The 72,089-nt window shown below is 40.1% G+C and overlaps 2 protein-coding genes across 2 annotated transcripts; both read right to left on the bottom strand.

Moving 5' to 3' along the window:
• Positions 1 to 37,238: 37,238 nt before the first annotated feature.
• Positions 37,239 to 38,896, bottom strand: LOC147900835 (shikimate O-hydroxycinnamoyltransferase-like). Its single transcript, XM_087376079.1, has 2 exons — positions 38,452 to 38,896; positions 37,239 to 38,342 (listed from the first exon to the last, which is right to left on the bottom strand). The coding sequence occupies exons 1-2, from the start codon at positions 38,893 to 38,895 to the stop codon at positions 37,449 to 37,451; spliced, it is 1,338 nt and encodes a 445-aa protein (XP_087232205.1). The 5' UTR covers position 38,896; the 3' UTR covers positions 37,239 to 37,448.
• A 22,952-nt stretch (positions 38,897 to 61,848) lies between these two features.
• LOC147900834 (hydroxycinnamoyltransferase-like) lies at positions 61,849 to 63,625 on the bottom strand. The gene is made up of 2 exons (XM_087376021.1): positions 63,139 to 63,625; positions 61,849 to 63,036 (listed from the first exon to the last, which is right to left on the bottom strand). The coding sequence occupies exons 1-2, from the start codon at positions 63,574 to 63,576 to the stop codon at positions 62,146 to 62,148; spliced, it is 1,329 nt and encodes a 442-aa protein (XP_087232147.1). The 5' UTR covers positions 63,577 to 63,625; the 3' UTR covers positions 61,849 to 62,145.
• Between the last annotated feature and the right edge of the window lie 8,464 nt (positions 63,626 to 72,089).

Here is a 72,089-nt window from a genome sequence, read left to right as displayed (position 1 = left end):
ATCATTGCTACCCATAAATGTTTAAAGTATTACAAATAGACCTTTAAATACACTTTTCCCCCTTCTTTGAAAGTCATTTGATGATGACTATTGTTAAGCATAATGCCTAGCACGGTCCTAAGTCTATCATTAGTCTATCTAACATTTATTTTCATAATTTGCTACATCTTTAAGAGATATTGAGGAAAGTATTTAATTTCCAAATCAAGTTTTCCTTCACTCCAATGACCATGAAGACTCAAAGCCAAATGATATGCCCTCTTGTCAAACTTTGTATAAATCCCAACATAAGCAAGGACTTATTGGGTTTAATTTAACCACACCTATGGTCATAGCAAGTATTTTGGAATTGGATTACCTTTCCAATTGAATCAACTCTGCATGAGGGATCAACGGTATCAACAGTGCCTGATCTCATAAGATAGGAAAACAACACATAAAGAAACTGATAACCTAGTGAGTAGTTGAGCTACTCTAGCATACTCATTCGTCATTACATTGGAATAAACAACACCTTGAGTTAATCCATTATAGACTTCACAAACCAAACCATGGTCTCTATTCAATCAGGTAATCCTCCAAAACTCAATAGTTTTCTTCTTATTCGGTGACCCTATCCATAGTTTTCTTCATTTTGGCCAAATCTTTATAAGTTAGGTGCACACTAATCTGAAGTTTCCCTTGGATGAGAATTTTCTCAACCAATCATTGTTCAACCACTTTTGATAACCTCACTCCTTATCGTCTATTGAGTGTCCCATATCACCTAACAAATATACGAATACTTTTGTAATATGTTATTAGAGCTAAACCCTCTTATAAGCAACACAACCAATAACTTCCCTTTTTTTCACACTAATTCAAGTGAGACAATGTCACTTCAGACATTATTTATGTGGTAGTCTAAACTTAACCATTTGGAGTGAATCCCACCTACATAATTACCACCTAGGGAATCATGTCAAATATCTAACACTACCCTTTTTATGAGACTTGCTACTAGTAGTCGTGCCTGTCTCGATGAATGTGCTACTTTACTGTAAGATGAGTGTCTTATCATCTTTATGGCACACTACAAATAGGAATCATGCGGATCAATAATGCGCTACCTCTTTAAGTGATTGTTATTAATCTATCTCTCTTCTAGCAACCTTAACTTGTTAACCAATATGACTGAACACATTGTGATGAGTTGAAAGTGTTGAAATAATTTGCAATTTTGTTTATTTAGATAGCTATTTGCTCTACACATATGAGATTCACATGGGGCAATCTTCGCACTATGCTTTTAATTGTGTCCAAGCAATCTCTTCGTTCCTTGATCACTCATAAGGCAAAAAGTTATCAAAAAATGGGCAACATAACTCTAGCATAGTTATCTTAACATATGCAAATAGCTTACCTTTCTCTTCTTAGAAAAATGCTAAAAACTTACTGAATGAGTAGGTTTACCATGTGCCAAGAATGGTTCCTACAGCTGCATAATACTATGTAGCCATAATTAGAATGGCAAGTTTCCCCTTCCTATAGAGTTGTTTGGGTGATAAAACAACAAAACAATAAGACAAGAAAAACAAAAAAGGTTGCAAGATGAATCTTAATGTCTATGAGAAATAAAAATCCCATAGAATTTTAGTTAAGCAGCACTTGGTCATACATCAAACATGTAAAAAGATAAAAATTTATGATGAATATGAAAATACATGATAGAAACAATACATGTAAGCCGAAACTTAGTCTCTAATACATCCATTTAAGAAAAAGGAAATAATCATTGCTCGCATATTAAAATAATGATTAAAAAAATGGAATCAAAGTGGAAAAATGCTTTGTGACCAAGGAATCATAATTATTTCTCTTTTAATTTATTAGGGTCATCCCAGGCCATATTCCTCTTTTGATGTTTTCGGCATTGACTATGATTGTGCCCTTCCTCCTTGTGCTCCAAAAAAGGTAAGAAGTGAGGTGGTCCCTGAGGTTTCCCAACTTGATCAGACTTAAATTTAAGGTCCTTTCATTTTTGGGATCTGAAATGAAGAACCACTAGCTGCACGAAGCGGCTTTTGTGCATTTGATGCACATTTGGCTTTGCTGATAGTGTCATCAAAGATCTATGAAAATTTGATTTCCTTCTGCAACATTTTAAGCTTGTTTTGCTTGACTTGATAATCTGAGTCAGCCCAAAGAGAAATCTGTCCAACTTCTGAAATTCATCGATGTTGGTAAGCCTCAAAGTGAATTCCCTATACTCATTGATGTACTAAGTCAGTGGTTGATTATTCATCTTACATTGATTCTAGACATCCCTATTCCTCTCCAATTTGTTCTTATAAAGGAATTCCTTTTTAAAGAGTGCTTTGAATAACAACCATGAGGTGGGTATTACCTCTTCATGAGACTCAACCACAAGCTGTAAGCCTTGCCCCTGAGGGACAAGCTAGTCTCTAGGATACGCAAGTGCCTAAATTATGCAAGAAACATGGTGGTGGGTGCATCTTTATTTCTTTCCCTTTCCTTTCCCTCTCGATTAAAGTGTGGAGGTTTAAATCCTTTGGGAAAAATCACGAGATTTGACTACTGAAGAAATTGGGAATGCAAAATGGATGCAACAGGTGTGACCTAAGTGCCTTTGCCACTAAGAATTGTGATCGGTACACTACTTGATGGCTATGGGACTGATGATTACAGGGCCAAATTATTTTGAATACTAGTAAAAATTTGTAGTATGTTATTGACTTTGACATCTAAACTTGCATGCCACTTTTCCAAATTCTTAAATGGAGGCATAGTGACTAAATTGTCACTTAGGACATTCTCATTATCATTCTCATGCATGACAGCATTAGGTATGTCTAATTGCATACCCATAGCCTGAACCATGGTCTCACAAGCACATCCTTTAGATGGACAATCAAAGCATCCAAAGAAGTAGACCCAGATAGTTTTAACCCCTCCATGTAAAATAAGTGCAATACAATGAAAATAAGTGACCTGCAACAACAAAAATAACGGAAGGCAAAAAAGACTAGAAGTCCAACACTTGGAACTTTCTCCTCCAAATCTAGAAATTGTCTCAGGTCCGGTATAAACTCAATACCACTAAGGCTCACCCCTCAAGACGAATTGCTAGAGGTCAAAGTAGATCATGACCCATGGTCCAATGAGTCGAACAAACAATGAACAATGGCAAGAAACTCTCAAGGTAGTAAACTTCAAAAAGAAAGCAAGTCATTTTTGCTTTTGGAGGTTAGGAGGAGAGATTTTGGGGGTTGGATACATCCTAAAGCAGGTCGTTTTTCTTTTGGATGGATAATAGACACCCTCCGTACTCAATTCAATCAACAAATGATATGGGAAGTTGGGGCAACTTGATATATAGGATTGAAATGCTAAAAACAAACTGCAAACAACTGGTTCTAGGGCAAAAAAACACCCCTCAGATTGCAAGTAATGCATCAGAGATATCCATGTTACAAGCTGAAATTTGATCTACTAAAAAAAAAAGATGTAGAGGACTTCAAGCTTTATTCTTTTTATTTTCTCTCTCTCTCTTAGCTCAAGGACCATGTCCAAAGGTGGCGCCTCTCCAAAAAGTGACAAAAATTGACCTATAGAAGGTGGGAAACATTACGAAGATAGTTGACTAGCCCTCTTTTTAACTTCCTCTCTCTCCCTTGATTGTATCATGTGATGCAACAAAGCTCCCTCATGATAGCTAGCAACAAGATGGAAGCCTAGTAGTAGGATTTATTACTGTGATACCACAGTAAGGGCATCAGTAGGAGAGGAGAACCGAGAGCATACCCCTAACCACCCAACCATGCTACTATATAGGAACTTCAAGCTAATCTTGGCCACAACACACTAATCTGGGTGATCTAGCCAAACATAGTTAATCCCTTGTTGTGGACCATGTGTGTGGTACCATGTGACCCCAAGCTTGTATGAGCAAGCCTAAACACCATAGTGACTAGCACAAACTTATGACTAGTGGACACAACCATTCATTATTGGTTTTGCTTTCATCGTATTCTTGAAAAACAGAGCTCATGTAGATCCTTCAAAGTAAGGTATTATGATGACTTCATGTGTGATAGCTAACCAACCCATAACCTTTGGCATGAATTTCTTGCCATACGTGCACTTTGTATTCTTGTATTTTGTTCAAAGTCTTGATCTAGCATCATAAAAATGTGAATGCTCCATGCTAGAGAGTAGCTAGTCCCTTATTCTATAAGCTTACCCTTGTGCCATAGAGAGTCTCTACCCATGAGAACACTATTGTTCACTCTGTGACAACAAGGGTCAAAAGTGTAGTCTAGAGAGAGATCATTATGTGTGTAGAGTAGCGGCAAAGCTATGCTTGTAATATCTTGAGCCTGAAAGATGGTATGATGAAAATAAAAGGATGAGGATAGCCGAAATTCTCTCTAGAAAAGATCCAATCATACTTGCAAAATCAGGATATAGAGAGAGAAATACTAAAGCTGGAGAGAGAAATACTAAAGCCTACACTTTTGGAGGTCCCCCCACTTTGTGGAGGGACTCATGAGGTTCCCCCACGTTATGGGGGGACTCATGAGGTTACCCCACTTTTTAGGGGGACCCATGAGGTTCCTCCACTTTATGTAGAGACCCAAAATGTCCCTCCTAAAAGTGGGGGGAGTCTTGTCCAAGAGGTCCGCTAATTGGACATACCTACGAATTGTGTAGAGAGCAACATGTCTAAATATTCTCAATGGAATGAAGCTTTGACCCTTTGGGGTTCAGTGCCCATTGCACTTTTGTGTTCATGTGCTTTTTCTCATTTGGTCCAAGCTTCCTCAACACTATCATGTGATAGCATGCTCTAACCTTCCAATCTCCCATCCTTGCTCCTCCTTCTCCTCTTCCTCCCTCCTCCTCCTCCTCCTCCTCCTCCTCCTCCCTTCTCCTTCTGCCTCCTCCTCCTCCTCCTCCTCCACCCTCCTTCCTCCTCCTCTTCCTCCTCCCTCCACCTCCTCCTTCCTCCCTTGGTCCTCCTTCTCAACTCGTTACCCCTTGAAGTCGTAAAAGAGACTAGCTCTCCCACTCCTCAACCTTGGACTCCTCCTAAACCCTGGAACCCTCTCTAAACCCTAGACCTCCTAGTTAGCTCTCTCAACCTTATCCCCCTTTTGAACCATGCAACCCCCTTCTAAACCCTTAAACTCACATGGAGGCAAGAGCCTCCACCCATTCTTGTGATCTAGCCCTCTTTCTCACCTACATGAGTATGAGAGTTGCTTTCCACACTTCATCCTACACCTCTGCCTTTGGATACAACCCAAGACCTATGTTACACTTGTGAACACCTATGCTTTAATGAGCAATTTGACACGACTGTAAGTAACCAACACCCTCAGAATTTGGACTGGGGAGAGACAATGACAACATTTTGGTGCCATTGCCGAGGAGATTAGTGCTTGAAGCAAAATCGAAGCACGTGCTTGCATGTGTGAAAATGAACTTCCTTTGAAAAACTATGCAAAACACATCCCTCAAGGCAAAGGAGTGGAAAAATGCTTCCAATTGGTGCAAAAGGCCGATGAGATTTACAGCCTAAACAATGTTGAATTACAAAAGCACATTAAGACACCGATCACAAAAAATAACTCTTGAACCCCCACATCTTGTAAAAGCAACCCCCCCCCTTGCCCCCCTTATTTCTTTCCCCTCTCCTCTATGTTCAACCTAGACTACATGTTGATATGTAAATGTTTCAAAATATTTCATAATTTTTCATTTTTGTGCTAGTTTAAAGAGTCTACAATGGACCAAAAGGTGGTTTTGATGATAAGGCTTAATGATTATAAACTATCTATATGTTATAATTGAAATCTAATGTGATCAATGCATAGTGGATGAGTCACTAAGTGTTTGTTGTCACTTTCAAAGAAGGACAAAAACAAATAAAGAAGTGGCATTTGGTAAAACTTCATTTGGGTACCAAATCACAAATAACATGTCTACACAATTTTGGCACCAATGCATAAAAGATTCTCTCCAACCCTACAACCCCAAAAGTCTGCAACCTAGACAATAGGTTAGGTCCACAATGGCACATACATAGGTTTTTCCAATTTAAACATGATAGATGCATGAATAAAACCCCATTGAATACATAAGGACACAAATATGTAAAACACTCAAGGCTTAGTCCCCAAGAGTTCTTAATTGTATAGATTATCATATTAAATATATTTTTTAGGTAGTGCAACACATCCAACAAGCTCCAAGCATACACTTTCACAATATTAAGTGAAAGCTCTTAGGAGAAGAACACCATATGAGTAATGACATCAATACAAATTAGTACAAGAGGAAGGTACACTCAAATCAATTTATTAACATTGTCAACAATAAATATGACAAGTTGTTGCAACCATGGGCCCCCAAGCTATACATGCAAGTCTAAGACTCGCCATTGACATGTTTTCCTTGCTTACAAACATTTCTCTAGACCAAAGATGAATCAAATGCCAGAATCCTAGGAGCCCTATATTCTAAAAAAATAGAATTACATCAAGTAATGGTAAATGCTCTTGTGAACCGAAATTGATGCCAAAAAAGATATTCAAAAGGCCTATAGGCATGAGAATCTACATGCCAGGTAAAAGACAAATAGAGAATCCCAACCATTATCAACATGCAAAATTTGTTACGCATAATATTCAATACTCTCAACATCAAGTACAAACATCATGCCGCATCACTAGCCTATAGTGGCAATAAATGGGAATTACTTTAACTTAATGTAAGCTTACTAATATAACATAGCTGTAGGTGGGAAAGGGTCATAAGCAACTTCATTTTATTGAGTTTTACAATAGAGCATGGCTATTATTAGTCACATCGAACCATAATTTTTCCCATTTGTCACGAAAATGTTGTGATTATTAGAGAAAAATATACTTATAAAACCTTGTCACATATTGAACTCAGGAACTATACAAGACTCAAAATGTTAGTAGGTCGCTAACGATAAACTATGTAGAAAAGGGCATCCTCCCTTCAAAAATATTCTTCCAATAATATTGGAGGAACCTTTCACAAGGATGGTTGCTAGCCTGAACCAATACAAGTGTGCTTTGGCCCCCAAGTGAATTGATGCAACAGAATCTAAGGCCATAATCAAGCAAGTAGGGACGTCTTCCATGTGATTAAATCATAATTAAGGAATGAGAAAAAGACATCCTAAAAAAAAAATCAAATGGAGACACTAAAGACACCTAGCTTCAAATTCTTGTAGGACCCAAAGGGTCTAGAATGTGCAAGGGTATATGCCAGTGGATGGAACATCATCATGCTCAGAGAGGGTGATGCACACATCGGTACTTCCTCCCCATTCTGCCTCTATAAACAACATGATCTCTCCATTTCCTCAAATGCAAACAAGAGGATCTCTCCATTTCCTCAAACCTCACACAACCTAGCTCCTCACATGAACTAGTCTCTACCATCCATGTGTCTACATATGAATGTAAGGAATGATCATGGAGGAGAAAGGGCGATGCACACATCTATACACCCTCCCCCTCCAAACAACACTTCTCCATTTCCTCAAATGCAAGAAAATCTTACACAAACAGGGTCTTCCCCATCCAAAGTCCACCTGTACACTAGAAACCTCAGCGAGCTCCCCACATACAGGTTGTCCTATATCAAAATCTGCACTGGCTATGATGGATTGGACTCCTTTTTTGGGTTTGGGCAGAAGAATGAGTTTAACTCTATTTGCATGTGGTGCGGGTGTATAGAAATAGGGAGTCCTCCTCTGCCACATTCTCCCAGTGCCACAAAGAATGGCCATGGTGGAGAACCCATGATTCTACCTCCACACCCACAACAATACCGACGTCTTCTCAGAATTTCATAACCATCATCGCAACATGCAAGTGCAAAGGTCCTTCAAATGTTTTACTGCAATACAAATTTTGTAGTCTAGATATGTAGCTCAAAAAAATGAATTACTAAAATACCTGCACTAAGAGAAGGGGAAGATACTATTCCATTCTAGAAGATCAACTCTTATCATGCACATGTATGATATAAAATTTTCACATTATGTTTCATGTTGATAAAATATGTACTTCAAAGATCATGTCATGCAAGCTAGTTTACGCACTTAATATACAAAATGTTAAAATGAACACATTATTTTATTAGGAACCCTTAGAATGTTCACACCATTCCATTGCAGAATAGAATCTACACACTAAGGTATCTTAATATCGCATAACAAAACGTGCATACTATTCCATTCTAGAAGATCAACTCTTGGCATGCACATGTATAAAATAAAAATTTCACATTATGTATCATATTGATAAAATATGTAGTTCAAAGATCATGCCATGCAAGTTAGTTTAGACACTTAATATACGTAATGTTAAAATGAACACATTATTTTATTAGGAACCCTTAGAATGTTCACACTACCCCATTGTGGAATAGAGTGCACACACTAAGGTAAATCTAAGCCTTAGAGTGTTCACACCATTTTATTGTGGAATAGGATGTACACACTAAGGTATCTTAATATCGCATAACAAAATGTGCATACTATTCCATTCTAGAAGATCAACTCTTGTCATTTTTGATGTGTCGGGATTGGGTTTATATGTGGATAGTCAGTAGGTAATGAGGTCTAAGCGCTTGTGGTGTGCATTAGTGTACACAAAGTCTAAGTGTGGTGCATTAAGTGCCTTGGCCTACGTTTTGTGGGAAAGCTTTGGGAGTGCTAAAAGGCAAAAGTGGCATGGCTAGTTCAAAGGGATAAAGAAAGGTAAATGTGTTCTAAAGCTCAAGCAAAAAGTTTAATAATGGAGTCCTTTCCTCTTTTTAAAGAAATAGAAAAATATGACATTTAAAATCGAACTTAATGTAACAACATATACACATGTTTCTTTAAAAAGTAGTAAATGCAAAATAAATGTAGAAGAAATGTTCACAGACCTGGTAAAAGAAGTAAAATCAAAGAGAAGATACACTCCCGAAGCAAATATATTTTATTAGGAACCTTTAGAATGCTCACACTACTCCATTGTGGAATATAATGTACACACTAATGTATATCTAAGCCTTAGAATGTACACACCATTCCATTGCGAAATAGGATGTACACACTAAGGTATCTTAATATCGCATAACGAAACATGCATAAAAGTGAGGAGGCTAGTTCAAAGCAATAAAGAAAGTTGAATGCATTCTAAAGGTCAAGAAAAAAGTTTAATAATGGAGTCCTTTCTTCTTTTCAATAATAGAAATTTAAAATCAAACTCAACGTAATAACATATAGACATCTTTCTTTAAAAAGTAGTAAATGCAAAATAAATGGAGTAGAAGAAATGTTTATAGACCTGGTAAAAGAAGTAAGCTCAAAGAGAAGATACACTCTCGAAGCAAATACTAGAGCTCAAACTCGCCTAGGTGCATAAACATGTCCATGTAATTGCACCATTAGAATATCGATTGCACAACAAAGAGTGAATTTAGAATCTCTCTCTCTCTCTCTCTCTCTCTCTCTCTCTCTCTCTCTCTCTCTGATCAAAGTTCATGCATACCACATAAAACGAAATAATAATGATGATACTAGAATATATGATATTGAATTTCCACATTATATCTCATTTTGATAAAATATTTAGTAGAAAAATCGTGTCTTGCAAAATAAATCAATAAAAAAATGTAAAATTTATACAAAATATTTTAAAAGGACGAGAAAAGGACAGAGTTTGCACATAGAGGTAATTTTCCCCTTCCCTCCCTCTTTCTCTTTCTTTCTCCATCTAGCATAAAGTTAAAGTATTGTGAATAATGCTCGAAAATAACAATCTAGAAAATTTAAAGAGTAAAAAGCAATTGAAAGCCTCTCCAAGTGTGTGTACAAGCGCATGAAAAAGGTCCCTCGTACTGCATGGGGTGTAAATCAATAAAAAAATGTAAAATTTATACAAAATATTTTAAAAAGACATAGTTTGCACATACAGGTAATTTTCCCCTTCCATCCCTCTTTCTCTTTCTCTCTCCATCTGACAAAATATGAAGAGGGGAGAGGAGAAGAGTGGAGATGAGGAGAGAGGACACAGCTAGAGAGCACACCACAAATGACTAACTGTACACTAGATTTAGTTGAAAAAATAGAATATATACAAACCCATTTAGGGTTAGGGTTAGGGGATCTAACCCTTTCCTTTATAGCACTCTATAAGGTTAGTGCTATGCACATATGATCACGTGATGGTGCTATGCACACATGATCACATGATGTTAAAGTGTGAACTCTCAACACCTTCCCTCAAGATCAACATCATGAAGTAGGCCTTCCCTCAAGATGATGATTCTGGGGAATCGAAGAAGGACTGAGCATTACATTCCATCACACCCCTTTAATGGGAATGTCCTTCCTTTGCGTCAAACCAAGAGCTAGTCGGTGTTTCTCGAATAGCTCTTTACCGAGTGGTTTGGTAAAGATGTCTGCAACATTTTCTTTGCTATCACAATGCTGTAGTGTGATGTCACCAAGTAACACTCTTTCTCTGATGAAGTGCTCTCTGACATCAATGTGTTTTGTCTTGGAGTGATATACTGGATTCTTGGCCAATGCTTGAGCCGATTGATTATCACAGTATATTGTTGTTGGCTTTGACTCATTAAAGTAATCTGTTTCTGACAATAGTCTTCTGAGCCATATAGCCTCACATGCACCTGTAGTGAGTGCTCTATATTTTGCTTCAGTCGAAGACAAAGAAACAGTTGGCTATTTGTTTGACAACCATGATATAGCACCTTGACCAAGGAAAAATGCATATCCCTATGTGGATCTCCTGGTCTCATGATGTCACTGTCACAGTATCCATGCAATTGTGGATGACTTCCTCTATATTCTATCCCAAACTATCTTGTACCTCTAATGTATCTCAAGACTCTTTTGGCTGCATTCCAGTGAGACTGTTTTGGATTTGCCATAAAGTGTTGCAATTTCAAGTTTTTGAAGTTCAAATTTAGTGGGAATTTTTTTTGAAAGTTGAAGTTCATGAATAACTTTGAAATTTGACATGTGGAAGGTTTTTCGTGAACACTGGTTACGACAGTGGGCAATCTTCAAGCTTACTTGACAGATGATTTGAGCAAGATCAATTCGGAAGAAGTACATGCTTTCTTGCTTCATTGCAATTCATCTATAGTCTTCTTTCGACTTCAACACTCACAAAGTTCACTCGAGGGTAGAATTTCTACTTACATCAAAAGACGAGAAAGCGAACAGCAAAAAAACGGAGTCTATACTCTTCATGGAGAAAGAGCTTGATAGATTGCATAGCATTGACTTGTAAAGCCTGTACTATGGTGAAAAGACCAGAAAGCGAGCAGCAAAAGCACGGAGACTACACTCTTCATGGAGAAAAAAAGAGCAAAAAGTAAAGGATATGCATCAGCATGCAATGACGAGACGCATGCTCATGAATGCATTCAAATGCAGCCAAGATGGGTGACTGGATGAGTCATAAAGCGCTAGCAGCTGAGGAAGCTGCAACTGGCTAATAAAGAGAGCAGAGGAAGAATCGAGATACTATCGAGAGTGCCAGACGGTCGAGAAGATGGTAGACTGGATAGAGCCTGGGCAGAAGGCTACTAATCTTGGTGGATATTCTTCCAGAGAAATGCATTTCGGTATTCGATGAGCGTTCTAAAAGGTCCATTGCTGCTCGCTACTGGAGAACTCAGGAAACGGGAGTGAAATACGAGTCAGGCCATCACGATCTTGGTAGATATTTTTCCAGAGAAATGCATTTCGGTATTGGATGAGCGACCCCATTATGAAGAGAATGCGAGCGACAAGTAACAGAATCATGCATGCTGCAAGAATCCAGAAGATGAGGAGAGGTATCCATAAACCCATGCTCAAGAACATTTAGTAGAGACCATAGAACGAAATCTAGCAATACCAAAATCTGGAAAGAAATGAAGCATTATTTGTTCTGACCGATAGAGACTACATAACAAAATCTGTTACTTGGAAAGCAATGAAGAATATTGCATCACTCGTTATTTGTCACTAGGATGTTAGCGACATGAGGCATCTCAATACAAACTCGAGCAAGACTGCATATGCAACTCTATATTTCGACAAATCCTAGGCCTCATCACACTCGTGGCTTCCGGTGTAGCAGTATCAGTGATATGATGGCTCTACAGTTATGATAAAAGCAAAGAACCTCATGCTACAGTTATTTTAAAAGCGAAGAACCTTGTTCCTCTCTTCTAATTCTATGCTCCAGAGTGTTCCCCTTTCCTCTCTTCCAATTCAATGCTCCAGAGTGTTCTCTTGCTCTCGTATCACAGATTCACAGACGGGGGAGACTATATAAAGTATTTCGGCTTTCTTGCTTCATTGCAATTCATCTCAATACTCACAGTTGATGCCATGTAAAAGGATTGCATGCTACCACGTGGCCAACAAGTTGATGCCATGTAAAAGGATTGCATGGCTGCCACATGGCCTGTTGACCTAGAAGCCACGTGGCCGTATTCCAAAGAACATTTGAATCGATGCTCTAGCCTGCCCCTTTTAGGGGCAGTGCTTATAAAGTTTAGCTCAATTTAATACTCCATGCACTACTTTAAACTTTAAGCTATGCACCAATTCCATCACTTAGGGCCTATTCTCAATGCCAGTTGGGGAGTAAGGAGTGCTCACATAAGTATGCATTCCCATGTGCATTTAGAGAGTCTAGTTAGCTTAAATATCTTTTTAAATTAAAAAAAACTAGTTTGTATATATATACATATAAGATTAATACAATGATAGTTCCCCATACATCTTTTGAGTTTAGCACAGAGACAAAAAGAAAGGATCTTCTGGCAAAAGATTTGTAATAACTGTACCAAGAAATTGCCCAATGCAGCCAACAAGAATATCCTTGAAAGTTCAAGGAACTTCTTCTTCGACAAGAAAGAGAGGGGGGATGTCCTAATTTTGCAAAAATTTAGCGAGTCCTTTTTAAATTTTGAAGGCTTTGCACTGTTCTTCTACCTCTTTCTATAGGCAGAAGAGTGACTCATTGTAATTGTACATTTGTTGATCAAGAAGGTGCTTGGCTTGGTCACAAGATAAGAAGAGAGTCTTAGTAATTTGAAAATTATTTTTGAAAGAGGGATATATTTTTTATAAACCAACGTGATAAGGAATCAAGAGCATTGACTAACTCATTTTGCAACTGATAGGCATTCCTTTCAATCCATATAAACCAAACTTGTGCATGTGCTCTCAAGATAATGCAAGAAGAGTGAGGCATTTTGCATGAGTCCCCTAGTAAGATTGATTTCGAATTTATAGTCTCTCCGACCTAAATTTGCACATATTCCCACACTTTCTTAGCCTCTAGGAAGGTGATAAAGAGGTGGAAGACATCTTATTTGTTTGTGGGGCATCTTTTGCAGAAAATGTTTGTCCCGATCCTTTCACTTCTATAGTTGGTCCAAACTAGTTTGTGTAGAATGAGTTAGAGGAGAGTAGCATACTTTTCAAGTATGGCTTTATACCGGATTAAATGAAACCTTTTTTCCATTTGTTGTTGTTGCTAGATAGTTTCCATTTTGCATTGAGGGTTCCTCTTCAATGTCATTGAGAGGGGTTGGGATAGGGTATAAGTGAGAGCTCCCCACCTAGCTAAATTCTTTAGCCACATTCAAAACATGTCCTTTTCTCCAAGTAACTTCTTGTTTTGTCATAAAAGAATCCTACTCATTACCAAACTTGATCCTCCTTTGATAATTAAAATTCCCTTCTCATTTCAAGCCAGGTTTTCCACTTGAATTCCTATTTTTTCCTAAGCTATCCCCAAGTCTATAACCATTTCTTAAAGAGGACCCAAGATTTAGCAAAATTTGCATCATTAAGGGGGGGTTTCTTGAAAAAACTGAGACCCGAATATTATCAATGCCCATGAATGCCCATGAATTCAAGCGACCTATCCTTAAAATATTAAGGGGGGGTTGCATGAAAAAATTGAGACCCACATGGAATCAATGCTCATGAATGCCCATTTACCTTAAAATATTATCTAGTATGTGACAAAGGCATGCTAAGTGATCTCCAAAGCTGATTGCCTTTGGTCTCACAAGGCTCAAGGTTGCATAAGGTATAAGATTCTTGGATGATTATGCCATTTAGAAACCCTTTTAGGTCTAACATATTTGGAGTTGTTATAGACTTGTGATCAGAAAGAGCTAAAGAAGGAAGGAATGTTGATTTGAAGGCTATAGTATGTCCAAATAGACTCTGGGAAACATAAATTATAAATTATTTGAATGGTGATTTGAAGAGCTATAGTCTGTCCAAATAGACTCTAGGAAACATAAATTATATCTAATCTTTCTTCCCTCCTGGATCCTTCGACTTGTCTTCTAAATAGAAGTTCCACACTTGCTGAGTCAACCAACTACTCCTCCAGCCCTCTTTTACCCCTACTCTACTTTGCTCTATGCTCCCTCCTCCAACTCTCATCCACTCATCTGCTGCCCTGCTCATCCGCTCCACTTCTTACCCACTCTTTTCACCATGCCTATTACTACAATCACCCCTTGATGCAATGTGATCCCAGTGATCTTGTCTTCCTTCTCATATAAGGTAATTGTGTTGCACTTGTTAGGACTTGAAATGCTCACTCTTGTGGAATCTATTCATTCCCTCGATCGATTCCCCCCACATCTCCATGTCACCACTTTGGATGGTATGCACACCTCCGGCTTCTATATGGTTGTGCTGTATGGATTCCCTAGAGACATTGACAAAGGGCTAAAGAGTACTCTCGTCTTATTGAGGGGGGCGTATTTTGAGTCCTGCATTTGTGCAATGTGCACGGTCTTCGGCCTCTCCATCATCTCCTCCATCGGCTCCCCAAAAATTTCGAATGCTGCAAGCTAGGCTAGCGGCAATACTCATTTGTACAAATATCCTCTTACTATCGACAATCAACAATACTAAGTTGTATAAACACCCTCTTGCTCAATGAGGCTCATAATCACTCAGCAATGGGTGGATGTAATCTTTTGGCCTCTAAGGCTCTCAATGATCTTTTGGCTTGCTAGATGTAATCTTTTGCTCTCTAAGGCTCTCAACAACTGCTGAGCTTTTACAAATGTAATCTCTTTTGTTCAATTTTTACTTCATGAGTCTCTCAGTATAAACTATATTAATATTTATATAAACCACTTAGTAATGGCTGAGTGGTTATGCTTGCTAGATGTAATCTTTTGGCGTCTAAGGCTCTTAGCAATTGCTAAGTTTTTATAAATGTAGGGAAGGGAGTTTCTGCAGAGGGGAGAAGACTCTGCGATGATGATGGGAGGCACGAGGAGGAGGCGGTGGCTATGTGACGATGGACGAGGAAGAGGATGAGAGGGAAAAAGAAGGGGTGGGGGGGAAGGAGGAATCCCCCAAAAAAGCATGCACCCCCAAAAAAGCGTGTAGAGCCCAAAATAAAAAAAAAGACCTCTTTCTAATCCAACTATTGAGTGTGGAACCTATGGAATGTTTAATTGGTAATGGAAGTTTAAAATCTACATAGCTAAGTGCACATTGTTAGGACAAATCTGGGATGGGGAACCTCCCGGGACCTCTCATTTTGACATAGTTTTGAACTTTTTTGCTTGCAATTAGCTAACCAAGGGTGGGAGTGTTTTCCAAGAACTACCTCATCTAAGACATTGTTCGAAGGCTCTCAAAGCACCGTAGTTACACATTTGAGATCTAGGTGTGGGGGTTAAAGGTCACTGTGCCTTTACCCCGGTTATGTACAATACTCAAACACATATATAAATGAATGAAAAAGAAGATTAGGGTGGTTCTGCACCCACCAAAACTTGTGTGGCTCTCTGTCTCTCTCTCTCCCTCTTCCATTCTTGCTTCCGTTGAGAGCACTCTCAACTGGTATCAGAGCTCATGTGATCTAGCTGAGCGTGCATGAATGCTTGAAGCTCAGCAGCTCTGTGGGAGGAAGGAGAAGCTCTGTGGGAAGCTTTGTGGGGGACTTTACTTGCATTCAAGTGTGCAGAGACCTTGGAGGAACCTTTGGAAAAGTCACTTTGGTTTTGCGAAGTGGTTTTGAGAGCCTGTTAAGTGTTTTCAAAGAAAAAGTCATTTTTTGAGCTTTTCCTGTTCCGTTCGATGACAGAGACTCCATATTGACTTGTAGAGGCAACTATTGCTTGCTTTTGGTATATACTTCACTTTAGGAGCTTGGAAACACCTTCATTCTTGAATCTGGGATCATTTCATTGGATTTCTGACTCACTGTGTCAGTTTCTGCGTTTTTTGCCCGGGTGTTGGAACTCAAGTTTGGAGCAACCATTTGCAAATCTGTCAGTTCCAATGGACTCAAGAGGTCCTAAAACTTCTATGTTGCTCATCATTCGCACTCCGGTGGAGTTTACAAACAGCTCTGTTTCCAAAAACGTTTTTCAATCTGTGTGTTGGACCCAGTGATTGAGACCACGGTTTCCAAAACCGTCTGTCCCATTGCGTTTCGGACGCCCAAAAACCCCTACCTGTCAGTTCTTGCGCAATTCGGTGCAGGATTTTCAGAGTTATAGATCTCTGTGTATTCGATTTCGTGTCTCTGTTATGCATTTTTCATTCTAAGGTTTTGAAACCTTAGATTTATGCCACATGGCAGTGGATAAGTGTTGACTCCCATTTCTCACTCATCGGTTGGGATTTTGGAGTTCTGGCAGAAGAGAGATATTTGCAAATTTTCTTGTTGAGTCCGATTATGCAATGGCGCCCATGTTTTGAGGCATCTCAGGTTCTATTTTCAGTAGCGGTCATTACCGTGGGACTATGATTTCTTGAGCATACCTTATGCAGATCACTCTGGTTGCAGTTTGAGCAGTGTGCACTCATTCGTGGTATGCATTGGGTTGTAGTGGATGATTTATAGGCTATTTGGATGCATTACGGTCCTTATTGGATGCGTTGATAGGCCCAAATTGCCTTGTGGGATGCTACTTTTATGGACGCTTTGCACATGGATGCTATTTTATGCTGAGGGACAGCTTTGATACATTGCAGGTGATGCACTGATAGTGCTATGCTCTCTTGGATGAGATATTATTGATGCATATGCCAGTGGACGGTGTTTATGCTTGAGTCATTTGGCACTTATTAGCATTTTGGATTGCCATTGCACTTGGCATTTTCTTTTGGGCCAGATTTGCTCATATGGATGCATAGTATATGCACATGAGTCAGATGCTTTGAGCTTTGAGTTTTGGTGATATTTCATTCTATTGTGGCATACACATTTTGGTGCACCTGGTATTTGGTGTGATTCTCTCTTGCAGGCACTAGCATTTGGGATTTTGTTTCATTTGCATCATGGCATCCTCTTCCATGTCTGAAAAGGAGTTTTTTAGCATTAAAAAGTTTGATGGGACAAACTTTTCTTTGTGGAAAGAACAAATAAGGGATGTGCTTATTCAAAAGAAGTAGATTAAACCCTTGGCAGGGATTGAAGCTAAGCCTGCAAATATGTATGAGGATGATTGGAATGAGTTGGATGCATTAGCAAAGTCTACTATTAGACTTCATCTTGCAGAGTCAGTTTATTTCACAGTAGTAAATGAGCAGACTACGGAAGATTTGCGGAAGATACTGTGTGCCACTTATGAGAAGGAAACTGCCTCTAATAAAGTTTACCTCACGAAGAGGTTGTTTGAGTTGCAGATGAAGGAAGGGGTCTCCATTGCTTCTCACTTGAATGAATTCAATATTATTTTCAGCCAGCTTCAGGCTCAGAAGATGAATTTTGATGTGGAGACTAAGGCAATATTTCTCTTATGTTCATTGCCATCCTCATGGGATACCTTCCGTACAGCTGTCAGTAACTCTGCACCTGGTGGAGTACTAAAATTTGATGTTGTGGGTACCTTGTTGGCCGAGGAGATTAGATGGAAGTCTATGGATGGCAACAAGTAGGATGCACCCTTAAATGTGCAAAGGGGCAGATCACAGTTCAGGGGGAAGTCCCAAGAAAGAGGGAAGTCTCGTAGCAAATCCAAGGCACGGAACATTGAGTGTTACCACTATGGCAAGAAGGGCCATATGAAAAAGGATTGCTACAAGCTGAAAAGAGAGCAAAAGGATAAGAAAAAGAATGCAAATTGGGGTGCAAATCAAAAGTAAGAGAGTCCAAGGGAGGACAAAGGAAAAGTGAAGATCGAGGAGATCAATGTAGTCACACATGATAGTGATAATGACATTCTCTTCATGTCTAGTTTATCTACAGAGTTGCTTACCACTTCAGATGATGCATATTCCCAGGATTGGATTTTGGATTTTGGTGCTTCATTCCATGTTACTCCCCATAAGGAATGGTTCTCCACTTATGATAGTGGAAAGACAGGTTGTGTGCATCTTGGAAATGACTATGCATGTGACATAGTGGGAGCAGGTGACATAAAGTTTTCTTTTGCAAATGGGTCAGCATTTATTTTGAAACATGTGAGACATGTGCCTAAGTTGACCAAGAGTCTTATTTTAGTGGGTCAGCTAGATGATGCTGGTTTTCACACCACTTTTGGCTTTCAGAGTTGGAAAATTCAAAAGGGCTCTATGCTTTTGGCCAGGGGTGCCAAGTGTGGGACTTTGTATCCCTTACATGTATCAAGGGTATTTGATCATGTTGTTGTAATAACCGAGCAGCCAAGCACTTCTTTGTGGCATTGCAGGTTGGGGCACATGAGCCAGAATGAAATAAAACTCTTATGCCGTTTGGGTTATGTACTGCATTTGAGTTTCTCTGATTTTGAATTTTGTGAGCATTGTCTCTATGGGAAGCAGACTAAATCAGCCCATAAAAGAAGGGGAAAGAAAGAGTTTGAAATGCTTGATTTGGTGCATTCAGACGTATGTGGTCCCATGCCTACACGGTCATTAGGTGGGGCTGAATACTATGTGACATTCATTGATGATGCAACTAGGAAAGTGTGGGCTTATGCTATAGCTCGGAAGAGTGATGTGTTCTAGGTATTTCAGAAATGGCTGGCCTTGGTTGAGAATCAGTCAGGTAGAACGCTTAAATGCCTACAAACTGACAATGGTGGAGAGTATCTCTCTCATGACTTTCAGCATTTCTATGATACACGTGGGATTAAGAGGGAGCTCACATCCCCTCATACTTCAGAGCAAAATCCAGTTGCAGAAAAGATGAACCGTACCATTCAAGAAAGGTTGCAATGCATGCTTTCCAATGCAAGTCTTTCTGGTGGTTTTTGGGCTGAGGCAATGAAGACTGCAGTACATGTGATCAATAGATCACCTAGTAAGAGTTTGGATGGTGGTATTCCTGAAGAGGCATGGAGTGGCAAGAAGCCCTCTTACTCTCATTTGCGTATATTTGGGTGCGAGGCATATGCACATGTGCCAAAAGAGCTTCGAAAGAAGCTAGATCCTAAGTCTAGGAAATGCATCTTTCTAGGTTATGGTGAAAGTGGAGAGATGGGCTATCGTCTCTGGGATCCAGAAGCAAAGAAGATCATACGCAGCCATGATGTAGACCATGATGTAGACTTCAATGAGAAGGAGATGCATAAGACACCCATGAGGGATGTGGAAATGAGGAGAATCACTTTCCAGGATGTGAATCCACCTACATATGTTGATAGATAGCAAGCTGTCCATGCACCAAATGTGTAAGAAATGGTACCACCAAGTACTCCCATAGGTATACAATCAAGGGTAGATGATAGATCATCTATTGGTGGAAATGATGAGCCAAATGTGGCTGATATGCAAATGGGACAGCAAGCTGAAATGCCCTTGAGAAGATCATCTAGAGTGTCTAGACCACCTGATAGGTTTGTTCTAGGCGTAGACTATGTGATGCTTACTGATTGCGGGGAGCCTTCTTGCTACAAAGAGGCTATGATGTGCGAGGATCAACGCAAGTGGGAGTATGCTATGCAATCAGAGATGAGTTCACTTATGAAGAATAAGATTTGGGACTTGGTTTCTTTGCCACATGGAAAGAAAGCATTGCCATGTAAATGGGTCTACAAAATGAAGGTCACAGGTGATGATGTGCCTAGGTACAAGGCCCGTTTGGTTGCTAAAGGGTTCAAGCAAGAGAAGGGTGTGGACTTTGATGAGATATTCTCTTCGGTTGTGAAGATGACCACACTTAGATGCATGCTTGGACTAGTGGCAGTAGAGGATATGGAGCTTATGCAGATGGATGTCAAGACGGCTTTCTTGCATGGGGATTTGCATGAGGAAATTTACATGGTGCAGCCGGAAAGCTTTGAAGAAAAGGGCAAAGAGCATTTAGTTTGCAAGCTGAAGAAGAGTCTCTATGGTCTTAAGCAAGCGCCTAGAGAATGGTATCAGAAGTTTGATGCTTTCATTCGGTCCCAGGGTTTTAGAAGGAGTGAAATTGATCACTGCCTCTACACTAAAAGGGCTAAGGATAATAGCCTGATAATCTTGGCACTATATGTGGATGATATGCTATTGGCTAGCAAGAATACTTATGAGCTAGATGCATTAAAGGCCAAGTTGCATGAGGCCTTTGATCTGAAGGATTTGGGACTTGCAAGTCATATTCTTGGTATGCGCATCACGTGTGATCGGAGTAGGAAACTCCTTTGGCTTTCACAAAAAGAGTATGTTACAAAGTATTACAACATTTCAATATGGAGGGGGGGAAGGCAGTGAGTACTCCATTGCCTCCATATGTGAAACTGAGTCATACAGATAGTCCCAAATCAGATGAGGAAAGGGCCATGATGGCCGTTCCTTATGCATCAGTAGTTGGGAGTCTTATGTATGCTATGATAGCTACTAGACCAGACATTGCATTTGCAGTGGGAGTTGTTAGCCGGTATATGGCTAATCCAGGAAAGAGGCATTGGGAGGCAATTAAGTGCATCATGAGGTACATGAAGGGTACCAAGGAGATGTGCATCTGCTTTGGTAGAGGAGACATGTGTGTACTTGGGTACACAGATTCAGACTATGCAGGGCATGTGGATAGTAGGAGATCCACTTCTGGTTATGTGTTCACCTTTGCAGGTGGTGTAGTGTCGTGGATGTCTCGCGCACAGAAGTGCGTTGCTTTGTCTACCACAGAGGCTGAGTATGTTGCAGCCACAGAGGGTTGCAAGGAGGCTATATGGCTTGATCGGCTAGTGGGAGATTTGGGGATTCATACAGGTGTACCGACATTGCATAGTGATTCCATGAGTGCTATTCAGCTAGCACGGAATCCGGTCTTTCATGCAAAGACCAAACACATTGAGGTCAGGTACCATTTCATCAGGAAGGTACTTGAGGACAAGCGCATAGTGCTTGTCAAGGTTCATACAGATGATAACCCTGTAGATATGCTGATGAAGAGTCTACCTAGTCCAGCGGTTTGAGTATTGTCATGTATTGATGGGCATTGGATAGTATGCTCACTGGTTGTTCTCCCTTAAAGGCACATTGTCCTTTAAGTGGGAGGTTGTGGGGGTTAAAGGTCACTGTGCCTTTACCCCAGTTATGTACAATACTCAAACACATATATAAATGAATGAAAAAGAAGATTAGGGTGGTTGTATGCAGGTGCCACCTTGAAAGTGGGGGTTAAAGTCAACTTGCTTGTCAGTGGAAAGATTGTTGCCATTGGGACAATATTCTCTACATCACATGATGACATGTGCCAAGGTGTGCCCTTGGGAGAAAACAATGTATCAGTGGTGATCGATATTTGTATGGATGAAAGTGCACTTCTTCCATTTCCTACAATGGATGCAGTCTTAGTCTATGAGGCTTTGGGTAGTGTTGTTCATTGGAAAGCACGATCAATGAGTTGTGTGGACAATGTCAATGGAGCTATTGTACCAATGAATGATATAATAGATTCAGATACCATTGATGTTGAACCTCTATGTGAATATGATGAGATTTCCATTCGAGAATCATGGAAGGACAAGAAAGTTTTAATATGGGATGAGCAGAAAACCAAGAGCATTGCTGAGGGTGTTGTTTCGTATGTCTACCCATTTGAACCTATAAATTTTGAGAAGCTTGGTGAAGGTAATCTGGGTGTGGGAATTGAAAAGTATCATAGTGATGTATCAGGCATCGATTCCATCCACTTAATAAAATGGCCCATTGCACAAATAACCTTTTTAGATGGAACTTCATTAAGAATCAATGACACCATGAATTTTCCAAGTGGTTCTAGGCAAAAGAACATGGAAGATGAGGACCCAAATGAAAAATCCACAAAAAAGAGGCATTACTGCATGATAAAGAGGAAAGCTAAAAAACATGGCATGCCATTAGCATCATCTAGACTCACAAGGGATGCAGTCACAAAAGTATCTACGATTGATTGTTGTAAACAAAATTGTTGTCAATTTGCCGATCATCAAATGATATCCAAATTACGCATAGAGTATTGGGGCCAAAGTTTGGAGGCTCGCACCAATTATGTATATGACACTCTTGGGGTTGCTTGTCGAAAAGATGACAATGGGCAGTTCAAATATGTCTTTTCATTGAATGGTATTCAAGTTTGTTGTAGAGCATGGTATGAAATGCATGGTATTCCAAAAACAACATTTTATCGATACAGGGAGCAATTTGAAATTGGTATACGAAGGTACATGCATGGTAATAAAGGAATCGTGCGGAGAGGTTGGGACCACACAGAACTGGTTAGAGCCATAATCCAAGATTTTGTGGATAACAATTTTGAGCATATGCCACACAAAAGTAGAGCACTTCAGGATGGATCAAGGGAAACACAACTGGTGATACCGGATGTATACAAGTAGGTTGATATTCTCTATGAGGTTAACATGCAGTTAAAGCATAGTTTGGGTTGTAAGGAGATGTCAACTTTCACATTCAACCGTATATGGAACTCTGAATTCAAGCATGTAACTTTGTCAAAGACAAGTGAATTCTCTAAGTGTGGTTTATGTAGTGCAATCAAGGCTCAGCTTGCAGTGACAAAATGCCAAAATGAACGTAATAAGTTGATGGAAGATAGAAGAAAGCACAAGTTACAACAAAAAAGTTGTAGAAATGTGTACTACACTTGGCGCAGATTTTCTGAAATGTATCCTCAGACATACTTGTGCATTATCCATGATAAGATGGAACGAAAGAAGACAGCCATCCCTAGATTATGCAATCGTTGAAAGGACAAACAAATCCTTTCAGCTCCCAGTGGCTTTCACTGGCATGATAACACATGGACATGGTCAAGGACGTTATGGTCACTTTTCTCTATGCTTGTGGCCGTCGGATCCTAACTTCACAATCGGTTCATTGGCATTGTGTTTGAGAAATCTTGAAAGATTTGATAACCATGCACTTGGAGATTTGGTACATGATGGGATGCCAAGGTCTGATAACACTCTGCTAAACGCACTAACCTCAAGAGAAGCATTGGAGACCTTGGACTTGGAAGTTCCCATCAAGAAAATCCTTATAAGAAACTACCCGAACACTTGTTGTTGTAGTTGGATAATTGTGGTTCTGAAAATAAGAATAGGTACTTGTTGGCATACATATCATTACTTGTTGCTCGAGGGATTTTCAAGTCAATTCAATTGGGATTCTTGATGGTTGGGCATACACATGAGGATATTGATGCAATGTTCATCAGGTTTTCAGAGAGGTTAAGAACTAGCCAAACATTGACATTTGCACACCTTATGGATACTTTTAGACAATGTGAGGGGAAGTAGCAAGCTAAGGGTGTCCACTTTTTGTTCACACCCCAATCCTTAGGAGGTGGAAAAACAAGCTTTTTAGCACACAACAATGCAAATCTCACCTACTTCCCTATGGATCTAGTCTTTGAAGTCTTCAAACACAACATCATACATGCTATTGTGCACACAATCATATAGTCTGATAAAAAATTCAATGCACACACAAAAAATTTCTTTGTGTCACACAGCATGGTTCCAGGGCGGTCACACCTTTGTCACGAACAGAGAGTGTCATATTAAATTCTAAATTTCTCACTCATTTTAGATTAAATGTTATTGAAACTTTGTAGGTGGTCTCTTTACATTATGTAGAGCTTAACTTGATTTATTGGTAATTTTTTGAATGATTTATCTAATTATAAATAATTATTTATAATAAATAAAGTCATAAAATACATGCATTTTAGTATCACACCACATTTTTTTAGTATTTTGAATAATTAAGCAAATCCAATTCGGTGGAAGGTTAGTAGCACATAATGGTGTGTGGTTGAATCATCAACTCCCAAATCCAACGGTTAGATTTAGGAAGATTGAAGTTTAATTTTTACTTTTACTCCTTATAGGATCAACAAAGAATATTAAAAGTAAATCTAGTAATTCTCAAACATGACCAAACATTTCAAAAATGTCAATATTTTTAGTCCTCCGCATGATGAATAAGAGGAAAGAAATTTGGTTAAATTTGAGTGAGGGAAATGTACGATATGGCCTCCAAGAGTTAAATCTCCCTTTTGTGGGGGAAAAAGGGCCACCCAAGCCTAATACCAAGACAAGGTAGGCTTGGTGAGGTAGGCTAGGAACATCACCGACCCTAGTGGCAAGCCTTTGGAGTGTGCATGCTGCCCATGTAGAAGGCTGAGTCATCTATTTTTGCCTTGCAACCATGCCACGTTGTTAGACCGCATGGTGCCATGTCATCAAGGAGATGTGACATCACTCCTTGCCATGTCACCTTACATTGCCACATGTGTTGCCACATTAGCCACATGTGCCACCTCATTCCACATCATAGGAACTCTTGGAGCCATGTCATCATACCTTGCCACCTTGGCATACCTCGTCAAACTTGCCACATCACCAATCCCTCCACCTCAATTTGCCATGTCAATCTACCACCTCATGAATGCCAACTCATCATGCCACATCACATTTTCACGTCATGGAAGAGACTCATATATTCCACACCATATTGCCACATCATGACCATGCATGGTGCTACATCAGCCGCATGTATACACATCATGATCATGGCGAGCCACATCATCAACATGCATGGTAAGTTATACATGCATGTGATTTGAGCACAATGTGCGCGAGGCATAGAATACCTCAATTGAGGTTTATGACCTACGTGAGGCATAGAATACCTCGATCAAGGTATATGACCACGAGACATAGAATACCTCAATCGAGGTTTATGACCTATGTGAGGCATTGAATACCTCGATCGAGGTATATGACTTAGGCATAGGATACCTCGATCGAGGTTTATGACCACGATCGAGGTATTTGGAGGTACAAAACTAGAATAAAATCAAATGATGCAAATATTCAAAATTAACATTGGATTCCGGCCAATTAATTTCAATCTTAGCACCTTCTCCACCAATAATAATCAAGAGCAATCTAGTGGATGAGTTGAGGCTCTCTATAAGACACCACGTTTTGGTTCATTTCACCCATTCTTAGCCATTCTTGCCTCCCCATCACTTTGTCACACCTTCCATCCTACTTTCATTGAGAATGGGTTCTCAAAGCCATAGAGCTAGTAGACATGAAAGATGTAGGAACCCCCCCCCAAATCTCATTGACGAGGAGCGCAAGCGAAAGGCTCATGAGCGCAAGAGAGCCCCTAGAGCTAGAGCTCACGCTGCCACCACCGATCCACCTCCACCTCTACATCCCACCTCCACCTCCACCTCCACCCCCACCCCCACCCCCACCCCCACCTCCATTGTCCCCCCCTCCACATCCTCATCTGCTCCCCTACCTCTAGCCTCCGCCCTTCCCCTAGCCACCTACATTTTGGCCTCCACCTCTACCTCTTCCCCCTCCACCCTCCCCCCTCCCCCTCCCCCTCCCCCCCTTCCCCTTGGCGCCTCCCTTCCCCCCTCCACCCTACCATCTCCCATTGATCCCCTTGCCCCACCTTGCAGTAGCAGTGTTGCTTCACGACGTGACTTGCCGAAGTCCACTATCCGTCGTCGTACTAGCAAGATTGTGCAGTCTTTTTTTAGTGACCTCACACCAGCTTCGTAGTCTGCTCTTCTCATGTCCCTGATTGATCACCCTGACTTGGTAGAGTGTAGGAGGCTTGCTGGTCTAGGTGCACGTAGAGATAGGGTTGTATGTAGCGAGGTCCTTAGCAGTGTTCGATGTTGCTATGCTTCTATTAAGTATAGGAACTCCAGTGATGCCTTGGTAGCACGTCGTGCTATTGTGGCTGCCATTAGTAGACCTCATATGATAGGCCATGTGCGTACTGCTTCACATCTTCTTCAGATTGCACCGCGTACATTACAATAGCAAGAGAGAGAGAGAGAGAGAGAGAGAGAGAGAGAGAGAGAGAGAGAGAGAGAGAGAGAGAGAGAGAGAGAGACCTTATACTTGAACACTTTTTCAATGCTTAATGTTTACAATTACTTCACATGGCATTATTTTTAAAATACCTTATGTATTAGATTTGTGAATTGAGATATTTGAAATTCAAAATCATACTCCTAATTTTCAATGTTTTAGATTTGAACAAACTATAAACTGAGATAAACAAAGTAAGAAGAACATCATGAAAGTACCAAAATGCTCATACATCATAAAAGTAAGAACAATATCATGAAAGTAGCAAAATGAATGTGTACATCGTCATCATCATCGTGCAGAAGTGCATCCCTAAACAAGATATGTGTGAAGCCTAAACAATCATCCTAATCAGAGTTTGATAACTCCACATATGATCCTCTAGTCATCCTCTGATTTGGCTCCTGTATGACCTGCTGCCCAATCGTTCACTGTGTGCCCTTAGGCAAAGCCGAATCAGATGGGCCAGCCTCATCTCTTGCATGAGATGGGCCAGCCTCATCCTAATGAAGAGGAGGGCATGCTGCACAAGCCACTGTTGCCATCTCTACCTCCCTCGCCTCCTCTATGTATGTGCGCCTCAGCTCCCAAAGTCGTGCATCTGTGAATACTCGTGCCTCAAATCCAGCATGAGCAATCGTCTCTACATGTAGAAGACGCTGGTCTCGGCCCTGCCCAAGGTGTTGCTCCGCCCACTGCTGCAATGATATCTGAAGCTCTGCCTCTCGCTCAATACAGCGTGCCTCCTCTACTCGTGCCTCGTCACCTGGCATGAAATCACCATATGAGAAGCGTCGCATAACACACGCTGCAACCACTGATGTATCAGCACCCTCCTGCTGCAGCAAAGCTCTCTGTGCCTCCTCCTTGTAGTGCTCTATCAAGACCACATGGGCAAATGGATCAATGGCCTGATGATGACTAGGATATAGATCATCCATGCCTAGTCCTCTGTATGTGGCCACATCAATGTCAGCAAAGCATACAGGGCACACTGATCGTGCCACCATGTGACGGGTCATGCAATGGAGACGTGCGATGTGGCGACACCCTAGTCCAAACCACCCTATGATGTCAAACTCCTCATGGCAAAGGACGCAAGTGGCAGTAGGAAGCCTGCTGGCTATGACTGGTGCATCTATGGGTGTCCTAGTCGGTACATCTACAGGAGGAGCGAGGTACAGGGCCACACTGGGGTCGATCCTATGGCGAGATGGATCATGACTAATATGTCTCAACTACAAAATATAGTGCTCCGCTTGATGGTACACTATGCGTGTCTGAATCCTCTGCTCCTCCAAATCTGCCTCCAACAGTCGTACACGAGACTCCATATCCTGTCGCAATAGATGTGCCTGCAATGCAAACATGTCACATACATGGTGAGAATTAACCAAAAAACTTCAGTTCTAAACACGCAACAGAAAAATAAACTAAAATATTCAGAATAACTTACCTCGTCCCTAGACTCGGCCAACAATGCCTCCAACTCTGCAATCCGTGCATCTCGAGTCTCCGACTCGTGCTGAGACGATGTAGATGTGGGAGGTGGTTTAGATGTGGGAGGCTCCATAGATGTGGGAGGTGGGGGAGGTGGAATCGAAAGTGATCTTGATAGGGCAGAGACCATGTCGTGCAAGGATGATGCCACTGAATCTACATCCCCCCTAATCCGTCCTTCAATAGCTCACAATGCCGGTGTAGGTATAGTGTGCAACTCTAGTGCCTTGCATTGATGCCGAACACCTGCAGTCTAACGAACCTGACGCCCCATCCTACGATGTCCCGCTCCTGATCCTAGACGGGTACTAAGGTAGTCTACCCAATGACCAAGCACAAACTTGGTGTATAGCTGCATGGCAAATGACCTGGCTATCTGACGGTTGTGAGGCAATCGACCATCATTCAGAGCGAGATATCTCAAATAAATGTGTGCTGCTATGACGGGTGCCTATAACGTAAAATATGAAAGGATAGCCCTGATCGTGGTCGCATTGCCTCAGTGTGACCATCCCAAAACATATCCTCTAAGGCCTACCTATGAGGTGACTCATGCTCAAACAACTCTTGAATTGCTCTCCAATCCAAGCCATGACTAGTGATCTCTGCCTGAGCCTGTGCCTGAAAGGTATCCACAACGTCCTCAAGTGTGTCCAATCGACCTAGAGCATCAATGACTGAATCTAGACTCACAACCAAGTGAGGGGGTGCCCTAGCATCCTATAGTGCCCTCATCTCAGCTCTCAAAATTGCTATCTGCATATGAACAGTGGTGCGAGAACCTATGCACTGGCTAGAGCATGCACAAAAAAAACACATGGAAATTAATATTCTATTTGGGTAGTGAAAATAATATTCTATTCAATATGACTTATAATCTATTTACGTAATGAAAACTATTTACGTACTCCTTGATGAGGTAGGATGTCGTTGGGATCATCCTATGCACCTACCGGTAGATGGGCCAAATGTGTGGCTATGCCTAAAACAGTGCTATGTTGCAAATTCAATTAGTATTTACAATTATTTACAAGTTGTTTACTTTAGAAAGTCGGTTTCTTCAAGCTCATTCTCCTTGTCTATACTACCCACCCTTGTTGTAATTAATACCAAATAGCTTTTGTTCTAGATGCTCCCTCCATTTTTCGAGGCTCTAGACTACCATGGGCTCTACTAGAGGTGTATTTTTGGAAGAGAGATGTAAAGATACTGAGTGATAGAAAATAAATGTTATGTACAATACACTAAAATGGACTACAAGGAATGGATGCTAACTTGAAAGATATAACCCAAGGCAAGACCTGCATCCTAGAATATTCCACATGAAGGTGGACAAATGCACCTCTCAATAATTGCAAGTGGAAGTCAAATTGCACCTCTAAACATATGCCAAACTAAAGTAGAATAGCATCTTGAAATGTATAGAATATATAGGAAATGACAATATTTATAGGATAGAGATAGGTTATGGTCATTGAGATAACCCTGGTTATACTGCTTGACTTGGAGCATCTGTTGAATGATTGGTTGGCATGATTGGCTCCTAGCTAGTTGGGAATAGCTAGCCCTAAACAACTTTTTGACTAGGCCTTATTAACTAGATCATCTTGCTCTAGCTTGTTAACTCAGCCTACTTACTCTACCTAAATTATGAAATAACTCTTAACCAACTATATAATCTATAATATTCCACATAAAGATAGATAAACGCACACCGCAATAATTTCTTTTTTTTAATAGATGATTTCTAAAAACAAAATTTAAACGTTATATTTAATTCAAAACTTCACTAATTTAAAAAATAACATGCAAACTACTTTAATCTCTTTTTTTTTTAATAGATGATTTTAAAAAATAAAATATGTGCTTTTTGACATTTAAATAAAATCTTCACTAACTTAAATAACATAAAAGCTACCTTAAACTCTTATTTTCTTTTTTTTTAAAAGATAATTTTTAAAACTAAAATTTAAACATTTTTTTATTTAAATAAAAATAGCGCTAATTTAAAAAATAACATAAAAACTACTTTGATCTCTCTTTTTTTAAATAGATGATTTTAAAAAACAAAATATATACATTTTCACATTTTAAATAAAAAATTACGTAATTAAAAAATAATTTAAAAAACTTTAAAATACATTTGAAATTTTGAAATATTTTATAATTAAATTAGATATTCCTATAAATTAAAATAATATAAAAGCTACTTTAAACTCTTATTTTCTTTTTTTTAATTGATGATTTCTAAAAACAAAATTTAAATGATATATTTAATTCAAAACTTCAGTAATTTAAAAATTAACATAAAACTACTTTAATCTCTTTTTTTTTAAATAGATGATTTTAAAAAATAAAATATATACTTTTTGACATTTAAATAAAAATAACATAAAAGCTACCTTAAACTTTTAGTTTCTTTTTTTTTTAAAGATGATTTTTAAAAATAGAATTTAAACATTTTGTTATTTAAATAAAAATAGCACTAATTTGAAAAATAACTTTAATCTCTTTTTTTTAATAGATGATTTTAAAAAACAAAATATATACATTTTCACATTTTAAATAAAAAATTACATAATTCAAAGAATAATTAAAAAAAACTTTAAAATGCATTTAAAATTTAGAAATATTTTATAATTAAATTAGATATTCCTATAAACTAAAATTTAATTAAATTTTTGTAAAAAAAAAAGCTACATTAAAAAAACCTTAGCTGGAATCTCCCGCTCCGTCCATCTCTATCGTTGTCCATTGGTTATTCTCCGTCGCTACCGTAATTCCGTCGAGCTCCCGCAAATCCGTCGATTTTGATGAGGAGGAGCTGAGGAGGAGCTCGATCGAGGTATGAAGAATGAGGGGGGTCCCTCTCTTTATATACGAAAATTTAGGGTTTCACTACCTTGATCGAGGTATTTCACATGCCACATACATATCGATCCATCATACCTCAATTGAGGTATAGACATGCCACGATACCTCGATCGAGGTATTTGACATGCCACATACACATTGCTCCAACATACCTCGATACCTCGATCGAGGTATTTGACATGCCCCATACACATCGGTCCGTCTACCTCAATTGAGGTATGGACCTGCCACGATACCTCGATCAAGGTATGTTAGCTGCCAACCGGATGCCACATAACTCGATCGTGGTATCGGACATGCGGCCAAGTCATCGGTCCAGCATACCAGGATCGAGGTTTCTAGACTTGCCACAGTACCTCGATCGAGGTATGTCATCTGCCCTGTCGGATGGCACATACCTCGATCGAGGTATTTGACACGATCGAAGTCATCTATCCACGATACCTTGATTGAGGTATGTGGACTTGCCACAATACCTCGATCAAGGTATAGGTGGCATGCCACGATACCTCGATCGAGGTATAGGTGGCATGCCACGAGACCTCGATCGAGGTATAGGCTTGGTTCGGTGAAAGGAAGTCTAGGACCTCGATCAAGGTATTGGCTTGGCTCGGTTGTCCTCGTGTGTGAGTTTCATTGGAGACAATACCTCGATCGAGGTATTGCACACCGAAGCAAAACCTTTGTATTTTCACTCGAGCGGGTGTCACACTCACCCGAAAGTGGTCCGAAAGTGGACACCCTTAGCTTGCTACCTCCCTGAGGAGTCTTCTCCAACGCCATTTTTGGTAACAGAAGTCCCTAATTTCAAGAGCTATGTTGATGGATGCCTATGTGATGGAAAAGATGCTTTAGTGGGACACTCAAAGCCTCTCCAATTTTGGTTCTTTATGTGAAATGAAGTTCCTATCATGCAATATAAAGTGCATCTACGATCATTAGATTGGCAACCAAGTGAAGGTGGCATTGAGTTGAGGAAGAGACATTCGGATGGTCATCCAATGCTACCAAGTGGAGAGCCACCTTATGTACCCATGTTCGAGTATGTTAAGGATCACTCAGATGTGATAGTTGGTATCAAGGAGTATGTACACTTTTGGGAAAATAGGTGTACCTGCAAGGTCCAGAAACATCTTTCACAAAGTTTTACAAGCTGGTAGTGAAGTACTGGAAGAACATGATTGATGAGCTTCATAAACCAAACAATAGTGTAGAGGGCATGTACGAGAGATTTTGGCCAAAGACGCAACATATTGATTGTGTGCAAGTAGTTGATAATGAAAACGATGAGTTTCAAGGAATTGAAGAGTTGAATGATCACTACTGTGGACCTCAAAGGAAAAAGCCAAAACAATCATTTGATCCAATGATTGATGTACAAAAAGGATACTTTCTTTTGGTCCGACCAGCAAAAAAAATTTACCCAATTTGGCTAGGCATTGCTCAAACTGATGTACAAAAGGATAATAAATCTAAAAATTTCAAGAAGGTTTTCATACAATATTGGGCACCTATATGCAAAAGACGCAATGCATAAATTGAGGAGGTGTATGCAGATTGTTGGAACAAGATTTGGATGTGCAATAAAGGTGATCCTCCACATTGGGAATCTATTGATGCTATTGTATGGTCATGGGTTCCAAAAGGTAACCTCTCAAAGAAGGTTTCCTCAAAGAGCAGCAACCTCCCCATCAAGGTGAAGATACCAACCATTGCACGCAAGCGAGCTTTATCTAGTTTGTCTCATAGTACAGATTCCAACTCTGATGCTGGCTCCACAATGGAGTGAAGGTACTTGAAAATCATGACTTTCTTTTCCTTGCACAACGATTATTTAATTGAATACTGACGAATATTTGGAAGGTATGACATTGATCTTTTTTCTTTATCTTTTTTTTTGCAGACCATTGCTTTGTGGTTGCAAGTTCTACACACTTGACAAAATATCAAGGACTAGTGTTGCATTCTTACTTTTTCTCCAACTAAACTAAAATGGTGCTTTTGAACACAGCCTTTTTTCGAGAAGAGACAAAAAATGCTTCGTTGAACTCAAACATATGATGTTTTTTTCTCGGCTAATGCTGAACATTCACTCCAAACTGTGAGTTTCATATACACAGCCAAATCCAGTGAGAAATTCAATGGAGTGCACTCAATGCATTGTAATTGCAACCCCTCAAAAACTACCATGCATTGGTCGAACCTCAACATTTGACATTTTATTTATGTTGATGCAAACCATGCATATTTGTGAGATTTGGATGGACTGCCAAATCTATGGGAAAAATCAATGAAAAACATTGAATGTTACATAATTACAACCCCTCAAAAATTCCCAAATTATCAGGATTTTCCCAAATTCTCTAATATGGTGTTATGTTGTATTGTTCAGATGGTTCAATATCCAACTTTGCTATGCCTAGATTGGTTCAATGTCCAACTTGGTTACATGAAACCAAATCAAAGATATGTTGTCACCTAGTCTAACAAGAATAAAGTAGCTCTTTTTACATTTACCAATGGTTGGAATGTATCTTTGGGCTTGTATGTTGTGGACCACAAAAGTGGTCTTCTAGTGTCACTAAACCAAGATGCCACTGGATAGATATGGCATGCCGATATGGACCTTGTCAAATCACTTTCATTAAGTACACTTTTTTTGCAAGGCCTCCGGGTGCCCGTTTTTAGTGTTTCAAATGTCGTTCCAAGGGTTTTGGCCCGCTTCGGACATGTCGATGATGTCAGAAGTACTGAATTATGCACTATACATCAGTGCAGTTATGTCATATTTTAGTGTTTTAGAGGAAATAAAAATGAAGAAATTATGAATTTCTCTCAGGGCCCCAAAATGAGCTCCCTTTTTTCCTAATGAAAGCTACGGCAAAAGGTTGTGTGATGATAGGTGGCAAACCATAGACTTTTCTATGCAAAGGAGTGGAGAGATGCACGATGTAGTCAAGCCAAGCGCTACGCGAAGCAGGGCATATCTGCCATGTTTTGAGCTCTGCGGTGTTTAGAATGATAGATTGCATCTCATTATTATGCTCTTATTATGTGAGTGACACATCATGATTTATGGCGAGAGCACGGGTCCACCCCAAATTCAAAGTATCCCCTAGGAGCGCATCATTTCATGACCCCAAAATGGCCTCGAAAATAGTTTTGCGATTGGCTACACCTAATCAAATGTTGACCAAGAGGTTCTTTGCCATTGAAGGCTCACCACACATTTTTTATGTTCGTACTCTAGCTTCTATGACGGACCCTCCCACTTTGTGTCGCAGGTAGGATGTCGTGATCTATTTGACCAAGACATCATCGGCTCTCCAATCCAAAGTGATGCAGGAATTGATCTACAGATTGTCTTGAGAAAACATCTATCATTCATGCAATGCCCTCACTCCACCCTCAGCCATAATCTATGCAAGATTTTGCATGCCACTTTCACCATAGTTGAAAGCTTTCACCATGATAGTTGAAAGCAGTCTTAATGATGTCTTGATTGACATTCATTGAAAAGGGCACGTTATCATTCTTCAATACCTTCTTTTGAACTTTAGTGAGATCAAGCCGTATCCTCTCTCCTGCATGAGCCATGAAGTGCAACAATGAAGGAGCGACACAGAATTCAAAATCGATTCAACGCCAACAATGACAAATAACAAAGCATGCAAATTCACAGATGCTCAAGATACATTTTGACTCATCTTAAAACACAATCAAATCACAACAAATCTATTTATGAGACCTTGTGAATGTGTTGACTAAATGTTCACGTACATCTAATACTAGGATTTAACTGCAACACACAACTATCAAGGGATAGTTGAGTGCCAGACCTATAGTATCTATGAACACATCACATCATATCAAGCTTAGATTGTAGCACACAGCTCTCAAGAGAGACATGAGAGCCAGACTAAGAGTCTATGAAAACATCTCTAAACTTAGACTGCAACACACTCTCAAGGAGCTCTCAAGATTGATAATAGAGATGAGTGCTAGACTAAGCATCTATAAAAATTGAGACTACAACACATAACTCTTGCAAGAGAGATGAGAGTCAGCCTTAGATAGACAACAAAGACTACAACACACAACTCTCATAAAAGAGATCAGTGCTAGCCCTAAATGCAAACATGCAAACATGAATATTGAAACCGAGACTACAACACACAACTCTCACAAGAGAGATGAGTGCCATCCTGTTAGACATGCTCAATGCCCCACCCTCCTGGTAACCACCAGTGGTCTAAAGGCCCCCATATGAGGAGAAGCTATGTGTGAGCCCAGGACATTGGATGTGACTTGCATGTCAGATGAGATCTATCAATGAGACCATTGAAGGTAGAAAGGTGATTGTGTGGGAGCCCCTTATTCTTGCTGGGGCTTGGGGACAGTTGGCCCCCCTAGTGGGGGTTCAAGGGTGCGACAGCCCACGAGGCGAGTGTATAGGAAATATTCCCTGAATATTCTATGGACGACTAGTCGATTCCACTGACTAGGTTGATTGGTTGGCTTCACCAACTAGGTTGACTGGTCAGTTCCACCGACTACGTTGATCTGACTACTGCCCTCATAGCTATAAAGAGACAACCTCCCCAGTCCATTGTACCAGATTAGATCTTCCAGCACAGATCTTCCAGCTAGTAGCTCTTCACCTAGTATCTGTCTAGATTGCCATCTAAACTCCACTGTGGGAGCGCACGGGTGGATGGAGCCATCATTTGTACTATATCAGTATTGAAGGAAAATTTTATTCTTCTCCAGTTTGCTGTGTACTCTCTATTCTTTGTTTAGTTTCTGTTGCGCTGCACCGTGTAATTTAACATGGTATTAGAGCTTAGGCAGCTATAAGGTGAGACCCCAATCATTGTCATTTGAGGAGGTTCTGTGCTTTACTTATGGAGGAGGAATTAAGGCTTAAAGCTCAAGATGGAGGCAGCAATGGGGATGCTCATTCTTTGCCACTACGAAAGGCAAAGGTGGTTCCTCCACCAAAGGTGAGTCATCTACTAGTGGTGACAAAAAGAAGAAGGGCGGCAAGAAGAAGTTTCAAGGAGAATGCTTCTACTATAAGAAGAAGGGCCATGTGATTGCAGATTGTGGGTCAAGAAAGCAGATGAAAAGAATAGTACCCTGAAGAAGATAGATAAGTGGAAAGAGACAGCTAACACAACGGAAGCAGAGTTGGATCTATTTCTGGCCATTGAGGAAGAGTGTTCCTCAGTTCAAGAAGCATCAACCACTGATTCATGGGTGTTGGATAGTGGTGCCTCCCATCACATGACCTACAAGAAGGGTATATATTGTTCCATGCAGCCTCTATAGGAACCCATCACCATGACGGTTGGAAATAATGCAAAATGCCCTATTGAGGGTACAGGTATAGTTTCATTTGTTTCTGTAAATGGAGATGTAAAGAAACTATCTAATGTGATGTATGTTCCACAAATCAAGAGAAATTTGCTATCACTTGCTTCCATAACTGACCTTGACCATGAGGTGAGGTTCAACAAGACAGGAGCAAAAATTCTGGATAGTGCTGGCAATCTTGTTGGCATAGGAGTAAGGAGGAACAACCTGTATGAACTAAGTGCTCTTATAGCCACTGCTGGAGTGGGCACAAGCAGACTTTGGCACGAAAGATTTGGGCACATCAAAGAACCGTGTGAAGCTTTAGAATCATTTGATTTGACTATATTCACATTCATCAAGTTGCTTTTTTGGGTTTGAATTTTAATCTATAGTGCAGTACTGTTGTTCTTGTGTGAGAGCAATTATTATTCAAAAAATAGTAGGTAGGACATTGCTCAAACAATTCAGCCCGTAAACTTAATAAAGGAAGATCGACATAAACAATTACACTTGCTCTACTAGGGACTACTTAGTGCTATGGGATAAGAAGGTGACTAAAGTCCTTGCGAGGCAGCGTGGAGATTATGATACAGTTTTTGGTGGTCGCTTTCTACTGAGAAACTTCATAGTATCCTCAAAGTCAGTAAGGGAGCTAATAAAGGAAGATGGACTTAAACAATTATACTTGGTTTGCTAGGGACCGCTATGAGCTAAGAATATGAATGAAGTTCTTTGTGGGGTAGCATGGAAACTAAGGACTATGGATTGACGAAATAAGCCATTTTGTACAAAAAAAGCCCCATAAGTTTGAGTCATTACCACTTGGTGCATAACATAGTGGGTATAAATGGGAATGTAATTCCCTTGTTAAGGTTGTCTTTAACTTAACAAAATCGGTTATGTTAAACTCACTAATATAACATAACTGTAGGTGGGAAGGGCCCTAAGCAACTTCATTTTATTGAGATTTATGATAGAACATGGCTTTTTTGTATTTAATTAATCATAATTTTGCCTCTTTGTCACAAAAATGTTGCAATTATTAGAGACAAATATACTTATAAACCCTTGCCACATATTGAACTTAGGAACTACAAAAGACTAATGATAAACTATCTAGAAAAGGACATCCTCCCTTCAAAAATATTCTTCCAATAATATTGGAGGAACCTTTCACAAGGCCTTTCACAAGGGGGGTCCCTAACGATAAAGTATTTAGAAAAGGACATCCTCCCTTTAAAAATATTCTTCTAGTAATAATGGAGGAACCTTCACAAGAGGATCTCTCCATGTCCTCGAAAGTAAAACAACGTGGTCTCCCTCTCCTCCATCCATGTGCCTAGACGTTAGAGCTGGATGGAAAGAAAGGAATGATCATGGAGGAGGCGTTCCATGGAGGGCTTGGAAAGGGCGATGCAGACGTCGATACTTCCTTCCCCTTGTGCCCCTCCAAACAACACAACTTCTCCATTTCCTCGAATGCGAGCAGATCTCACACAAGCTGGTCTTCCCCATCCAAAGTCCACCTCGTACACTGGAAACCTCGGCGAGCTTCCCACATTCACCATCACCATCCCCTCTTCCACCCCCTCCATCATCACGCTTGGATCCATCACCTCCAACCTGCCCAACATCCTCCTGAAATAGTTGTCGTCCATCGACACTATCACCTCGTGAATTCGCTTCCCTGTTTCCCTCAGTGACTCGCTTCGTAGCTCCCCCGCCGTCGCCTTGGCTGCATTTCTGTATATCGTGTTCCCAAAGTAGGCCGGCGGTAGCGGTGGCTCTAGCCTGCTCCGGAAATTTGCTATCACGAAGATCGCAGATTTGGTTGCATCGCTCACGTCGCGGGCTGACGTTACGTGCTTCCAAACGTGGGCGCACAGTGCTTCGTAAGATGTCAAGGGCGTTTCTCCGTCGTCGGATGTTATCTGCTTAAGCTTTTTGATCGCGTCTCCGTTGAAGTGGAAGTCCCTCTGAGCAAGCTCTTCGACAGGTTGTCCTCTATCAAAAACTGCGCCGGCTGTGATGGATTGGACTCCTTTTTCGGGTTTGGGCGGAAGAATGAGTTTCTCCGGTCCTAACTCTGTTCGCATGTGGAGCGGACGCATAGAAATAGGGAGTCCTCTGGCACATTCTCCCCAGGACTTCATGAAGTGCCACAAAGAATGGCCATCGGCGATCCCATGATTCTGCCCCACGCCCACAACAATACCGGCGTCTTCTGGGAATCTCGTAACCTATCATCGCAGCAGCATGCAACCGCAAAAGTTCTTTAAATAATGTTTTGCTGCAAGAGAAACTTTGTAGTCCACATACGCAGCTCAAAAAAATGAATTGCTGAGATACCTGCACCGAGAGAAGGGGAAGATCAGGGCCAGTCCACTGAAGGACTTCGCCCATCGGGGCCAAGTGCTTGAAGAAATCCCTGTACTGAAAGCCATCCGATTCGAGAGTGTGAAAAGGGAAGTCGATGGAAGCTTCGAGGAGTTGAACGCCTGCATCGTTGCAGTCGAGGGCGAGCCTGCCATCGGGCTGTTCGAAGAAGCGGCCGGCCCAGGGGAAGAAGTCAACGAGAGCGAGAGAGAGGTTAGATTTGAGGAGGGAGAGGGAGGAGGCGTAGGCATGGGGGACGTTGGGGTGGAGTTTGAAGAAGAGGATGCGCTGGTTGTAATGGAAGCAACGCCACATGATGTCGGCGGCGGAAAGGAACATGGTCTGGCGAGGAGTTGGGGAGGAGGGGGTGATGAAGCTCGAAGACACGAGCTTGATACAAGGTTCAGAGGACGCCATGACTTCTTCCCTTCTCACACTCAAAGACTTTTACTTTAAATAGGACGACTATCATACCAAAAAATGCATTAGCCCACTAGGGGCGTGGTATTATTTGGGGATCTATGAAAGCCACGTGTCCATGGTAACAAAACAAATCAGAGATCTTTCTAGATGCAGGTCCAAAGGTCTTTAAAAAGCCGCATTAGCAGCACCTGATCATGATGTCGCCTCTGCCCTGCTGCTTGATGATTCGCACTCTGCCATAGCCACCTTTGCCATCCTACTGCACCAGCCAACAATTGACAGCTTGCTGGAGGGGCGAAGGAGAGGAGCTTGATTGAGAGCTTGCTGAAGGGGCAAAGGGGAGGAGCTCGATTGATGAGAGCTTGCTGGAGGGGAGGAGCTAGAAGTTTCGAAGGGGGGGGCAAAAGTTACGAGGGGGGGAGTTACGAAGGGGGATGTTTGTCTCGCACCTTGCATGTACAAGCTGATAATTGCTAGAGAGAAAAAAAGATTATATATATATATATATATTTGGTTTATGCTCTATGCTAGTTGGTTTGAAAATATTTGAAGACGAGGAAGTTGATTTTCTTCTTGTGTTGGCCAAACATGGAGACATAGGTCAAATATTCATTGTTATCTCTAGAGAGTTGAAATCAAGGGATGTTTTGACAATGGATGATATGCTATTCCAAATTGGAAAAAAAATTGGAGGTTCACGAAAGGAAGAATTAGAAGTGGCTATCTTAGAGACGATGGTAGATTGGAGAGCATTCATAGAGCCATATTCTTGCCATATTTAAAGCAAGGAAACGATGCACTAATAAAATGCACAAATCCACACTACTTTCAGTTTAGCATACATAACAATACTTCAATGACGCAATGGAAGAACTACTTAGTCAATGGAGATTGTTTATGGAGTGATATGGTATGAACCAAAGGCGTTGAAAAGTCTCCCACAAAGATATACAATGGAGATTGTTTATGGAGTGATATGGTATGAACCAAAGGCGTTGAAAAGTCTCCCACAAAGATAGGGTTCCAAGGGTGTCCAGTGATATCTTGGTGGGAGACTTTTCAACGCCTTTGGTTCATACTCCATAAACAATCTCCATTGTACGCCTTTGGTTCATACTCCATAAACAATCTCCATTGTACAATGGAGATTGTTTATGGAGTATGAACCAAAGGCGTTGAAAAGTCTCCCACCAAGATATCACTGGACACCCTTGGAACCCTATCTTACCCCCTTAATGGTTGAAGTAATCCTCTAGGATGTTGATGCATCTCAGATTTCTCTTCAAGACTAAGCACATTACTCCTTGCTTGCTTTTCTATAGCTTGGCCTAAGGGGGTCTATTATCACTAGAGAGCTAGATCAAACAAACCTTGATCCTCACAGTGATGGTGCTTTGGCCAAAATAAAGTGGTATATGATTGGATCATTTGAGATATCAAGAGATTTATTGCAATTTGAGAGAGCAATTTTGGTGATCCAAGGTGGGGAGATAGTGGAATTGTAATTCTTTTCATACACCACTCAAATTGGAAGATGACTTTCATTGACCTCTCTCATTGTTCCTTGAATTTTTATGTCATGTATGTGTCATGCATGAAAGTAAAAGCATCCAAAGTATGCTCTTCCAAGGGGAAAACATTCAAAACTGCCATATTTATTTTCCCTCTTTCCCCCCTCGATGATATCTTAACCTTGAGCACAGGGTGAAAAACATAAGAATATATAGTATCACTTTGCCAATATGGAAAACAAAGATTCTAAATGCCATTAATTATGATGACACTTTATTGTCTTTGGAAATCATTGCATTCTTTATTTTCGAGCATCATAGCTAGACCCCATCTTTGAGAAGCCTTCCCACGAATGAGTGGATTGTAATGGCATAGTATGATTGGCTAATAATCATCCCATACATTCATAGATGTCATTGGGCAATAGCTTTGCCACGAAGGATGTACATATGATAATTACAAGCGATGCCATTTATGATGGTTGGATCTCCATCCTTGAGGATTACATTGCAGGCAAACATTCACAAGATGGAAAATGCCATAGGCAACCCATAGTCTCAATGTTTAGATGCTTGCGTGGATTGAGTGATGATCAAATTGGTTAAATTCAAAATGACATTAAGGAAGGTAGAGTAGTCATAACTAAAACAAAGACTGATGCCATGATTCTTGATATTGAAGGATGAGCTACGCAGATCAAGAGAGATGCTGCACTACAAGAAGAACTTTATATGTTTATATCGGCAAAACGGCCTTCTTTAATGTTAAAAAATTGGAATGAGTGCAAATTACATTTTAAAATTACTCCAGATTGTATCATCAGATTCGTGGTTGCTCTGATTCATGGTTAAAACTGAAGCTTCAACAGGGCAAGAAACTCCACCATTGCCTGATGCTGCAAAGGGGTATCTGAGGTGGATTATGGGACAAAGTGAAGGTTCAAGTCATGGACTGAATTCCACCCGGCCTTGGAGGTTCTACACAGTCGGTTCAAACATGGATGGAATGGAATTTATACATAATGTGTACCAAGAGCCAATGGCAATAGGGGTTGCTTTTTTGGATGTAATGTATGGACCAAGCAGAAGTAGAAATTGGAACGAGGATCGCTTTGAGTGTTTGTTGAAAAGCTTGATGACAATCGCTTCTCCCCCAGTGCAATTCCTTCTTGTGGTGTTCTTGACCTTGGATCATGTATCATGTTTGAAGAATGCATTAAATAAGACATGCGAACAATATAAAATACACTTTGGTTGCCTTAATTTTGAAACTGTAGATATATTTGTCACTGGATCTATGGATGGCTTAATTGCCTGTGTATTGGTAAGCAAGGAAAAGCATTTCAATGATATTGAGCACTATACCAATGCACAATGTAAGCCATGAATATATGTTGCAGATGAAAAATATGAAAAATCAAGTGGTGCAGAAGAATCAGGTGACAAGGATGACGACGATGAGGATGATGATGATGAATTTGACATGGAATTATCCTTGAAAAGAAAACGTTCAAGTATCATGAAAGACATGATCATGGGTTTCTGTCGAGAAGATGAGTATGTATTGGACTTGTTCTCTAAGGGGCTTGGTGCAATAGAGTCTCTTTCTTGTAAGAGGCATGTTGTTTCAGTTGTTGAGACTTATGAGGAGTTGGCAAAGGTGGAAAGTATTTGTTGCACGTATGCTTACAATAATCATGAAATTCGACAATGGGCTGGCTTGCAAGAACCAATATTGGCAATAGAGGTGGTACCAAAAGAAGATGATACAATTGAAGGTGGAGGGGATAAAGAAATTGATACCATACTAGGAACAAAAGAGCTTCAACCCTTCAATGAAGAGCAGCGTGAGCATTTACAAAAACACGCTTCAAAGTTTTGGGAAATAGAAGAGGAAGCAACAGGTCCTTGAAATTGTCCTTTTATATGGTGTTCATGTTTTCCATATGTTATCTTGCTATATTCTCCATATGATGTATTAATTTCGTTCCAAGGATCTTTTAATATTACTTGGAAAACATGAACATATGTATTCTTGAATATGTTTTGTGATGAATGAATTAGTGTAAATTGTTTTTTCTATCCTTATTCACTTCATATGAATGCTCAAATATGTTTTGGCTGCTTGGCCAAATCTTTTCTTAGTGGGAACACTTGGGAAATGCTAGATAATGTTGGACTCCACTCTATCTATTATGCAAAGGTTTTTGGCATTGTAAGGATATGTAGTTTTGGAGATTAAAATAACTTGAAAGGGTATAGATTCAACAATTTTAGGGGGTATACATGATGCATATGAACATGAATGCTTTCTTTTTTTTAGTAATCCAATTTTGTTTTGAAAAAGAAAAACATGAATGCTTTCACTCAAACAAATTTCATTGAGAGCACACAACCTAAAGTTTGACAATTTGGTTTTCCAACTCAATCTTCAGTTTGTTTCTACTTATGAATTTCATTTCCTTGTTTATCAACAGATCTTGGCCATCTCAATTTCACATCGCTAGAAGCATTGCCTGTATATGTGACACCTGATCCAATGATTCATTATGTGCCTAATTTGAACATTAGCATGCAAGTTCCAAGCTCAACATGGTTGATTGAAAATGTTGAGGATGCAATGTCTGGAGTTAATGTTCCATTGACAAATGTGGATGCAAGCTTAGAAGGTAAAGGAGAAGATGCAATGTCATTGTATGAAGCCAAGGTGCAGGAAGAAATCTTAGAAGGTAAAGGAGAAGACATAATGTCACCCTCAGAAATAATGTCAAAAGAGGTGATAACAAAAATAAGACTGGCAGTGATAATAGATTTGAAAGGGTTATTGCTCGAGCGTTGTTTTTCGAAGTCAAACAAACATATGAGCTTGCACAATGGGAAGCATTGGCTTGTTCTCCGTCTTGGGTGTTTAGAGTTTCTACAATGGTTGCTCGATCACTGCCATGTTGGCATTTGGTCCACTGGAGGAGAAAAGGGCATGGTGCAACACATGCTAGACACTTTGGAGCATCATGTTAACAGAAAGTTACATTTCTTCATGGTTTGGGGTGCGATGGCATGCCACAAGCATACAAAGAGTAGAATCATTCGACCAGATAGGATGAATGTGGAAGTGGAGTTTAAACCATTAATGAGAGTGTGGTGTTGTTTCAAAGAGGAATGCAAACCAGCAAGAACAGTGTTCATTGATGTTTCGCCTTACACGGGTTGTGTTAATCCAATAGAAAATTGCATTTTTCCTACAAAATTTGATATAGATTGTGGTGATTCTATTTTGCTTCATGAGTTATTGCCATACCTACAGATGCTAGATAATGCAGTAGATGTGCACAGTGCCATCTCTTCTAACAGATTTGGTCAAGCTCCGATTGTCGAAGGGCATGATATATTCTATTATTTTCAACCAATGATCCTTGAATTCAAAGAAAAAAACAAAGAAGTGCTCAAAAGGATGAATGTCGAATCTCATATGTCTACTCGTAGTTCAAAAAAGGACATAGAGAAAGGTATTGCTTCACCTATAACTAAAACTAGAGTGAGAGGGACTTGTCCTACTACAAGAAGTATGGTGCATGCTCAACATGTTACATTGAATTAAGAGGAAGAATGCATGATAGGAAAAATTTCCAAAATGGGGCCGTTGAAAGATAGTGAGGCAAAATGCTTTGCTATGGTTCTTGAAAGGGGAATCACTACTGATGCTGCAAGGGCATTCTTAGCCAACTTGATTCAATTTTATTGCATAGACAACCCTTAGTGAATCTGGGTGATCTTGTTAATTAGAGTTACAGATACAAATGCTTAGCTAAAACATTTGTACCTACATTCTGATTTATATTTGGACACTATTTGGTCAGATTCGATTTGCAAAACATTATGTTTCAATTTGTTTTGTGAAAGAATTAATAGACATTGAGTTAGTACCTTATGCAAAAAATGCTTTGTGCTTTGTGATGTGAGTTTGTATTCCTCCACTAAAAGAATGATTCTTTGATTTTAAACATATGATAGGTGTTGCAGATTGTCCTAAAAAGTTGAAGAGCTATCTTATTACAAATTTTGATTCTACATCCAATGGTTTATGGAAACATGAATTGCCAATACCCATTGAGCACGTGTTCGAAATGAATGGCATCCATTATGAAGTAAAGAAATCAACAATACCTAGGGGAGGATATGGTCTTTTTGTACATACGAGCATCAAGAAGAAACAAGATTTGATGGTATATAATGGTCCAAAGTATGATTATGATACTTGGAGATCTCTCCTCAAGTTTTTCCCAAGGATGAAAGACTTATGGAATGTTTGAAGATCCATTCATTGAGCCATTGACAGATGTGAAATGTATTGTGGGAGATGTATTGTATGGAAACATTGCTGGATATAGAAATAGCTCAATGTATTATAAAGAAAGAACAAATGTTATATTTTTCATTGAGCCATTGACAGATGTGAAATGTATTGTGGGAGATGTATTGTATGGAAACATTGCTGGATATAGAAATAGCTCAATGTATTATAAAGAAAGAACAAATGTTATATTTATATACATCCCTAAGCTACCACCTTGGTCTCAAAAGTCACAAGGAGATTTGAGTGCCCATGGCTACATTACTGTGCAAACCATAAAGGATATCTCCTTCAGAGATGAGCTACTTTGTGAGTATGAATACTAGTATGGAATTGTTAATGATTGTGTTAAACGATGTGATGGAAAATTTAGTTGCAAATTTGGCTAGGTGTCAATGGTTTTGATTATATTTAGCACAAGAAAGCAATTTAAAAAAAGGTTTTTATCAAGACCATGTCTCTGAGTTTCATGAGCTCTATTGTGATGGAGACTTTCACGAGCTCTGTTGTGATGGAACGGTGTTTTTGAACACCACATTTATATGATGGATGTCAAAGCTCTACCATAATCCTATTGCATATGTCAATAATGCAATTTATCAACGTAGAAACATATGCATTTGGCATTAATTTGATACATCTAATATACCAAATAAAAATTGACAGTTGCTGCAAGTTTAATTTTGTTTTTGAACACCACATTTATATGATGGATGTCAAAGCTCTATAACAATCCTATTGCATTTATCAATACTGCAATTTAATTTACTCCAATGAATCTTCCTAACGCAACATCTATAAATTGGCTTTTGTTTGTGGTTTTGATGTATATGAAACAACAAACATCTTTCTTTCACTAGCAAATCAACAAATGTTTTGGCCATGGGACCATGTTCACATCTATTAAGGCCTTTTGCCATAGCAACATACGGAAGCTTGTTGCTTGGGTTCTAGGAATTGGGAAAGTATTGTGCATGGTCTAGTCTCCCCCAACATAACTAAAACTTGGGTCCTCAATGGAGCTAATGTTTCAATCAAAAATATCAAATTTTACTTTTGAAGTGACTATATTTTATTTCGTGGGAATTGGGATTTTCCCAAATTCTCTAATATAGTGTTACATGGTATTGATACAATATTGGGCACCGTGTTCATGTACAAAGAATGCAATGTGCGCAAATCATTGGGAAAATGTTTTTATGTGCAATGGCAAGGATCCTATCAATTGGGAGCATGCAAACTTAATAGTATGGAGTTGGACATCAAAAGGAGGAAAGAAGCCCAAGAATACCAAAATTCCACCTATTGTGCATGAGAAATCCAAAGCAAGCCAAGAAGGGGTTGATGAAGTAATTGATAAGAGTGCAAATTGAACAAAAAATCAATGCTCTAAAGGTGTTCTTGTATTTAAAATTTGTCTACTAATAAGTAGTAAAGCTGATTGTCTTTCTAAAATAAGTAGTTAAGTTGGTTGTCTTTCTATTCGTAATGTCACAACGGTTGAATGTGTAACACTTGACATTGTTTTGATGAACAAAATACTTAGCTTAACTCAAGACACTTATCTAAACACATGGTGTATCATTAAAATAGCTATAAAATGTTGATAATGCAACAAACTCTCTAGTTACTCTACTATGGCATTGAAATATGTTTTCACATTTTCACTGTCAAATACTAAATAAAGGTGTGGTCACATATATTGTGTTACAATTGAAAAAATTTTAGAGTTTACACAACGAATAGTTAATTCCCAAAATTAATGAAAATCTCACTTATTTTCTCAATATAATGAATTAATGAAACTTTAATAAAGATCATATTAATCATTCCCAAAATCAATGAAACACTACATAACTTCTCTATTTAAAAAAACCAACATTAATTGAATTCCAAATTCTTAGTCTAAAAGCTGCTATTAATGAAACAAGAGATTCCTAAAATTAATGAAACAATGGACACATTATCTAGAACAATAAACTAAAGATTCACTATATATGAAATAAGAGATTTAAATGAAATTGATGTTCTTAAGCCAAGATGAAGATGGGCCAAAAAGATGAGAAGAATATGAGGAAGGGATCCAAAATGGGAGAGTGTAAGCTTCTTTGTCCTCATTTCATTTTCCCAAATGTTAGCCCTAGGCTAGGCTAACAGCTGCACATGGTCACCAAGCATCAGCCTCGGTTAGGAGCAAGGAGTTGTGGATGTGGTTGAGCACCCATTTTCTAGCAGAGGAGTAGTCGATCGTGGTGATGTAGCCAATAGATGCATGGAGGTTGGCACACTAAGTGCACACTCTTTTAGAAGATGGTTCTTTAGGTAGTTATTTGATTGTAATAGGCAGAGAAGATAACAAGAGAGCAGTGTGCTGAGTTCTTTTCCTCTGTCCTGAGTTGCTAGGTCAAGGAGTGTTCATTACAAGCCGAGACGGCTTGGTTGTATCAAGCTAGTCTAATTCAATGGAAATGAACGAGCAATGGATTGTCTTTTCTGTGCAATTTTGATGTATTGCCTCCATTTTCTAAGTGTTTAAGTGTATTTAAGTCGGTGTTCTCCCATCATCACATGATTCTCGCCTGATAGTTAACCCTGTCCTCTAAGTTTTTATATGTTGGCACCTAACCTACACTTGGGCATGATGTCCTTAGGATTGCAAGAGCGAGCATTTTCATCAAGCATGACACTGGGTTGCAAAGTAAACCAAGAATTTTTGAGTTAGTTGGGTGAGTTCAAAAATGACATTTAGCGATCCTGCTGGGGAAGGGTCAAGTAAATTCCAAGTTGATGAGCTATTAGGGTAGAAGAATTAAAGAACCAAGTTGGTAAGCTTAGTGTCATTAGACTTCATGTTTCCCCATGATAAAGTGAAACAACCATTGGGAGTCATGGGCTACTATAGGAAATTTATTCAAGTAATTCTAGATGAGTGGCGTCAACTGGTAGTGTGAGGGGTGTGGAATGCAGAAATTACTTGGATTACTCTTCGACTTAATTCTTACTTAAGCAATGGCTAACACATTATTGGAGAGACAAAGAAGATACACAGTTAGACATGAAGAGTATCTGAGCCAGAGGCAGTGGTTACATACAACTATGTGAAGTGGAGTAGCCTCAAAACTAGATTTTAATGCTTGAACGAGGCTGGCAGAAGAAATTGTCCAACAAGAGTGAGAAGCACAAGAAGAGAGATTTGGCTACACTACCCCAGGGGTGGAAGTTGATTATTATGCAGAACCAAAAGATCAAAACAATGGTGTCACGATCAGGTGTCCAAGAAGATTGGTGGGTGAAGGTCCATTGTAGAAAATGGAATCTATATGGAGAGTTTGGATTTTGAACAAATGTCCATATCCTCATTAGAACAATAGAATGAATGAGAAGACCAACTCAGAGATCGATGAGAATGTCTTCGACGATAGTTGGCTACCATCCCAGAAGGAGTGTCGAGAAAGGTATGAAGCCAGAACATTGGCATGACGATTGGACAAAGAATTCATCCTTGTGAGCACAGGTGTGTTTTTGATTGAGAGAGGCACCATTGAAGACATTAGGTGAATGAGGAGAAATTAAGGTAGTTCGCCCAAGTTTCTCTCACCACACATAGAGATAATACTTTGCCAACATGTATATGTCAAATTGTACCCTTGAGTCCTGAAGATAGTACCAACCGAACCAGGAGAAATCTATAGTAACCTCACAATCATGAAGGCACTTATGATAAGTGGGAAGAGGGTGGGAAGTTGGAAAATCAATTCTTCCGAGCGAAAGACCTACCTATTTGGGTTTTGAAGTGGAAATTTTCAAGTCTAGCTCCAACATCAAGGTAACTATCCAAAATTTCAATTGTATGAATGATGAATATTTGTACAGTCACTTGTAGAGTTTTTTGTGTGTCTGGCACATCAATGGTGCAACAACAGATGAAGAGTATATGTACTGTTTTCCATGTACCTTAATTAGAAAATCTCAAAGGTGTTTCGATCAATTTTCAATTTGTTCTTTTCCCGATTGGTATGCCATGTCTGAAGCTTTCTTGCATAGGTTCCAATAGCAAAGTAATGAAGAGGATTTGAGGACAAAGCTGAGTGGATTGAAACAAAACAAAGGAGAATCTTTCCACGAATTTGTGCTTAGGATGAGAGATCTTATCAATTAGCTGAGTACAGTTCTAGATGGCAAGTCTATGCAAGCCTTGGTTAATGATAGGATATACCTAGGTAGATTTGCACAAGTTGGAGATAGTCAATTCGACTAAAACCTACAAGGAACTATTAAACCGAGCTATCACCTTGGAAAAAAGAAAAGGGTCCAAAAGTAAGGTGAAGAAGAAGGATGCTGATAGTGATACCACAAGGAAATACTAGCAAAGAAAGGTAGGTTGAAAACCGAGTTGAAGAAGGCCTTAAAAGAATTGGGCATTCAAGGTAAGACAGGTAGCAATGAGAAGTGTAATAGGTGTTCCAAAGGTGGACATGTGGAAGAGGAATGCAAGACTAAGTATTTCAATACTTGCACCAAATTTGGCCATGATGAGTTCAACTATTAGTTAATGGCAAAAATAGCCAAGTGTTAGCAAACCAAGTGGTGACTGATAACCAAGTGTCGAGTGGCAAACCGCCATGTCTTGAGGAAAAAGACAAGGGTAAGAATGGTAAAGAGAAAATTGATCCATCTAAAATCAAGTGCTTCTCTTGTGGAGAAAATCATATATGTTTTGATTGTCCAATCTGAGTGGAGAACTTGAAATTCTTGAAGAATAACATGGGAAGGAAAGAGGTAGATCCAGAATGTTGAGTAGTTGTACCCAAGTTGCCAGATGTAGATGATGCTCAACTAATCACTAAGTCAAAAAGATCAGTAACAATGGTTGAGGACACTGCTGCTCCCAGAAAAGACATCAACTAGAAAGCACAGAAGGAGTTGGCAATTAAAATTGCAAGGGAGTTGAAAAGAAAAGCTCCACTAATAGAAATGCTTGAGCAAATCTAGCACTCTATTACAGAGTGAGGAGAATCCTAAAATTCTAGCTCTAAAGAAGAAGAATCAAATACTCCATAGGAAACTAATGTAGAGCTAGCCAGAACATGGGAAACATTCAAGAATATGCAAGTTAGTTTGAATTTTGCAGAGCTAATGCAAATAGCCCCATATTGTTGTGACTTCTTTGCTCATCAGAGTCATCCAAGCAGCAAAAGGAAGTGCAATCCTTAGACACTATGTTTATGATTGATATTCCAATAGTTGACGAGGAAGATCCAGTGATTCTATTAAGATTAAGAAGCAAACTATATTGGGTGTAATAGTGGATGGAGGATTAGGAGTGAATATAATTTCTGAAGAGATTGCACAGAGGTTGAAGTTTAAAACCTATAATCCATTACCGTTCTGAGTATGCATGGCAGATCAATGACTTGTTGGCCCTAAGGGTAATGCTACAAGATGTGGTCATTTTGATAGGTAGCATCTATTATACAGTCAGTTTCATTGTGATTGCTATGGAACAACATGCTTACCCAATCTTATTGGGGAGACCCTGGATGAAGAGTGCAAAGGTACTCCATGATTGGGGTATAGAAGAAATAACTGTCAAGATGTATGATCAATATGTGTGCATACCGACCAACCCTCGAAAAGCCAAGAGTTGTTGGCGACCTAATAATTTAGAAGTTAAAGATCCATTTCCACAGGATGTTGACTCCCAATTAATGGAGTTTCATATCTTACATGTTGGTGAGATAGACATCGTAAACTGAAGGTGGAAAACAAAGTAGTAGAAGGTAAGTAGAAGTTGAGAGATGAGCAGATTGCTAAACAGAAGGATCTCTTCCCAAGCGATTTCACTAAAGACGTTGAAGGAGAAAGGGAGATTGTTTAAATTCTAATGACTCTCACTTGACTCGGAACTACTGAACATTTAGTTCTAGAACCAACACAAGAATTGAATCTTGGAACACAAGATCACCCGACTATGATGGTGGTGAGTGCCAATCTGCTATGTACCGAGGAGCTCTGTGAGGAACTCTGAATGTTAAGAGAGCTATTTCTTAGATATAAGGATGTGATTGCACGGAATTACACCAATTTAAGAGGAGTTCCTCCTAAGTTGTGTCAACATAAGATAAATTTAGTGCTAGATGCTAAACAAATATGGAAAAACAAAGGTACAAGAGGAATCCTAACTATGCCTCAATAAAGGTCTCAAAAGGGCCTCATAAAGAATGGATTAAGTTAATTGGAATTAAACCCACTATGTCAACCCATGGGCTAATGGCCTCGTAGCATTGACTCAACTGAAATGGGTACCTTTATTTTGAAGTTGGGAAATGTTGGCCTTTGGATGGAGGTGGATGGTGGATGGATCAAAGACCTAGGATGCTCAAAATGGTGGGTGATTTAAGGAAGGCACCTTTGGTGGGCTCCAAACTAGCAAACTTTGACAAATAGGAGGGGTATTGAGGAGGGAGAATTTGCCTTTAGTTGTGGACCATTGGCCCTTGGGTAGATCAATGGTGGAGATGGATTATACAATGGAATGGTGGAGATGGAGGCACATTTTGGAGGGTGGAGATGCATTTATACAATTGGATGGCTAGGATTGAAGAGCATCAATGGCTGAGATTGAAGCAACTTTTTGGTGCATCTCTCCCCTTGGATCTCCTTCAAATCAGTTGGATGGACCGGATTGAAGCACCTTTTTGGTGTATCTCCTCCCCTGGATCTCTTTCAAATCAATGGCAAACACCTTTTTCTTTCATGTCCTCCCAATGGCTACGATTGTGGTGCTTCCTTCTTTCATCTCCTCCCTTGGATATATTAATTACTTGATCAAGGGCTTACATCTGATCCCCCTACTCAACATGGCCTTTTGTACACCTCAACATACCATTGCCCCACACTCTCATTGGTACACCTCAAATCTCTCTCTAATCCCTTGAAATTAGGAAACGCTAATTGGAAGCCCTTTTGAGACCCCATTTCTCCTTTAATTCAAGCAATTCAAAGACAAGTTAGATCAAATCATATATGCCATCAACCACAGTGATTGGCTCTTTACTCTTGTGGTTGTGCCTAAGAAAAATGGCAAACTATGAGTCTGTGTGGACTACATAAAATTAAATGCTCATACAATTCTTGATCCATTTCCCATACCATTTACAGACAAAATTTTGGGTCAAGTAGCAACACATGAGATGTTCTCATTTATGGATTATTATAGTGGGTATAACCAAATTACAGTGGCTTCGGAGGATCAATCAAAAGCTACTTTTATTATAGAATGGGGTTCCTATGCAACTAAAGTGATGCCCTTTGGATTAACAAATGCCCCATCAATCTTCCATAAGTTTATGGTTGAAAATTTATTGGATTACTCACCGAGTTCATTGCTATGTACTTGGATGATTTTTGTGTATGTTCCTCAGATGATCATTTGTTGGGATACTTGGAGAAGGTTTTTCTGAGATGCTTCTTAAATCCAACTAAGAGTGTGTTTTACTTAGCCATGTCTTTTCCAAGGATGGCATTAGAACCGAGCCAAGTAAAATCAAAGCCATACAGTAAATGATTGAGCCTTAGAGCTTGACCCAATTACGTTCTTTTATGGTGTTTACCAATTTCTACCATAAATTCATCAGGGACTTTGCCAGATTTGCGGTGTCCTTGTATGAATTGACAAAAAAGGATGCTAAGTTCGAATGGAATACCGAGTTGACTATGGTTTTGTCATCTTTCATGTGCATTTGTATGCCTTGGGCTATGCTTTGGATATTATTATCACTCAATTGGATGACCGATTGGACTATCTAGTATATTATGCTAGCCGATTGCTAACACCTACCAAGTGAAATTATAGTTCCACCGAGCGATGACGAGATGGGTGGGATAGAAGAGATTCATGATGACACAAAGAAAGAGCAAAAGTGAAACCAAAAGCATGTGTATTGAAATGAAGGGAGAACTGCCCTTATATAGAGTGGAGAGGAAGGTGTCCTAGATCATAGTCACCTCCCCTATATTAGTGGCAATCAACCCCTACATAGGAATTGCCTAAATCAAAGGAACCTCCCATGTGGGGGGGGCTTGTACTTACATCATCACTTGTGTCATGGTCTGACACCTCATAGCACTAGATGTGCTTCTTCTACACACACACAAACATGTGACTCCCCTAGATGCACACATGCACCTTAGAGCAAGCCCTTGATCACATTTATCCCAACATACCCCCCCTCAAGGGTTTGCCTTTTGCTATGTCAAGGATACATCTGGCTTCATAGTTTCTCAAGCCATCTCATGGTGGTCAAGGATAAATCTATGGCTAGGATCTCATTCTAGCAATGGTCCCAAGGGTCAAGGTTTACAAAAATGGGATAGACCCCTCCAATTGGTTATGGAGGCAAAGACACATATCACATGGCCTACATCATATGGTGACCAGAGGTGGTTTACAAAAGACAAAATAGATAACATTCTTTTTGGAGTACTATTCCAGGCAAAGAACCTAAAAAATTGACCAAGTGATGATAAATAAAATTCAAAAGAAAAAGTACTTAAAAGGTATATTCTTTATCTTCTACCACAAAGTTTGATTCTTCATTTGCTGATGGAGTTCTCTCTTCAACCAGATTTGCCATGTTTTTCTTCTTCTCATTTACAAAACTTCTTTGAATGATTGTTCATGCCACAATAAGTGCAAGGATGGATCTTGTAGCAATATTTTTCAAGATGATTGGTCTTTTTACAATGCCTGCATGCCTTGTACTCTCTTTGATGAAAACTTTACTGCAAGTGTTGTGTGTGCACTTCACCCATTCTTGAAGTGTTCTTTCTCTCTTCCTCTTGTAGAGCACTGATGTTCCCCTCTAGTGTGGGTTGGGGAAGATTCTTCAAGGTAGTCACAACATAATCATAGCATCCATAGCATCATCTTCAGTAATTGGAGAGTTGATTGAGGCCAACTGTGTCGTAAGACTCCTCAAAGTATTAACATGAGTTGCAACATTGTCTCCATCCATCTTAAGTTCAAAGAACTTAATTTTCAAATTCAACCTAGAAGTATGAGAGCTAGCACCAAATAACACATCTAACTTATGCTAGACCTCAAAATGGGATTCCAAATTTGAAATATGATGCACATAATCATCTCCCAAACCTAACGCAATAATTGCATAAGCTTTCTCTAGCCCTTAAGCATCTGTAGGTGTAGTTGAAGAAGAGTCACATGCCTTCCCTTTACCTTTGGTTGTGGTGGATTCACCTTCTTGAGATGATTGATTCCCTAACTTGACCAACTCTCACAAATTCTCTTTCATAAGCACAAATTTGATTTTCATTTGCCAAGTGTGAAAACCTTGGCCATTGAACTTGTCTATCTTAAAGGTGGCCATGAGAGGGTCTTACCTTTATGTTTAGGCAGTGCCTACTCTCTTAAAAATGGCTTATGAGTCTCAACCATACAAGTGCATATTCCAAAGTATATTCAATTCACGAATATATCATAAATGCATCATGAGCTTTCCAAAAATTGCCAAATTGCAGGATAGTGCTCCAAAGGTGAAACTGAAAAATGCCTTAGACCACTTCTAATGATCAAGCATCCTAAAGCCCAAAGATTACTGACATAATAATCAAACTTTCTAGCACTTAACCATGTTCATTGGTTCATAATAGAAGCAAATGTCATTGTTACCCCCAAATTGAATAGTCTGAAGTTGGAGGCCTCAATTGAAGACTTCAAGAGCAGAAAACAAAGGGCTTTCTGGTGGAATGGAAGCCCTTACTATGGAGAGTGTCTAGCATGAAGTAGAGGCACATTTTCACGTGACATTGTCTGTGGAAGTGTTGCCAATTCTTACTGGTTTTTTGCTAAATGCTCAGCAACCACTACACCAAATGAACTCAGATTTGGACACAACACTCCTCTAGTAGTTGCCCAGCTTTAGCTCATAGGAATTAAGCTCTAGTGCAGCACACAGGTCGGGGGAGCCATAATGTCAGTGGCAGGCAGACAAATTGACGGTGTGGATAGAAGCAACTTTTATCCTCTAATTGCTTGGGGCTGAAGAGTCACCCATAGTAGAGGAGTATGTGGCTTAGAGGGCTCATGGAATGGTCCACTACAAAGGGAGGACAAGCTCTTACAAATTTTTTGGAGAAGAGGGGAAGATGGAGCTTCAAAATGGAGGAGGTAGAGAAGATGATGATGTGGCACTTTCAGGGTGGATTCTCTAGAACCTAGGGGCTCTGATTCCAAATGAAGAGATGGGTGGGATAGAAGAGATTCATGATGACACAAAGGAATAGCACAAGTGAAACCAAAAGCATGTGTATTGAAATGAAGGGAGAACCTCCCTTATATAGCGTGGAGAGGAAGGTGTCCTAGATCATAGTCACCTCCCCTATATCGGTGGCAATCAGCCCCTACATCATAAGAACTACCTAAATCAAAGGAACCTCCCATGTGGGGGCGGCCTTGTACTTACATCATCACCTGTGTTGGTCTGACACCTCATAGCACTAGATGTGCTTCTTCTACACACACACACAAACATGTGACTCCCCTAGATGCACACATGCACATTATAGGAAGCCCCTGATCACATTTATCCCAACAAGCGAGAACCATTTGGTGTGCAAAAACTAAGGCACTTTTTACTCGTCGTTAACCCCTTTATGTTTTATGTGGATCATCAAGCCTTTCATCTTATTAATAAGACTATTATTCAAGGATGTATTTTTTATTGGATGCTTTTGCTACAAGAGTTCAACTCCACAATTATTCATAATCTAGGCAAGAGCCATGTGGGAGTTTATTATTTGTCTAGGTTAGTAGCACCCGAGAAAACACATGGACTTGATATGGAATTACTAGATTTTAAATTGTTTGCAATTGATTATTGTCAGAATGAACATTTTTAGTTGGTAGGTTATTTGTCTAAACACACATTTCATGACACCATGCCTCGAGAAAAATGCATGCAATCAACTTGAAAGGCTTGGAAATACACTTTGATTGGTGGACATCTCTATCATCAATGTACAGATGGGGTTCTACGCCATTGGGTGTTATCAGATGAACAAGTTAAGTTAATTACTAGAAAACTCTTGTAAGTGGGATTATGGTGGGAAACCTTATTCAAATATGCTTAGACTAGGTGTATGCAATGTCATGTTTGTTAGTGCATTGGACGATTATTAGCTAATGAGTCCATGCCTTTGCAACCAACTAGGCCTTAGGAAGCCTTTCAGCACTGGGGTTTGGACTTTTTTGGTCCTTTTAAACAAGATAGGTTCACTCAAAATAATTATATTATCATTGCTACTGATTATGCTACTAAGTGGACAGAAGCTAAGGCACTCTAAGACAACTCGGCTTGAAAGATAGCGAAGTTCATCTATGAAAATATTGTATGGAGGTACGGATGCCCTTAGCACGTTATCAATGATCAAGCCTACACATTTCCTCAATGATGTGATGCAGTTACTCAAAAAGGAATTTAAAAATTATGCATAAAGTCTCCACTACTTACTATGCTTGTGGTAATGGTTAAGCTGAGTCAACTAACAAGACATTGAAACTCATTCTCACTAAGATAGTACAAACTACTAAAGGTGAATGGGACACAAAGTTACACTCTGCTTTATGGGCCTATCACGCTACTTACAAGGTAACTACAAATATTACACCCTTTTGTATGGCCTTTGTCTTAGAGGTAATTGTTTCCTTAGAACTTGTTGTTCCAAGTCCATGAGTTGCTATTGAACATCATTTGGGTGAAGCAAAGGAAATCAAGGGGCAATTGCTTTAGCTAAGCCACTTGGATGAGTTATGCCTTCGAGCTTCCTGGTCACAGATGGTAATACAGCACAGAAGGAAGGCTTGGCATGATCGTCATATCGTTACTAAGAATTTGAAGAAAGGTATGCTTGCATTACTCTATACTGCTAAATTGGGGCCTATCAAACCAATTCTAAGCTGGGTTGGAATGGATCCTACCACCTAGTGGAAGTGTTTGACAATGGGATGATGCAACTCATAGATTTGGAAGGTAACATGTGTTTTCCAATTGTACAATGGAAGAAAATTAAAACCATACTGAGGAGCGAGTTCTTCAGATAAATAACACTCAGAAATAAATAACTCGGTTGACAATGCCTTGGTAAATTTTTCAGAAGGCAAAATGCCATCTAGCTAGTTAATTATGGTGGAACAAATGCATCAAAGGATTAATGTGGAAGGCTTATTAATGTAGACTCATTGTGACAAAGAAAGGGAGGATCATGCAACCATTGATTTGACAGGAACTACAATTGTGGATTCTGATTGAGTACATTTGGTCAGGAACTCTACTGATCAATTCAAACTTAATATATTGTATGATCATCATCTTCATCATGGATGATTTTTTGCTATTAGTTTCATTAAGAAGTGAGACTTTTATATTGGTGTTAAAAGTTTGTCTGTCCTAATAAAAATAAAGGTTTGAAACTTTTATGTTAAAAAATTTAAAGTTTCGGCAAGATTTGCAACTTTTACTTCAAAATTCAAAAGAAAATATATAAAATTGTAATAGGTTCTATCAATGTTATGAAATTAAAAAAATTAGCTCGATAAACTTTAGCCAATAAGAATAGCTTTGATAAAAACATCCCTGATCTTCATCCTCTTCAACATCCACCTCTGTTCTTCCCCTTGCTACTGTTTTCATGCTTCTATTGAACTCTTTGAGCTCTCTACCTCCTTCACACCAATCTGTTCTCAATTTGTAGCTTCTTCCTCAGTTATCTTCTTTGTTTTATCTCCAGCTGTGTCATCTTTGTCATTACGGAGAGAGCAGAGTGCCAAGCCCAATAGAAGAGGAAACACAACTCTCGCATGTCACCCCTAGAACCAATCAAAGATTCTCCAACGTGGTTCTTACCCACATCCTAGAAGCTAGTTGGCTTTTGAAGTTTGCTCAGTTGTCGTGGAAGGACATCTATCATGAAGATTTGGCAGAGGAGATCTTGGATTCTTATGATGAGGATGATCATAGCCTCGTCTCAATTAAACACAAGTCAATATCACCTCCAATATCCTAAAGAAGGCCTTCTGGTTAAAGTAATGCACCACTCCTACATAGTTGGCAGATACCAAATGTTGGAATGCTTACTTCAAAGGAGAAAGCTATTCATCCTCACAGGGATACCGGATCAACAAAGCTGAGCATGAGGTATTGAAGGCCACCTAGAGGTTTCTATCCCTGTTCATTAGGCTTAAGAAGAGCATCGGCTATGCCTCGATGCTATGTCTCGAGGCAGTACATAGCTCAAATCATCACCAAGGTAGAGGACAAGGTTTTGGTTAACTAGCTTGCAATTTTTGAGAAGTCATTTGAAAACCAACTGCAAATAGTCAATAGAGGCTAGACCCACAGCCCCCACCGGTGCATGCTCTAGCATTGGCTAATGTCACAGCAAGTGCCTTGGCCCAAAGCACTACCTTCAAGTCGAGGTAGACCATCAAGAGCTCAACAAGATGAAAAGGAACCCGGCAACCAAGAATGGTACTAGGATGAAGGGAAAGGCGAGCAAGAGCAAGAAAAGTAGGAGCAGGAAGGCAAGAAGGAATAGGAAGACTAGGAGTAGGAGTAGGGTGAAAAGGAGCCGAAGCAGCAAGAAAAGCATCTCACTAAAGGAGAAAAGAGCCTGGAGGAGAATAGCGATGAGGGTACCTCCAATACAAAATCGGAAAATTAGGAGTGGAACAGTGATGACACCTCCAAAGGGAAACAAGAGAACTCAAAGGGGAACACTTAGTAGTGCACCTCCAAAGAGAGGGAAATGGAGGCAGGCAAGGAAATAGGGGAACAAAAACCACTAAAGCAGGAAGCCCTAACGAGTGATGCCAAGCCATCACACGAGGCTGAGCATCAGTAGGGTAGCTCATCACTCACTCCTCTTACTCTACCTCCACCTCCTTCACCCCTTTAGATCCTTGCATATGTGGAGCAAGTTTCCCTTGGACTTGCTTCTTGTAAAAGATGAACATCAAGACCAGCAGGCTGCCACACAAAAAGTCAGTGGCAGGTACTCAGAGATGATATGGTCCATGCAGTGTAGGCACTTAACTACCTGGCCAACCATTGGATCCCTCCCTAGGTACTTGAGCACAATCTATTTTTAGAAGATAAGAGGAACATCAAGCTATAACATGCCCTACAATGTCTGTAGAAAAAGGACTCGAAGGATAGGCAGTAGTAGGTACCTCGAGACTAGCTTGAGGCTCTTGAACAAGAAAATGGTGCCTAAGGAAGGTGTTTTCAGAAGTGTAGGCATTAAGAGAGGATAATCTAAGGTTACAGGCCAAGCCAGACAAGTTTCAACAACCCTAGCATCTGATTCATCTTCTCCAAGTGCCTAACGAGCATCCAAAAGACCTACCTCACCGACAACCACCGAACAATGATGGGGCCGATGGTCAGACTAGTGGACTACAACCTATTCAGAGCGAGTAGGTGGGTACCTTAGGCTAGAAATACTTGGCTGGGGGAGGTACCTCACAAACTAAGGGGCTAGAACAGGTCACATCTCAGACTCTTTTCATGTTGCACTCAAAAGGCCGAGGAGTGAGCACCAGGCAATCAATGCAAACAGATTGAGTTTTGAAGATGCCTCCGTGCAACTCTGAGTTTTGGTGAAGATGGCATACAAAGAGGTGCAAACATAGTAGATAGAAAAAGCCAATCCAATTTTGCCAGTTGAGGATCTCCCAATGGCAGTGCCCCCCACAAAAATTTTGCATCACATTCTAGCTAGGGAGGAGATGCCCATCCGTTAAAGGGTTTATCCCGGTAGATTGAGGTAGATGAAGTATTTGCTTCACCCTCCATGCACCAGGAAGTATTGGAACGTGTACAGTCTATCATCTGGATGTGTGACAAGGCAATTGGAGATTTCAACTGTTTTGTTAAGGAGCGTGCTCAGAGGTAGCACAACATTTTTAAAATTGAGCATAGGTTGATTCTCGCCTGAGTACGTCACCTGCTAAAACCTACTATGGTCGATCTTCCCCTCTACTATGGAAAACTTTTACGACAACTCGAGCAATTAATCCAGATCCATGTAACAGAGGCTAGATCAATGTGTGATAATATCCATAACTTGTGCAAGGATCCGGATGTCAAGTGGCAAGAGCGAGTTAGCCACTAAGTCAAAAGATACCACACCAATTTTGAGATACTGGGTATCCAAGTTCCATCTGAAGACCCAATAGTCAAAGCCTGGACTGGCTCATAGCTCCTAAGTGACCCCCTATTGATATCAATAACATATATCCTTGGCCACCCAGGGGACATCATTTTGATGTAGAGCCATCATAGTCTTCTCCTCTCCTTTCAAGTGAGGATGTGAAGTTGAACCATCCTGACCCTTCATTCGTCCCCAATCTCCCATCCGTCGAAGATGTCAATGACCATGAGGCTTCAACCCATGGGCCTCTGTGTTCAAGGAGCAATTAGTCCTTTCTAGTCTATGAGGACATGAGCAATAATAGCTGAGGTGATATGTTAGCCCTGCATTATTAGGCTTGGTCATCGAGCATCAGCCTCAGTTAGGAGCAAGAAGTGGTGGAGGCAGTCGAGCACCCATTTTGTAATAGAGGTGCAGTTGATCACAACGGTGATGCATCCAAAAGATGCATGGAGGTTGGTACACCAATTGCACATTCTTTTAGAAGGTGGTTCTTTAGGTAGTTATTTGATTGTAACAAGCAAGGAAGAGAACAAGAGATTAGTTTGCCAAGTTCTCTTCCTCTTCTTGAGTTTCTAGGTTAGGGAGTGTTCATTTCAAGCCGAGGCGGCTTGGTTGTATTAAGTTAGTTTGATTCAATGGAAATAAATGAGCAATCGATTGTCTATTCTTTGTAATTTTGATGTATTGCCTCCGTTCTCTAAGTGTTTAAGTCTGTTTAACTCAACATTCTCCTGTCATCATATGGTTCTCCGAGTGTTTATATGTCGACATCTGTTCTTCCTGGGCACACTGTCCTTAAGATTGCAAGAGAAAGCATCTTTACCAAGCACGACACTGCGTTGGAAAGTAAACTGAGCACTTTTGAGTTAGCGGGGTGAGAGTTCAAAAACGTGCACCAAAATATTGAGATTTTGCCAAAATTAATGATCAGTGTTTTTAATTTTTAGTAGCATACCGATGCAAAATGTTTTGGCAATTATGTACCATATATGGTAAAAAATGAGAATATGTGAATGTACTACCATACAAGTGTTGTAAAATCCCTATTAAACTTTTTAAGTATAAGGGACAATTTCATTTAAAGTTATTTCCATAGTCTCATGACCATAAAACACATAAAGATATGGTATAAGCATATTGATGGGACAATGTTCTAGAACATATGCACATATGCAACATGCATGGTAAAAAATGAGAAAATATGCCTATACCACAATATAAGTCATGTCCTATCCTTATGAACATTTGCACGCATAAGATCCCTACTCATTTTAATGTCCTTTAAGAAGTTTCTTGACCATCAAACATATATGAATATGGTGAAGAAATACCAATGCAATTCTTTCGGGAGTTGTATACCATGCAATGTGGTAAAAAATGAGAAAATGTGCACGTTCCACCATACAAGTGATGTTTGATGCTTATGAAACTTTGTGGTTCTAAGGAATATTTCATTAAAATGTCTCTCTAAAGTTTCAAGACCATATAAAATAGAGTTTTGTAGAGATATTTTCGGCAATCATGCTCCATGCATAGGTAAGGACCTTACACTCAGAGATTTCATAAGGACTAAGAATCACGTGCATAGTTTCTTATTTTTGACCATGCGTGCATGTGATTCTGAAACTATGCACGTGATTCTTAGTCCTTATGAAATCTCTGAGTGTAAGGTCCTTATCCATTTGCATGCGATGCACATTTTTCCCACTTGCAATCATGCACTATGCATAGTTGAAAATGAGGAGATTTGCACATCTTAACCATACAAAGTCATGTTCAATCCTTATGAAACTTTAGGTGAGAAGAAAAAATATATCCATTTATTTCAAAATGTCTTTGCAAAGTTTCATGACCCCACACACATGGAGGTATATTATAAGCATATTAATGTACATATAGAGGTATAGTAAGCACACTCATGCACCATTTTTAACAATATTCTATAATCCATACAACCAATGGTCTCCTTAAGAAACAATCCAATTACTTCACACAATGTTTTACATGCAGTAAATGTGCCTAGCTCTTTCATAAATTTTAGCTATGAAATTATTTATGAATTCGTGAAAGTTGAACCTTCACTAAGGCTTCCTAAGGGCAGGGCAAAAAAACGTGTTGAGAAAAATGTTCTCTCTCAAGACTCATATGCTAGTGGATAGGAAGGAAAGAATGGTGAAGGAGGAGGCGTTCCATGGAGGGGGTGGGAAGAGCCAAGGACACGTCAACGCTTCCTCCTCCTTGTGCTCCTGGGAACAAAACAATTTCTCCATCTCCTCTGATGCGTGCAGATTTCACACAAACTGGTCTTCCCCATCCAAACTCCACCTCGTACACTGGAAACCTTGGCGAGCTCGCCACATTCATCGATACCATCCCGTCTTCCCTCCCCCCTCCCATCGCCTTTGGATCCATCACCTCCACCATCCCCAACATCCTCCTGAAATAGTTGTCGTCCATCGTCGCCACCGCCTCTTGTACCCGCTTCCTTGTTTCTCCCAGCGTCTCGCTTTTTAACTCCCCCGCCGTCGCCTTGGCTGCGTTCATGAATATCGCATTCCCGAAGTACGCCGGCGACAGCGGTGGCACTAGCCTGCCCCGGCAATTCGCCAGTATAGACACCTGCGATTTGGTTTCGTCGCTCACCCCTCGTGCTGCCGTCACGTGCTTCCAAACGTGGGCGATTAGCGCTTCGAAAGACGTCGAGGGCGGTTGCCCGTTCTCCGAGGCGATTTGCTTGAGCCTTTGAATCGCGTCGGCGCTGAAATGGAAGTCCCTCTGCACAAGGTCTTCCGAGTGGGGCGGCAGATCGAAGACTGCGCCCGTAGCGATGGTTCGGCCTGGCTGTACAGGCTCAGGAGGAACTATGAGCTTCTCCGGTCCTAATTCTGTTCTCATGTGGAGGGGCGGCATGGAGATCGGAAGCCCTCTGGCACATTCTCCCCAGGACTTCATGAAGTGCCAGAACGAGTGCCCGTCAGCGATCCCATGACTCTGCGCCACTCCCACAACAATACCGGCGTCCTCTGGGAACCTTGTAACCTACGATGCCATCCCAAAACTTCTGTCAAAATGCTGTGCTCCAAGACATCGTCACTACACCACTAACAAAGTATGACCCTGTGTACAAACTATGCGACATACCTGCACCGAGAGAAGGGGAAGATCAGGGCCACTCCAGCGAAGGACGTCGCCCATCGGAGCGAGCTGCTTGAAAAAGTCCTTGTGCTGGAAGCCGTCCGCTTGGAGAGTGGAAAAAGGCACGTTGACGGAAGCCTCCAGGAACTGAACGCCAGCGTCGTTGCAGTCGAGGGCGAGCCTGCCATCTGACTGCTCGAAGAAGCGACCAGCCCAGGGGAAGAAATCTACGAGAGCGAGGGAGAGGCTAGACTTGAGGATGGTGAGGGAGGAGGAGTAGGCGTCAGGTATATTGGGGTCGAGCTTGAAGAAGAGGATGCGCTGGTTGTAGTGGAACCAACGCCAAATAATGTCGACGGTGGCAAGGAACATGGATTGGCGAGGCGTCGGTGAGGAGGGGGTAACGAGGCAGGATGAGTGGAGCCTCACAACGGGGGAGTCCATCTCAACTTTGGGTGCCAAATCCAAGACTCTTCACAGGAAAACTCTCTCACTTTAGAGTATGAAGGGTATGCTCTCCTCCTAAAGAAAGAGTCTCAAGGTGTTTAGAACCACACAATGTCCCCCAATTGAAAACTAGATCCGGGCAGGCAGCTACTGCTCGATTGTGAAAGTGAACTATGAGTTGATGTTCGAGGGGGGAACTCAAGAAGTATTAATTTTGAAATCCAGAAGAGTATGATAACAATTCTGAAACTTGGAATTAGTCTCTTTTCCTCAGTAGCTATTGTTAACATTCTAGAGAGACACTCTTCAAATTCTCCCTTCGATCTTATGAGAGTTGCACATGAGGACAATTATTTGTGTATTTTGCAAATTGCATAATGTTTTTTGGACATTGCATAATGTGTTTCTTTAATGAAGGAAATAACAAAAATACCTGTTTAATGAAAGTGCTTGTACAAAATAATATTTTTCAATTAGTCGCAATACCTACAATGAAAATATCCATAAATATTACTTAATTACATAATATGTACCAAAAGCGCTAAGAAATCTCTTTACACCTAGTTGATGGTTACCATGTAGATCTAACTTATGCCAGAAGGCAGTAATAGAATTTCTCTACTTGGAGATCAAAACGATGCATTGGAACTTAGAAGTTGCTAACACCCTATTCTTTTGCAAATCTTCTAGAATGGCAGTAGCCTCTTGAGATAAAGACATGCCAACATCGACTAAACCATCTGTAGTAGTAGACCCATCTTATGGCCTAAAGAAGAACAAACTGAAGTTCTTAAGAAGACTCGATGTACAAGGACAGACACTTAGATCATGTTGGACTGTAAATAACCAATTAACATATCAAACTTCCACTCTACACTGAAAGACCACAGTAGCGTCGTGATCTTGAACAATCACCACGCTCCATATACCTTCACAAGAGCCACTGTCATGTTTGTTAATCACAAACTTTCAATACCGGGTTTCAACATTTACCAACTCTTCCACTCTAGGCCTATTCGATGGTATTCTGTTCATGGCTATTAAAGGTACAACATATGTAAGAAGTATTAATCCTCCAACTAAATCTAGGAAATTCTAGAATAGACCTATCAATTTAGCACTTGATTGAACGGTTCTTGCCTCTTGATCAATTCTTAGCTCTTGCTCAAAGATTGTATGTGGAAAGCAAGCTAGTCTGGATGCCATACCAACAGTGCAAGCTAGTCTTCATTGAGACTATGTTTTCTAGAATGTGAATAATTGCTCTCCTAGAGCAAGGAAACTCCATGGATGTTGGCACTCATGACTAGTGTTGTTGCTTGTTGCATGTTGAATTGGAGTCCTTCCCTTTGTTAGTTAAATTGCAAGGCTTGGATCAATTCTATGAGGAATGGACTTTTTTGAATTGGGTTTAGATATCCCCTTCAACATTAGATGTGGGTTGTGCAACTTCAGTATCAAAATTCGACAGACCATCTTGCACCTTTGGGTATGCCACTAAGTCCAGAACACCGAGCTTTGGAATTTCCAAATTGCATAACAACAAAACAAGCTCTTGACCCTCCACATTAACAAGAGGGCATTATACATCAATACATAGTTCAAGACACTCCACAATAGAATGGAGTTGTAGAGCAGAAGATCGCGCATTAATGGAAATGGCCATATGCATGCTTAAAGGGAACTCTTTGCCCAACAAGTTTTGGTTGGATGCAATCATGTGTCCCAACTATGTCTTGGATAAAGCACCCACACAAGAATTAAAGACCGTGATAGGTATTATGGCCCTTATGGGATCATCCACTAGATTGGGAAAGTAGCATATTAATTGGAGATACCACGCACCTCCAAGATCCACAATGTGTTTCATGTGTCTTTGCTGAAAACACACAGGAGCCAGCATGTGTGCATTCTTCTATGAGTTGCCACCTATCGATGAGGAGGGTCATATATTTAATGTTCCCGAGCATACTCAATGGATTCATTAGATAGAAAGGACTACTAGTAGATGAGCAATCATGGCAACTAGAGAGCATTGTCCAAGAGTACCCCTATCTTTTACCAAGCTGATCAGCATCACTTTGCTATCTCCACACCCTTGTGTGATAGTCCAAACATGTCATTTTGAGGGCAAAATTCTATGGGAAGGGATCGTTGTCATGAAGGGGGGGAAAGGGAGTCACTCATTTGATAGTACTCTAGTAAGAATTAGAGGGGAAAGTGGAGAGGGACTACGTGTGGACTTTTGATGTGACCTCTAATCTTATCCCTCCTCCCTCCTCCCTCCTCCTACATCCCTCCACTCTCTCTCTCTCTCTCTCTCTCTCTCTCTCTCTCTCTCTCACTCACTCACTCACTCACTACTACACACGGATCGCAACACGGATCGCAATACGTTTAAGTACCAACATTTAGCATGTGCGGGGCGCTAATTATCGGTATTGGAAGCGTGCCTCGTCAAGGGTCGCTATATAGCGACCTTAGTCAAACGTCGCTATATAGCGACCTTAGTCAAACGTTGCTATATAGCAACCATTGCTAAAGTCACTATATAGCGACTTGTATCAGAATTGTAAGTGTCGTTATATAGCGACATTGAGATACTTTTTTATAGCGACGTTTTACATAGAGTTTTTTTTCTCATATCGACCTTAAAAGTTAGTTTTCTCCAATGGCAATTTTTTTTAAATTTTCATACATGTTTGATCTTTTGAGAGAATAAAAGTACAAGAGCATGTACATCAAGCCTTTGAAGCTCATATTTTCATGTCCAAGTTTGAGATGAAAAAAATCAATGAAGAGCATTTACATCAATGGTTTCATCTAGAGCCAAGTCTAACGCGCCAAACAAGTCTATCTTTAACTCTATACCGAGTTGATCTCCTATATCATCATTGTACTCTAGCATCGTATGCTCACCTAAAAGTACTTGATCATCTTCTTCAATAAAGTGTGGTGATTCTTGATGATCGTTGTCTTCTTCCTCAATATCGTGATCTCCATCTTCCTCCCGTGCGATGTCATTTTTGCGCATCTTCCTCTTGGCTCATATTGTGATCTTCATCTTCTTCGCTAGATTCATCTGGATCAATTGGATCCGGCATTGTTAGTGGCATCTCCATATCTGCATCTCTATCTTCAAAAATTTTCTTACTTCGTGGTGCAACTTGGATCACGTACCACCATCTTGGATCAGAACGATCCGGATGAAAAACCACCTATATTGAAGATGGGTGCCAAATGTCGTCAATTATATATATGAAATTATGCTTAAGTACATGTATTAATGGATCTTAAAAAATGAAATCTTCGATTAATTAAATCATTGGTATGTACTTGCTCACAGTGCTCGGGAAGAACAAAAGTATCACTTTTATCGGTCCAAAGTTTGGTGGAGTCTATTGCAAAGAAACCACTACTATCTTTTCTCACTGTTGCATGGGGACCGTTGTAAATAGTTCTAAACCATTTTATATCAAGAATGAAAATACTAAATTGTCTGAAATCAACTTCATAGATTTCGCATATGGTTCCACAATAATCCAACTGTGAGGAGAGAAGATTGGTATCTGAAGCACTTGCTCGGCTATCTTGTGTGAAGTTAGCCATGAATCCACAATCATACGTGACTCTCTTTGAATTGATGTGTTCCACACGAAAATGTCATCCATATGACCATAATGCACTGTACTTTTTGTACTGTAAAAGAGCATCATTAAAACAATGAAGATGCATCTATTTTATAGCGTATATTGCCATAAATAATTACTTAATTACGTCAAGAGGTAAGAAACTTACATGCATCATACATCCAGATGATAACTCTCACTTGTGCTCGTTTATTATCTCTCCATCACGTTCGGCTTTATGTAGAGCTAGTTGTAGCCAATCAAGTGACATGTGAGTGGGGAGAAGAGCCAAATCCCGTGGATATGGTTGTGATCGCCTGTACATTACTCTGAATCTCGTCCTTGCATTTATTCTTTCTGCTTTGGCCGCTTCATATCTCTCAATCCACTTCTGCATCTCCTTGCTATTGAGGATACAAAACTTATTGAATTTCTCCATTTGGTCTTCACTCATCTTTCTTTCAATCCCTTTTTCTTGGGAAGCCTCACCAACGATGCGATCATCATCCTTGTTATGCCAAGCTTGCGACATATCGGGATCTGTGGATGCAAGAAACTCTATGATATATACTAATGACTCTTGCACAAGCCATCCCTCTACCATGTTTGCTTCTGGTCTTGCTCTTTGTCTTACAAATCCCTTCAAATTTTTCATAAACCGCTCGAGAAAAACATCCACCGACTATGAACGGTACCTGCAATAGCCACCTCATCAACTATGTGCACAAGCAAGTGTACTTGAGTTGTCATAATGCTCGAGGGAAAGTGCTTCTGAAGCATGGCTTTGATGGATTCTAGCCTAGCCTTCTCGATGCTCGATATGGAGATCTCTTTTTGAGATATCCACCTATTTCACATGCCCATGTAAGATGTTTTTTTTCCTTCTTCTCTCTTCCTCTCTTTTTGTCTTCTTTTCATAAGCATATGCCCTATGCTTATGTTTGTTTTTTGTTTTCGTGTTTGTGTCTACATTAGACATGGGATCACATCGTACGTTTGACAAGTACGGATAGCCTTGCAGGAGGAGACATCATGATCTCCATTCTCCATAGGACTTTGATTCCTGTCAGGCAACACCTCAGGGACCTACCCCTGCGACTACCTGTGGCCTGACTCCTCTCGGATGTAGCATTGTGACTCTGACTCCTCTCGAACATAGCACTACGACTACCCCTCGGGGAACTCCTTTGCTAGCAGCCCATGGCTTTGTCAGGAGTCCCGATGAGTTTGTAGCACAGATGACCGATGAGGAGGCAACGAGATTCTTCTCTCTGCTATCTCAGAGGACCTCAACAATTCCCTCTCCTACACCAACGGTTGGACTTACTACCTAGCCATCCCCTCGTGCCCCTTCGACCGAGGGGTCATCACCTGGGCATACCTAGCATAAGGGAAGGAAGAGTAGGAGGGGCTGCTTATGTTGTGCTGACTCAGGAGATGTAGACAAGTCAGCACACTCACATCCCTACAGGTCTCCACTTGGTCCCGAGACACAGTACCAGTCAGGTCCCTTGCCTCTCCTACTCCCATTACTACTCCTCGCTCCAGAAGCGCTTGCACAGCTTCCACCCGCTCTGACTCTACCACTACCATGAGTCCTCCTTACCCAGTCGAGGACCTCTCCTATCAAATCACGGCTACCGGAGAGACAATAGAAGATAGAAAGGGCAAAGCAATGATGGTCACCATGAAGCGGTTGATGAGCCACCACTTCAAGAGCAGAATTGCTACTGATTGGTGGTATCAAGATGACCAAAAGAAGCAGGCGGCGGTCATCGATGAATTAAAAGAAAAATACCCTAACCAGCTAAATTGGGAGTTCAATGAGAATTACATGCGAGAGTGCATGGGTTTGGTCTTGAAGCATCGTAGATCAACCTTGCATACTTCCATCGCAAAGGGGATGGCTAAACCCAGCTGGGCAGACAAAGCTGATTGGAAGTTCTTCAAAAAGTAGAATAGGGACCATCCCAAAATGTTCGAGGGTCAGAGGAGGGCTGCGAGGAGATGGCTAGACGCCGTAGGTACTTCATACTTTGGTGCAAGTGGACAGTTGGCATTCAAGACAACCGTGGTAAGTCTACTTCTTCTCATTTAATGTATTGTTCTATTTGTTTTACTACATATTACATGCACTTTAATTAACTCTCATAAATTGGGTCCACAGTAAGTTGCGATGGGTCGTCTTCCTATAGATGCAGAGATGCAACGTGCATTTCGCATAGGAAAAAAGTCGTGGTTTATTGAGTAGGAGGCAAGGGGAGTGACGGTCAATTGGGCTGAGGTGGCTGCTCGCACGGTATAAGTCTACTCCTACTTGTAATCCCACTTTTTAAATTGTTTTATTATTTAAGTTCCAATCTAATTTTCAATTGATATGGTTTCACTCTTAGAGTCAAAGCTCGAGCATCCCATCACTGGAGGCGAGCGATCACGAGGGCCAGGGATCAGGCGCAACTCACGAGGGTCAGGGAGCAGGCGCAGCTCACAAGGACCAAGGATCAAGCCAACAAGATGAGGATGAGGAGGACGACGATGATTCGAATGAGTAGTAGTAGTAGTTTACATATACTTTGCCATGTATATCATTTTGTATATCAGCTCGTTTGAGCGATTTTGTATCACCCTTTTCGAAAGGGTAATTTTGTAACAAACAGTGTTGTATATCTTCGACATATATATGCTTTTGTTGCTCGATCATTTCATTTGAGCGATTTTGTATCACCCTTTTTGCAAGGGAAATTTTGTAATAAAATTACAAAAAAAAAAACATAAGTGGGGAAAAACAGGGCTTGCTATGGCCCTGTTTAGCCCCACTAATGTTTTTTTTAAAGTTATGTTAATCGTCGCTATATAGTGACGTTTACCAGTGTCGCTATATAGCGACTTTTTAGCGTCACTATATAGCAACGCTTATATAGCGACTGCTCTTTTTCGATGCTTATAACGATGTTAATAACGACCTTTGCGCCCGTTAAAAAAAAAAAAGTGTAAAAAATGTCGGTATTTTCGTCGAAAAAGGGCCTATGCTTTGTAGTGTCTCTCTCTCTCTCTCTCTCTCTCTCTCTCTCTCATATGCTTCCAATCTTATCCCTCCTCCTACGTCCCTCCTCTCTCCCTCTCTCCCCCCCCCCCCCCCTCTCTCTCTCTCTCTCTCTCTCTCTTTCTCTTCCCTCCTCCTCCTTCCTCTCTCCCCATCTACTAGTTCTACCCCTATATCTAAATCTGTCCAGGGTCCAGACCCCTTTTCTACAACAGCAAGGAAGTGAGGAAAAGTGAAGAATGGCTGCAATAACTAGTAACAAGTGCAATGAGAGCTCCATATTAAATAAAATAGGTCAAGAGTCTAACTACATTCAAACATTAAGGACATCTCGCGTGGGTGAAATTGAATTTGATGAAGATTTTATGCAAGAAGTATCACTATAAATTTGTATCCCAGGGCAGACTTGAAGAAATCTTAGTCTTTAACAGCTGCAACCTGAGAAATGGATGATTCACGGCATCTACCAGGTTTCCCTCATCAACTTCTTGAATCGATTTAAATCAATTAAGAAGCAGGTGTGGATTTCCAATTTAGTGCAACAAGTATTGATATACGAACTTGTATTATGGGATGAACCAAAAAATCCTTGGCACAACCCAACCCAACTATCTGCCAAGATATGGAACAATTGACGATAAGATTCACTACATATATATGTTTGCCAGAATGCCTCGATAGCTACTCTGATACCAAAATCATAATAAGCAGGGACTTACATATTAAATAACCCTATCACAACAATAAGCCCCAAAATTCCCACTATGGTGAGCAAAATATCCATTGGCATCATTATGTCTGCTTCAACTCTGGTCAAGCTATCACTGCTAATCACTACTACAAAACTTGGTAGAAATGGCAGCCCAAAAGTGACATTTCTACATTATTAAATGGCAATTTATTGCCGCCATTTCCACATGTGCCATTTTTTGGAAATGGCATCCAAAAGTGCCATATATTTTTGCCATTTCTATGTCCATAATGGCAACCAAAGTTGCCATATATTTTGCCATTTTTACGTATGAAATGGCGACTAAAAGTGCCATATGGTTTTGCCATTTCCACATATAGGATGGCAACCAAGAGTGCCATATATTTCTGTCATTTTTGTGTCTAAAATGGCAATCGAAAGTGCCATATAATTTGTCATTTTTACGTATTAAATGGCAACTAAAAGTGCCATATAGTTTTGCCATTTCCACATGCAAAATGGCAACCAAAAGTGCCATATATTTTTGCCATTTTATGTCTTAAATGGCAACCCAAATCGCATATATTTTTCCTTTTTTATGTATGAAATGGCAACTAAAAGTGCCATATAGTATTTCCATTTCCACTTGTAAAATAGCAACCAAAAGTGCCATCTATTTTTGCCATTTTGATGTCTAAAATGGCAACCAAAAGTGCCATATATTTTTGCCATTTTTATGTATGAAATGGCAACTAAAAGTGCCTTATAGTATTTCCATTTCCACATGCAAAATGGCAACCAAAAGTGCCATATATTTTTGCCATTTTGATGTTTGAAGTGGCAACCAAAAGTGCCATATATTCTGCCATTTTTACATATGAAATGGCAACTAAAAGTGCCATTTAGTTTTGTCATTTCCACAATCAAAATGGCAACCAAAAGTACCATATATTTTTGCCATTTTTAATGCATGAAATGGCACTACAATAGAGATTAACAGTGAAAGAAATGGCAAAAGGTGACATAAAAATTACCACTTATTATATTTGAAATGGCAAAAGATGACTTGAAATTTGCAAGATTTCATGTTGAAAATGAAAATAAAGTGACATACAAAATGCTGGTTATTATGTTACAAATGGAAAGA

This window comes from Dipteris shenzhenensis, chromosome 6 (genome assembly GCF_047967505.1).
Source record: "Dipteris shenzhenensis isolate YYH24624 ecotype China chromosome 6, Dip_SZ_1.0, whole genome shotgun sequence".
In the NCBI taxonomy this organism is placed as follows: Eukaryota; Viridiplantae; Streptophyta; class Polypodiopsida; order Gleicheniales; family Dipteridaceae; genus Dipteris; species Dipteris shenzhenensis.
This window is presented reverse-complemented; position numbering and strand designations above follow the sequence as displayed.

Excerpts from the sequence above, each read along its gene's own strand:
- LOC147900835 (XM_087376079.1), bottom strand. The coding sequence starts at position 38,895 with ATGGCGTCCTCTGAACCTTGTATCAAGCTCGTGTCTTCGAGCTTCATC. Across the intron at positions 38,343-38,451 it reads TTCCCCTTCTCTCGGTGCAG|GTTACGAGATTCCCAGAAGA; the intron begins GTATCTCAGCAA and ends CTGCGATGATAG.
- LOC147900834 (XM_087376021.1), bottom strand. The coding sequence starts at position 63,576 with ATGGACTCCCCCGTTGTGAGGCTCCACTCATCCTGCCTCGTTACCCCC. Across the intron at positions 63,037-63,138 it reads TTCCCCTTCTCTCGGTGCAG|GTTACAAGGTTCCCAGAGGA; the intron begins GTATGTCGCATA and ends ATGGCATCGTAG.